Source organism: Tenrec ecaudatus, chromosome 1, assembly GCF_050624435.1.
Source record: "Tenrec ecaudatus isolate mTenEca1 chromosome 1, mTenEca1.hap1, whole genome shotgun sequence".
NCBI lineage: Eukaryota > Metazoa > Chordata > Mammalia > Afrosoricida > Tenrecidae > Tenrec > Tenrec ecaudatus.
Window position 1 is genome coordinate 307,155,373 of NC_134530.1, and position 72,089 is coordinate 307,227,461.

General features: G+C 41.0%; 3 protein-coding genes and 3 pseudogenes across 4 annotated transcripts; 3 read left to right on the forward strand and 3 right to left on the reverse strand.

Moving 5' to 3' along the window:
* Positions 1–12,383: 12,383 nt before the first annotated feature.
* LOC142441228 (ferritin light chain-like) lies at positions 12,384–12,918 on the reverse strand (annotated as a pseudogene).
* An 18,719-nt stretch (positions 12,919–31,637) lies between these two features.
* On the reverse strand, positions 31,638–38,295 carry LOC142427477 (saoe class I histocompatibility antigen, A alpha chain-like). Of its 2 annotated transcripts, none has more exons than XM_075532733.1 (8): positions 37,841–38,295; positions 37,432–37,701; positions 36,802–37,077; positions 35,752–36,027; positions 35,558–35,671; positions 34,684–34,716; positions 34,488–34,583; positions 31,638–34,286 (listed from the first exon to the last, which is right to left on the reverse strand). In XM_075532733.1, the coding sequence occupies exons 1-8, from the start codon at positions 37,902–37,904 to the stop codon at positions 34,282–34,284; spliced, it is 1,134 nt and encodes a 377-aa protein (XP_075388848.1). In that variant the 5' UTR covers positions 37,905–38,295; the 3' UTR covers positions 31,638–34,281. The 2 variants fall into 2 exon arrangements, with proteins under 2 accessions (XP_075388848.1, XP_075388849.1); XM_075532734.1 differs by having other exon boundaries at positions 31,640–34,286; positions 34,488–34,535; positions 37,841–38,288.
* A 4,387-nt stretch (positions 38,296–42,682) lies between these two features.
* LOC142441239 (large ribosomal subunit protein eL29-like) lies at positions 42,683–43,234 on the forward strand. The gene has a single exon (XM_075543293.1). It carries the CDS (start codon positions 42,683–42,685, stop codon positions 43,232–43,234), a length of 552 nt encoding a protein of 183 aa, XP_075399408.1.
* A 2,744-nt stretch (positions 43,235–45,978) lies between these two features.
* On the forward strand, positions 45,979–47,474 carry LOC142437536 (serine/threonine-protein kinase VRK2 pseudogene; annotated as a pseudogene).
* An 11,443-nt stretch (positions 47,475–58,917) lies between these two features.
* On the forward strand, positions 58,918–59,862 carry LOC142441250 (olfactory receptor 2H2-like). Its single transcript, XM_075543304.1, has one exon. It carries the CDS (start codon positions 58,918–58,920, stop codon positions 59,860–59,862), a length of 945 nt encoding a protein of 314 aa, XP_075399419.1.
* A 7,561-nt stretch (positions 59,863–67,423) lies between these two features.
* LOC142437537 (thioredoxin pseudogene) lies at positions 67,424–67,813 on the reverse strand (annotated as a pseudogene).
* Positions 67,814–72,089: the final 4,276 nt, after the last annotated feature.

Genomic DNA, 72,089 nt, shown 5'->3' on the forward strand with positions numbered 1-72,089 from the left:
GCAGCACTACAGTGACGGAGGACCACCAGATGTTTAGGCTGGATCCAGAAGAGGATGTGGAACAATGGTATGATGTCATACCATTGCTGACATTAGATGGACCTTGACTTAAAGCAGAGGAAACCAGAAAGTTGTTTACCTGTGCTTTATGAACTATGTAAAGCCATTTGACTGTGCGGACCATAATCAACTCTGGATAACCTTGAGAAGATTGGGGATCCCAGGACACTACATTATGTTTATTCAAAACTTGTTCATGGGTCAAGGCGCAGTTAGTTGTGCAAACGGAAGAGGGCATAGTACATGGTTTCAAATCAGGAAGTGTGTGTCAGGGTTGTGTCCTCTCACCATACTTGTGCATTTGTATGCTGAGCAAATAAGTAGGGAAGGTGTATTATATGAAGAAGGATGTGGTGTAGGATAGGAGGCAGGCTGATTGATTAACAATTTGTGATAAACAAATGACACACCCTTGCTTTGCTGAAAGTAAAGAGTTCTTAAAGCACTTGCTGATGAAGATCAAGGATTTCAGCCTCCAGTATGGATTACCACTCAATGTCAAGGAGACCCAAATCCTCACAAGGAAACCAATAGGTAGCATTTTGAGAAATGATTGAGGTTGTGAAGGATTTTGTTTTGCTTGGAGCCACATTCAGTGCTCATGGAAGCAGCAGTCAAGAGATCAAAAGACACATTACAGTAGGTAAGTGTGCTACGCAAGACCTTTCTAAAATGTTGGAAAACAACGATATTACGTTGAGGTTGAAGGTGTGCCTGCACCAAGCCATGGTATTTTCAATCACCTCTTATGCACGTGAAAGTTATACACTGAATAAAGACCAAATAAGAATCGATACATTTGAATTATGATGATGTAGAAAAATATAGAAAGTACCATGGACTGGCAAAAGGACCAGCATACCTGGCTTGGGAGAAATACAGCCAGAATGGCGTCCTTAGAGACAAGGATGCCAAGACTTCATCTCACAAATTTTGGCCATGTTGTCAGGAGAGACCAGTTCCCGGAGAAGAATATCATGTTTGCGATAGTAGAGTGGCTGAGAAAAAGAGGAAATCCACTGACAGGATTAATAGACCCCGTGGCCGGAGCTGTGGATTCAAGCATCCGAACAATTGTGAACTTGTTGCAGGACCAGGCAGTGTGTTGTTATGTGGCAGATGGGTTGAAACCTACTCAATGGCACCTATCAGCAACAGTAACCCCAATCTTTGAACTTGTATCACTTCACCCACCTTCCTGCTCATGACGTACTCGTGGGTTAAGTTTATTTTTCTTACAAAACATGGGCAGGCTTAGATAAATAAGTATAGATTTTAAAAACACGATTGTTCATTTTCATGAGCTCACAGATTCAATGGATCTGAACCACTAAAGAAAACACACAATGGTTTGGATTTCTTGTATTTGCATGCATTTTACATGATTTGAAAGTGAAAGGAGGGCACAGTTTTATTTTCCTTTTCGTGGCTTACTTGGATTATTTGCCCTTATGAGATTCATATTGTAAGAGTATAAGGAAGGAAAAGCAGTAATGCACAATGGGAATGTTGAAGTTACAGATTATACTCGTATCGGATCTTTTCACGAATCCTTTCCTATTTGCGGAGAAATGGAAAGCTTGATTCCCCCCTGCAATCCCTGTGGATAACTGAAGCAGTGAGTGCACTCAGGATTTACAGTAAAGAGACTAATCATTGTTTAAACTCAAGGAAAGAGCAAAGGAGAGTTTCCCTTAAGGAATTACATTCTAGAGGGAAGACTGACACGGGGGATCTCATTATAAAGTTGAGTGGAGTTTTCATGAGCTCACTTGCGCTTTGTCTCTGGGGATTCTCTTCCTGGGGTTTTCACTTCTCCCAGCGCTATCTGATGCTATTAAAAAGTTTTTAGGGGATTTTATCCTAGCTCACATAGCAAAATTATCTCTAGTGGTTTGTTAACAGAAGAACTAGCTCTGGTTCAGGAGGAAAGTGAATCAAATTACACCCACTCGCGAGTCTTCTTTTCCTATGGCAGGCAGTCGTCAAAGCAGCGTTAGGAAATCACTAGCAAATTGAGACTATTCAGAGCCACTCTCTAACATACCCCTTCTCTTATATTTGCGTAGCTTGTTAAACGACAAACATGTCCCTTAAGAGACGCCTTCAGGAAGATTCTTGAATATGTTGCTACATTGCAGGATTCTTTTTTATTATGACCTATATTTTATGTTTAATTTTCATATGTATATATTATTTTTAACAGTTTTATTGGCACTTCATCCACATAACATACTATTCAATATTACAGTCTTATCAGGATGACATATACAATCATCACCACAGTCGGTTTTAGAACATTTTCTTTTTCCTTGTACTCACTGCTATTCGTGAAATTATTATTTTATAATTGTGGGAAAAATATACACAAGAAAACATTATCCAGGACAACAGCTTCTACATGTATAATTCATGGTGTACAGCCATTATTGAGATGCCGAATTCTTTAAGAGTTTCCTTTCAGATTTCAACTCCATTGAGAGGATTTGGCTTAGATCTGGAAACTGAATCTCCACTATTTTTATTCAAGGTAAGTTTCTATCCCTAGGTATAGCAGTTTTCTGTTAATCTTTTCCAAATAATGATAAGCCACACAAATATTTCATCTTTAAGACTCTGTGACAACAGGCTCATCGCCACAGATTCCTAGAGTTCAAAACACCCTGCTGGAGAGCTATGTTAGCAAATTGGGGTGGGGGGTAACCAGGGGAGTGGGGGGAAGACTGGGCCATTCCTGTCCTGATGATTGGCATCCTGGTATTTCTGCCAGGATTCTATCCCCTGAGCAACCTCTATGCATCCAAAGTCTACCACAGCTACTTTTACTCCAGACAGTGAAGACCAGTAATCATCTCCTGCCAGCTGAAGAGTGTCAGATGGCCTGAGCCCAGTTTGACACTGGGTGGGAGTTGTCCCCTAAAGACTAAGAGTTCAGTAGTTTGCATATAGTGAACAGATCCATGGCCAGGCTTTACAGATCTGCCCCAAAGATGCTGACTGAGCTGACTGGTAGGTAACAGCAGAGGACATCCTGTTCCCCTGGGGAAAGTTGCTGTCAGATTTTCCTGGTCAGTTTGTCCTGAAAGAAGAGCGATTGTAACCATATGGAGAAGCAGATCTTACTCTGTGGTGGAAATGTTGCTGCGACCATTCTTGAGTCCAGTGTTTCTCCTGGTCTCTTTGTCAAGTTCTCTTGTGGCAAGTGGAAAGATGTCATCTGCCTTTAAAAACACAACAGCAAAAAGGGAATTACTGAGAGCCCAATGGAGGGTGAGCATGCTGGCAGAACAGGAGGAAGATGAAAGGAAATAGAGGAAAGAATTAGGAGGCAAAGCTATTTATAGAGGTATATCTATAGACATGCATCTATGTAAATATATTAATTTATAATTAAAGGGATAGAGGCCAATGTACATATATTTATGTTAAGTATTAAGATAGCAGATGGACTTTGGGCCTCTACTCAATGCCTCCATAAACACAAGAACACTTGGTTCTAATAACCTGGCACTCTTTGATACTCACCTTTCCAATAGTATCACTGAAGACAAAATGGGTATATAAGCAAATGTGGTGAAGAAAGTGGATGGTGCCCAGCTGTGTTGGACAGGGTTCTCTAGAGAGACAAAACCAGAATGCTAGTAATTATATATAAATATATTTATAAAGATAGATCTATAATACAAGAAATGAACTGTTAAATTATATACAGATAGATAATACAAGAAATTAACAGTTAAATTATAAAGCAGTGAGACACTAGCAATCCTTTAAGGCTTGAGAGCCACCAGTTGCCAGTCCCTTTCTCTAGAGAGAGCTGGCCTATATATATCCAGGCAGCAAACAGCAAGGCAGGTCACAAACTATCACCAATTGTCAGTCCCCAGCTCCAGAGACAAACATTCCAATCGTGTGGGATTAAAGGGACCTCAACTTACAGCGACACAGACCACTGGCTAGGCATCCCACAGGTAGTGTACCCCTTTAAATTGAGGCACAGAACAAGCAAGGCGAGGCTCACCGAGTCATTTATTCCTCCGCCCTTCAATTAATTCTACTTGTGTTTATCGGCCAGACTGGCACAATAAACTATCGCACCGGCTATTAAAAGATATAGTGCTTGGGTTTTAAAGGCTTGAAGTTAAACAAGCAGCCATCTAGCAAGGAAGCAACTAAGCCAACATGGAAGAAGCACACCAGCCTGTGTGATCATGAGGTGTCAACAGGATCAGGTATTAAAAGATCCCAAACAAACAATTATATTGATGTGAAAGAGAGAGGTTGAGTGGAGACTCAAAACCCATCTGTAGACAATTGGACATCTGCCCACAGAAGGGTTACAAGGAAGACACAATTCATTCGGGGTAAAGGATAGCACTGATGGAACATATAATTCCTCTAGTTTGTGAATGCTTCCTCCCCACCCCCCCCCACTACCATGACACAGTTCCACCTTAAAAAGCCAGCTAGACCAGAGTACACACATCGGTACACAGAAGAACTTTTGACACATGGAATTCAGGACAGATAAAACCCTTAGGAACAGTAGTGGGAGTAGTGATATCATGAGGATAGGAGGTTGGTGGGGTCGGGGTGAGGGAGAAAGGGGGAACCCATCACGGGGTTGGATATATCATCCCCCAGGGGACGAATAACAGAAATGTGGGTGAAGGGAGACAATAGGCAGTGTAAGACACAAAATAACAACAATAATATATCATTGATCAAGAATTCATGTAGATGGGAGGTTGAGGGTGGGGGGAAAAGAGGAGCTGATACCAAGGGCTCAAGTAGAAAGAAAATGTTTTGTAAATGTTGATGGCAGCATATATACACAGTGTGCTTAATGCGATCGAATGAAGGATTGTTATAAGATTTGTAAGATTCCCCCAATAAAATGATTAATAAAATATGAAAAACATATAAAGGAATTTATTTTGAAATAGTCCTCTGGGCCTCTCACCCCCTGCCCTTAATAAAATTGAAAATGGTATCAGTGATGAAAACACTTCCCCATCACAATAGTGCACCTGCTCATTCTTTGAGTATGCTCCTAGGAGCACATTGATGGAAAGCCCACCCCATCCACTCTACAGCCCAGATCTTATACCTTCCCACTTCTTTTTGCTTCCAAAACTAAAAGTACATTTTAACGGAGCATAATCTGAGTCCTTCAAAGTGTCCCGAACTGCCAATTTTCCATGATACAAATTAAAGAACACAAATTACTTCAGGGGAGGCTTAGAGGTCTGGAAGTTCTGCCTCCAGACATGTTTTGACACAGATGGGGTATGTGCCAATGGATACCTGCTTTGTAATTTTACTTAATTAAAATTGCTGATATTGGAGCAATGCTTCTTTTACTTACCCTTGTATTTTAGATCCAATATATCTGTGTAAATTGCTGGTTCTTAAAAACAAACAGATAAAACTAAAAAATGCCATGTCATTAGTTATCGTCTTTGATAATTCATCTGTAGCCGTAGTCACAGAGTAAGTTTCATGAAGCCCAAGGGTTGTGTTCAGAGTCGGGGTGGGGGTTGTGTGCATTCTATAAAGGTTTGATTCAAATTATTGTTTACTAAACACTTAATATACTATGAAGAATGAGCAAATCTGCCTTGAAAGAAGTAAGGCCAGAATGTTCCTTAGAAGGGAGGGTGATGAAATTCATCTTGTGTACCTTGGACATGTTATCAGAAGGCACCAGTCCTAGTAAATTGAGCCTAGTAAGTTAAAGCACGGAGCAGCAAAATGAGATGAACCAGCATGGTGGATGCAGCACTCAGCTCAAGCATTGCAAGGACTTTGACGATAGGGCTGAACTGGGCAGTGTTTTTCGATAGTGTCATTAGGATTTGAAACCCATTCAATGTCACCTAACAACACAAATTATTTTATTATTGTTTCTTTTTCTTTTTTTTATTAATAAATGTTTTTATTGGGGCTCATACAACTCTTATCACAATACATACATACATCAATTAAGCAAAGCAGCCTTATACATTCATTGCACTTGTCATTCTCAAAATTCGCCTTCCACTAGGGTTCCTGGAATCAGCTCGGTTTCCTTTTTTTTCCCTCCCCCTCCCTCCCCACTCCCCCCTTCCCCCTGATCCCTTAATAGCTTATGAATAATTACAACACAAATTATTTTATGGTGTTATTAGCCTATTACAAAACTACTCTATTTAAATTCTGTGGGGGGAGGTCAGACTTGCAGGCACCCTCCCTGAGGAGGATCAGTTGCCTGACTGCAGAGGGCCTGCTCCCTGCTGTTAAGGACAATGGACAGGCTGGCAGTCATTGATTTGGTTCCTGTAGGTGGAGTTTACACCCTACTGATAATGGTTCCAATGGAGATCCATAGGGCAGGTCAAAATTAAGCTGCCATCCTAAATCTAGGATCCGCCCATCTTGTCACATGTATACTGCCAATCCCTCCTCTTCCTATTGCGTGTATATTCCCTATATTGTCCCTCTCTCATTGCTGTATAACCTATAGCACAACCCCTTCCTGTGACATATGTCTTTACCTGTAATTAGTGGGCTTGCACGCCCCCAAAGGTATATAAGCCTGGGATCACAATAGAGAGAGGTCTCTTACTCTCTCAGATCCTCCCTGGGCCTCTCTTGGCTCCCCTTCTCCTCTCTTGTCCTCACTCCCCTGTTCCTTTCCCCCTCCTCTTCCCTCCCCCCTTCTCTCCAAGTGGACCACCAAGCAGGGCTGAGGTGAGCATTGCTGCGATGAATTGTGTCTGACTCCATTATTTCAATATCTCTTTTATCTCTCATGCTCTTGGTGACTTTAATATATATATATATCTCAACCATACAATTATGTCTATCGAACCTGTGAATAGTGGTGTGGGCCAGCTCCCCCACCACAAACCACTAAATTCCAGGTTAAAGTTTATACCTATGATTATTAGTCTGCTCCTATTCATAGTAAATGATTTATGTGCAGATCCAAAATACTTTTGTCATCTGTCAACTTAAAATAACCTTCATGTGCTATATACGTTGACTAAAGCACATATCTATTGCAGTTATTGAAGGCATGAACCAAGACTTTCTTAAGCTAATGTTATTACAGTGATGTGTAGGAGTAACTAAGCTACAGAGGCTCATATAATTAAAATGGTTAAAAAATCAGCTTCCATTTCAAACTTTTGCATTTAATACAATGGGTTCATAAGTCCTTTTTTTTTAAGTGTACTCATTGTCATCAAGTGGATTCTGACTCATAGGGTATAACTGTTCCTGTGGGTTTTAGACTGCAACTCTTTATGGAAGCCTCATCTTTTTCCCACAGAGTGGATGGTGGTTTTGAACTGCCAACCTTAGGGGTAGCAGCTTGGTCTTTTGTTTGTTTGTTTGTATTTTGACATTTTACCTGTTGTTTTGTTTTTTAGTATATTACTCTTGCAAGCTAGGAAATAGAATCAAACTGAGCCATCTAGTTCTCTAGCAATCCATACTATCTTTTGATGTTCAGCAGGATGATGTGATGCAGGATAGTGATAGGATGATAACACTTGGAATAATAACCCCTTAGTTAATTTTTCATCAGGAAAGAGTCTAAAATCCAGCCCTTCAAGACATGATATAAAGAACATCTTGATCTACAAACAGCAGAAAGCCCTAATTATGTGCTGGCCTGCTTTCTGTTGAACCAGATCAGGCCTGAGTATGGGCTGGGACAACCACAGCAATGTTTTCAAGGCAGCTTCAGAAAGTTTGTGGAAAAAGTGAATTTTAAAAAGATATGGAATAATACCATAAACTTTCTGAAGCCCTCTCTGAAAATGTGCTCCAAGCTTTTAAAAACCCCTGGCTTCTGTCAATGAGGAAGTAAAAATATTATAGACACAGTCACATTGACATTTGGTTTGTACTGCTCTAGTGTCCAACTAGATTATCCATGTCCCAGAGGACAGAGTTAGAGAGCCTTAAAACTTCAAGCTCCTGCAATCATTCAGTGTCCTTCAAGAAATGTTATGAATCATTCCCTTTTGGAATTCCAAAAACAGTTGCTATGACTTTTTGCAGGAGATCCCCTAACGAGTTACAGCCTTGGAAACACACAGGGGCAGTTCTATCTGGTCTTATAGAGTTGTTATGAATCGAAATCCTGACAATTCCCTCCTCGGTGGTAGTGAGTGAGGAAGCTGATCTCTCTGCCATCAGATCCTTTTGGAAACCACTGTTTTAATCAGACCTTTTTAGGAAGGCACTCTCGCAAGACTAAAACAAGCGTATTGATGAGTGAACTTGTTTGCTGTCCCCTATTCACTGATCACGGAGACAGGTAGAAATACGTTTTATTTAGAATAAACCCGTGCCTTTATGAATTCAGACCATTGTAGCATTACTTTTTGACTTAACATCCCAAGCAAAATGGTTGGATTTTTTCTTCCTTCACCCCCCCCCCCCGACTTCTCTCAGGTGATGACTGCAAAATAATCTAAAAATGTTACTGTTGGGTATCTGTACTAGGCTGAGTTGGTTAGCAAAATAAATCCAGTGACACTCATATATGTGTACTATGGAGTTTTGTATCAAGAAGTAATTATACATGGAGAAAATATCTCAGCCCTGTCATGCTACAATCCATAAGTTCGATACTAGTCCATAAAATCTCTGTTCAGACTCATGCAGCCACATGCAATGATGCAGGATGCAAGGAGATAACAGGCCTGTGGGTGCAAGGTTGTGTGGATCGGTGGAAGCATCATAGGGCTCTGGCAGGTCTTAGCTCATTAACAAGAAGGTGAAGGCAGAGAGAGAGAGAAAGAGAGAGAGAGATGGGGGGGATGGGGGGGTGACGACCCCCTGAGAGCCATTTATCTCAGTCTGTCACACATCCAAAGGAAGTCATCAAATTTTGACCTGATTGACAGACTAAACTCCACTCATACCTTCTTATAAGTGCCATCTTGGCACAAAAAAACCCCTAACTATCACAGTATCCTTAATTTAGACACAGATCGACCCCATATGACAAAGCGGAACTACCCTGTAGGATTGTTTTAGGTTGTACTTGTTATGGAAGCTGATCATCTGGTATTTCTCTCTTAGAGAAGCTGGGCAGATTCATATTACTAACATTTTGGTTAACCGTCAAATTCTTTTTATTACAATTGTTTTATTAGGGGCTCATACAACTCTTATCACAGGCCACACATACATCAGTTGTGTAAACCACATTTGTACATTCATTGCCCTCATCATTCTCAAAACATTTGTTCTCCACCTAAGCCAACTGCCAAATTCTTAACCATTGTGACAACAGGGTTCCTAATCAGAATGTGAAACTGCACTAATGTCTATATTATAAATTTCTGATAAAAATATTTTAGAATCCTATTGTTTCCACAAAATCTTTTTCTTTTCCAATGAACCCAGTGGCTCCCTTGAATTAATCATTACTTAGGGTATAGATCAGTGGGTTTAATCTGAGTGTAACAGTGGAGATGGACTGTTTTATGATTGTATGTACATGTAGACAACAGTCCCAAAGAGCATGGATACCGCAAAGAGATGAGAAGCGGGACTCAACTGCTTTTTCTCTTCCTGCTGTAGAGTTGATTTTGTACAACAGTGAGGCTGCATGGTATTGGAATGAGAAGTGGTGCAAGGGAAGCAAAACAAAACCGAACCAATGAGAACGCAATAACATTTCCTGCTTGATGGTGTCGTCCATATGTGCAGTCTTCATCATGGCAGGGATTTCATAAAAGTAGTGATCCAGCTGGTGGTTTCCACATCGAGGAAGGCTGATGGCATAGGGAGAAAGAACCATGCAATGAGTGATACCGATGCCCCAAGTCATGTGAAAGAACCAGGATCCAAAAACCAAATTTAGTCCCCTAAAAACAATTCGGACTCATAGTGACCCTATAGGATATGACAGAACAGCCCCTGTTCATTTGTGAGGCTATAAATCTTTCTGAAAGCAACGATTTCCTCTTTCTCTCATAATACAGCTAGTGGATTTGAGCTCCTTACCTTGTGGTTAGCAGTCCAAAGCATGCCCTAGTATACCACCAGAGCTTTGGCAGAGATGGAGGTTCATTATGGCTATATAGTGTAGAGGCATGCAGGTAGCCTTCATCTCATGACATCACAGAAGCACACATACAAATGCACATGGTACTGACACATGCTGAAAAATCACAGCCACCAAAGGTTGTTCATTTGTTTGTTTGTCTTTATTCCAGACACTGATCAACATCTGTGGGACTATATTTGGCCAAATTTCTAAAGATAAAGCACATGGGGAGTTTTAGACTGTTATCCAGTCATGACAGAAGAATGATGGCTCTATTTCCCCATCCAGGCAGAATTATAGAAGAAAAAATGAACCCAGAAATGTTCATCTCCAATTTAGTGTATCCAGAAAATCCAAGGAGTATAAATACATCCACCAAAATGGACTTATTGGATTTAATAGGTATCATTGGTTATTTTCTCTTGTTTCTAATAGTTGTTATGAAAATACCGCCTTATTAGAAGTAAGATAGAGCAGTGTAAAATATGAATGGGCTTGGTTCATGAGCCACTGGATAAAGGATGGAGGTCTGACCCTTTCAGGCATGTCTGAGAGGAAAGGTTGAAAGACTGATTTCAGGGAATCAGACTTTGAAAAGGGGAGAGCAGGGAGGGAGGGGGAGAAAATTAGGAACTGATGCCTGGGGCTTAAGTGGAGAGCAAATGTTGTGAGAATGATGAGGGCAATGGATGTACAAATGTGCTTTACACAACTGATGTATGTATGGATTGTAATAAGAGTTGTATGAGCCCCTAATAAAATGATTTTGAAAAAAAAGAAAGAAAGAAAAATCCTTTAGAGGGCAGTTCTCCTCTGACACACATGTACTTTCTGGAATTAGGAAGTCAACTTGACCACTACTTTTTGTTTTCCTCATTTCCTATGGAGTCATTCTTTAAACGGTTTACTCATTTCTTAATCTTATAGTCAATCTCTAATAATCTAATAATTTCTCCCTTTCCCTCATCTGACACTAAAAGACGGGTTGTCGTAAGCTTGGATTTAAGATGTTAGTGTTTTTCAGGAGAGGAAATGTATTAGTTTGGAGTTTATATTTCTAATGATTCTGCTCATGGATCCCAAACACCCCAAACTTACAACCATTGGGCCCATTCCAGCTCAGCGACTCTGTAAGACAAAGTGGAACTGCCTCTGTGGGTTTCTGAAACTAGCTCTTTATGGGAACAGAAAGCTTCATCTTTGTTCCATAGAGCAACTGGTGGTTTACAACTGTTGACCTTGAGGTTAGCAGCCCAATGTGTATAGAGGACATACTCTGTACACATGTAATATTTGCTACAAGAAACTTTGATTGCAACATCTCCTCCTCTTTATATGTATAATAAGTAGCATGGATCTCTTTAAAACTTAATTCCCAGTACTCAAATACAGTCTCTCAAATACACGTTCCTCATTTCTAAACTGGTGCTTTTTCTAAATCAAGTTATTTTTCTACTTGTCTTCTCTGCTACAAGTCAGTACTTCCTGTCTTAGAGCTTCCTGTGCTGCCTTCATAAATACTTCTTTTTTGTTCGCATAGCCCAGCATTTTCCTCCCTGCACTTCCTATTCCTTCCTCCGCTACCCCGTGTTCACCTCTAACATTCTCCAACCAGACATCTGGCCTCCTTTCTTCCTTGCTCACTTTCTTCACCAATGGGACCTCAGTTATGAATTAGACATGTAACCAACCACCGTACGTCTTCTGACCCACTCCTCTGTGTCTCTATAGGTTTATAATTGTAGTTAATTGCTGGGTAATTCCACTAAATTTTGCAACTGTCACCTCCCATAAATTTGAACTAATTTTATTTTGCCCATTGAACTCTTTTATAACTCTTTCACAAACAATAAACTTTTTATTCATATTGATGTCTCATAAATCACCCCTTGAGCTCATAATAAATGTCTGTTGGAATGAATTTACAAATTCATTAAATTAAAACCACAACTAAGTAGTCATTGTAATTTTAGGTCTACATTTCAGTAAAAACCAAGTTTGGTTGCTTTTTATTTTCTCAAATTTGGAAAGAAAGAAAATTGGGACAAAATAAAAAATGTTTTATGTAAGTTTTTGTTTGAATTTAAGAATTCTGTAATATATATATGTATATATTTGCTGCAAAAGGAAGCTTTCTTGTTTCCATTTGGTCACCGGCTTCTGGGTGGGGCTCCAGGGATTCCGGCAAGGAGGCAGTTTCAGGTAGAGGGACTAAGGTTGGCAGGTGGGAGGCAGAGGGCCCTTCGTAGGAGGCTCAGCGCCACAGTTCCTAGTCGTCTTTGAGGGTGAGTCTCTCAAAGAGATACTGGCCCAGCACAGCCTAGGGGCTGGTCAGCCTGCGGAGGTGTGGGTCAGGTGGTCTCCCATCTTCTTGCAGAGTTTCACCTCCTCTTCCTGGAAGTGGTTCTCCAGAAAGTCACAGAGATGGGGGTCAGTGTGAGCGGACCCCACGCATGCAGGTTCAGAAGGACCTGGTTGAGGGTCCTTTCCAAGGCCAGCATACCTTCCATGGCGTCCAGGTTCTACCCCACTCATCTTGGTAGGCGTCTGCACATCCTGGAAGAGGGCGCAGCGGCCGCGCTGGTTCTGCAGCTTCAAGAGAAGCTCGGTCCCCTGAGCTTCTCCTTTGTCAGCTCGCTGAAGAAGTGCCCCACGCCTTCCAAGGCCATTTTGTTGCGGTCAAAAAAGAAGCACAGAGAGAGGTAGGTGTAAGAGGCCCGCAGGTGCAGGTTGACCAGAAGGTCGACACCGGCCTCAGCGTCGGTGGAATAATCCTGGCGGATCTGAGAGTTCGTGATGCGTTGGTTTGGAAGTCACCACACACAAAATAAAAGTGTTCGCTGGTCCCAAGAAGAGGGGCTGGCCAAGAAGATGGTCCCGAAGTTACTTTGGGAAAGGAAACTGGAGCATGGAGGAAGGTTGGAGGCAGGGAGTTCCTGGATCTGTTCCATTCAAACACTGTTGAAGCAAGACACAGATCCATGGGACCACGGGGTGAGCTTAGCCTGTAAAATATTTTTAGACAGTACAATTCTGATGCCCCTTTTACCCTATTCAATTGAGTAGACTTTTTTTATGCTGCTAATTTTATCCAGGCTTATTCTGGGCAGAAAAAGAAATTATGTTTCTAAAGTACTAATGTTTCCTAACCAAGATTGAGAAAGCAACTCTGTTACTTATACCATTTCTCCTAAACAAGTGGCCATCTAGCAAAGAGGCAATAAGCCCACATAGAAGAAGCACACCAGCCTGTGCGATCAAGAGGTGTTGATGGAATTAGGAAACAAACCCCAGAAGACCCCCAAAATCCCCCACCCCCCAAAATATTGTTGAGAATGAGAAGCGTTGGAGCAGAGACGCAAAACCCACCTGTAGACAATAAGAAATCCCTTCACAGAAGGGTCACAAGGAAGGGATGAGTCAACCAGGGTGCAATATAACACTGATAAAACATACAATATTTCTCTGGTTCTTTGAGGCTTCCTCAGCCCCCACTATCATGAGCCCAGTCCTGCCTTTCACTTCTAGCTAGACTGGATCATATACACTGGCACAGATAAGAGCTCATGACACACAGAATCCAGTTCAGATAAACCCCTCAGGAACAGAATTGGGAGTATAAATATTTGGGAGGAGGAAAGGAAGGGGGAAATGATTGCAAGGATCAACACATAATTCCCCCATCCCCCAGCCCACCCAGGGGCATGAACAACAAAAACATGGGTGAAGGTCGAGAGCAGTTGGTGTAAAATATGAAAACAATAATAATTTATAATTTATCAAGGGGAGAGGGGAGGAAGGGAAAAAAGAGGAGTTGATACCACCAGGACTCAAATAGTAAGTAAATGTGTTAGTCTGGGTAGATTAGAGAAACAAATTCAGCGACAGTCATATGTGTAAGAAAGAGCTGTATATCAAAGTGTAATTTTATATTAAGAAACACCCCAGCTCAGTCCAATTCAAGTCCATAAGTGCAACATTAGCCCAAACATCCAATATCAGTCTATAAATCCTTTTCAGACTCATGCAACACATGAAATCACACTGAATACAGGAAGAACACAGGCCAGTGGGTGTAAAGTATTGTGTATCCAGTGATGGTGGAAGTATCTCAGCACTGTATGGAATGCTATCAGAGCTGTTAAGAGCCCTGTGGTAGTTACATGGTCTGGTGTCAATTTGGGACTTGAGAGGATTAAGTGTGAAAGTGTGGTGTCTTGTCTGTCATTCAGATCATAGTCAATGAGGCCTCTGTGTGGGCATGACCTTCTCCTGAGAATTCTGGGAACTCCTGTATTTTCCTCCTTGGAGGAGGGCGACACTTTCTCTTTCACTCACTCCCTGAGACGTGCTCTACTGACAATACACAGGGCACTATGCTGATGGACCCTGTGTCTTGGGAATGGAGGCGCCATGTGGTATTGGATATATGGGCTAATATCAGATTTATGGGCTTGGTCTGGACTGAGCTGGGATATTTTCTCAATATTTGGATGTTTTTTCAATATTCAACTGCTCTTGTATATAAAGCTCTTTCTTATACACACATGAGTGTCTATGACCTTGTTTCTGTAGTCTACCTGGACTAACACAAGCCCCCAATAAAATGACTTAAAAAAACTGATTCCAACAATTTTGTCTGCCATCGTGTATGCATACCACCTTTCTTGGTATCTGGTTCCTATTGTTTTTATGTCTAGGTTAAATCTTTATCTTGCTCTTCACTTAAGTCACGAAAGTTCTCCGGAAAGTGTTTTAAGTGACTGTTCAGACAATGGGTATCAGCCCTCATGTTACAGCCCAACCTGCTGAAATGAAAGAACAGATCCTTATGAATTGCTTGAAGTCGACTGCCTTCTCATTGCCAAGCAAGTTTTTCACAAGAACAGATGAAGACCAGGCACAGGATCCCATTTCATTCACTGAACCTATGAAAGGTGGGTCTTTTATAAGTTTTCTGCTGTGTGGACCATAAAAAATTCCTGCTGTCAATTTTCCTATGGTAAGTCCAGGTAATTTATGTGCTACATATTCATTGCACTAACCATCTTTATACAAAGCCTTTACAACTTGTCATCAGGCCTAGCTTTTTATGTAGTGATGGTAACATGATTCTATTTCATGCTTTTTATTGATTACATTTTGTCTTTCCATCACAATATAGTCTCTCATAGGTCAGTCTTTTCTTACCCAATGTTCATGTTTGGCACTACTATCCTAAAGGCATAAAAAGCAAGGATACTTTGTGTAGTCATTTTGCTGACCAAAAAGAAAGTTAACCATCTTCAAGTCTACCCAAATAATGTTCTTGGTAATTTATATTTTCCAAGACTAAAGAGGTGAACTCATACTCTTCTTTCATCATGATGGAGAGACTGAGACTGAGACTGAGTGTAATAAAAACATATTTGCTGCTGTTATTCTAAAGAACACCTTTCAAACTACATTTTATACTGTCTATGTAAATAGGTCACTTACTTATGTTACTCTTGTGAAAGGCCAATTTTCCTCAGAAAATTTCTAATATCATTGTAGAACATTAAATTGTTGTCTTATTAAAGAGTGGCAGCAAATCTTTTTTTCTCTCCTTTGATAAAATGTAATTTTCACTCCAGGCTGAATACATTCTTTTTCCAGAGAAAAATAATTCAAAAGAGTCTTTGGAAAGAGTTAAGTCCCCGATCAGATCACTCAATTCATTCTGGGTAAAATGTTAATTGGGTGAAGTTGTTTGGAAATCACTGTCACTACTCTCATTTTCTTTACCTGTGTGATATTTGACATGCATGACTCATCCTCTGAGAGCTGTTGTAGTTTATGGACAGGTAAAACAGGTACAACAAGATCTGAGTGCAGAACGTTATGCATTATAGGCAAGGAAGTAGATGAGTAGTTGTGAAACAAAGGTCATTAACCACAACCAAAAAATGTGGGTAAATAAAATACATAAATTTCACATTCAAATAAGAAATTTTGTTATGAAATTGAGTCTGCAGAAGACATATTTTAAAGAGTAGGCTAAAATTTCAACCATATCTAAGAAGCTAGAGGTAGTGCAATCTATCCAGCGTAATTTTCAGAATCAGTGCTCCCAAATAACCCCATGAACTGACTTAAAGACCAAGACACTAAGAAATACTGCTTTTGTTTGTCTGTGTTACATATTTAACAAAATACATCATGTGTGTCTTAGTGGACAGATATTCTTGCCAAAGGAAGCTGGAAACAAAGCAATGAACTGGAAAAATTATTGAAGCATTCTGAGGTCCTTTCTACCATAGCCTCAGTATTCTTAAAAAAATCTAATTTGTGCTATGTCTTCCCTCTCAGTGGACTGGGATTCAGTGTGAGATAAGCTTTCTGCCAGAACCTCAAGGGTATTCCAGAGTTAATCATTCTCATGTACTATGTATAACAACATTTTTTTCCTGAATTTGGTCAAAGCACAGCAGTGAATTTACTATTAAAGTAACTCATCTTCAAATGAGCTCAACATTTATTGAGTGTCTATTGCATGCTGGTCATTGTTCTTGTAGAGATTATACACACACACACACACATACATACATACAAATGTTACTAAGATAATTCTTCCATCATGGGGTTCACAGGTTCCCAAAGAGACACATATTATAAGGACAAACAGTACTATGACGGATAATGGGATGCTGTGAGACTACCAAATATCTCCGGGGATGGGGATGATTGTAGAATTCAGACTGAGAAGTCAGTAGAGCCTCTATTAGGAATATCAATTTAGATAAAACCTGAGTGATAATGACAAGTTTAGTTGAGGATTGAGAGAACAAAAGCATTCAGCGATTTTTGAGACGTCTCTGATATAGGAAAAGATCGCGAGGTTTGAGGAACTCACTTAGAGGAGATGAGGTCAGAGAGGAAGATGGAACTTGGGAGGCACAGAGAAGCATTTTAGGCAGAAGGTATGCACCACATTGAATTGCTTGACATGGCTCTTGTAGCCATAGACTTTGTAACTCCACAAAATGATCGGGGAGGACTAGGCACATGTGAGGTGTTTCCTCACTTCCCCATGAAGGGGAGTGAAGTGAATAGCTTGCTAATACTGTAGGCAGGGTTCTCTAGAGAAACAAAACCAGGACACTTATGAATAGATAGATAGATAGATAGATAGATAGATAGATAGATAGATAGATAGATAGATAGGTTTATACAGTAAGAAGGAATGTAACAGCTAATTACTCCATACAGCAGTATAGAGGGCTCAATTCAACTCACTTTCGTGGAACAGTTAATATACTGAAGGCCCTTCAACTCATGGGCTTCCAATCAGAGTCTGCCCTCAGGTGAGACAGGCAGGTGAGGCAGCCATAGTCAGTAGTATTGGGAGCTTAGTGAAGCAGGCACTGATGGGATCTTGAAGTCAAGCGATGAACGCATCAGCAGTGCAGCAAAGCAGGTCTCAAAGGTGCCTCAAGCTCTAGTTACATGATCCATGGTTTGGCTTGGCCCGTAGGTAGTGCAGCACATGTGTGAGGCAAAGAACTACCTCCAGCAGCAGCACCCTGGTCCAATCACCAGGGAGGAAGAGAGACAGGATCTTGGCCTCAGACACTATTTATCTCATTCGCCCTCCAATCAATCTGCGACCTGATTAAACTCTGCCCACATGCTCCTATGGAAATCTAGATGCCAAAAATAAACCCAACTATCACAAATGAGTATTCCATCAATTCCTGGACCCTTGGTTTTGGTTAATGCCTTTGTTGAAGCTTGAACATCTTCCTTCAGAACCATTGATTCTTTATTGAAATAGTTTAATTTTGACTAGTTCTTTTGGTGCAGTGATTCTGTGTATTATTTCCATCTTCTTTAGATGCTTGCTGAATCATTCAATATTTTGTCCATTAAACATTTCATTATTACAACATTATTAAACATATTTACATGCATAGAATATCAATCTATTGATTTTCAATTTTTGATGACTTCCATTTTTCCTACATGCATACTTTGTAAATTCCAACTTCCAATTATCAGAATATTTTTGCAGTTGTTGCTTCTTGTTTTGAATTTTTCCCATTAGGCCCCAAAGGCTCGACTACCACAGGTTTTCCTCCCATAGGCTTTCCTCCATTTCAGTCATCATGACCAATTCTTCTTTGAGAAAGTAGCAATTCCCTAGTCACATCTCGAGTGCCTTCTGACTGGAGGGATCCTATTAACACATTAAATTAAAATGGGGAATATCATAACTATGGAAGGGAGAATGGACTTGGAGAGGGGGCAGGGGGACCAGGAGAAGGTCACAGTTGGCTTAGGGTGAGAAATGAGGATTTGCTGGATGGAGAGGCTAATATTGGCAATGGATAAGAGAAAAATACATGACTCTGGGAGATTGGAAGTAGGCTGGGATAGAGAGTTAAGTATCAAGAATATCGTACACGTTTCTGATAAAAATAATGGGATGAACATAGGTAACTTTTACTGAGATGGGAACCTACAGAGGAGATGTTCAGGAAGTCCCAGTATTCCACGGCCTTTCTTTGGAGATCATAGGATTTTGAGTTTGCCTCAACACAGGGAGAGAGAACTGAATGGTGACTGCTCCAATTAAAATATTATATTATACTGTATATAGTATCAAAATGCATATATTCTATGATATAATGTTACATGGTATATGACACAGCGTTACATGTTAGTAGTAGAAAAGCTGAGCCATGTTTTTGGATCAGGTCCCGGGAACTGTTGCTATTTCCAATGATAAGCTCTTGGTTGCCAGATTTGGCGGAGTGGTTGTTCAATTTGGAACAACTGCAAGTTGGTCAAAGGCTTGGGCTTTTCTCCATTTTCCAACTGGCATGGAATCATTTCATGTTAACAGCCTGTGGAGGCAGACTTATTCATAAAGCAACAAACAAACAACTCTAGTTGTCTTTAAAATGATTGTGATTCAAAAATTTCCCAGTTGGCTGTAAGCTGATTGACCCTTGGTATTGCAGAGTCATTTTCTCAGTAGGACTTTTAAAGCTGCGACCTGTAGGAAGCAGATGGCCAGGCCTGCCTTCAAAGGTCATGGGGTGAGTTTGAACTACTAGCCCTTCCCCAGTAGTTGGACACTGAACCATTTTTGCTCCCCAAAGCATAGAACTGTGTGCTCTACTTTCTAAGCAGAAGCAAGCTGGCCTGGAGCAGGTGTTACATGAAAAGTTCAAAAGTACACATTTTTTGTGGCCCCCCCCTCTTGCTTTTCCATTGCTTTGATAACCCTACTTCCTTCTTAAAAACAGAAGTCAACATTCAGAGGCAGGGTTGCATCATCCTGGGTCACCTTTGGTAAACTTTCCCTTTCAGAAGGCGGAAGAACCAATTAAGGGTGATTTCTGCAAATATCCTTGTACTGACGCTGCCTCTCGGCTATCCTCAGTGTCACGATGACGGTCCCAGGGTCCCAAGTGTCTGACACAGATTCAGGGACTGGGCATCCTAAAGCAGCTTACTGCCAGTGCAAACTCTGAAGGCAGTTTGGCATCTACCGGGGTCCCTGCAGCACTGACTATCCCCAAGTTGTTGATCTTAATGACACTTCAGGAAACCACAACCATTCTAAGCTTGAGACAGAAGAAACAGATGAACTGGCTCTGCAGACACTTGTGTGCCCCAGGGACAATCCAGAACCCAGTCAGCTGTGAAGGGGGGGTGGGGTGTCTGAGGATGTATGTGTGTAGAATCAGGATCACCTGATGTCGGTGGGCAAGGACAGCCATGGAAAGGTTTATATATTTGTCCATTTTATTTTAAGATGTTCATGTAGCACATACTAGGGCCACAGTCTGTTCTCATCATGTGCTGTAACTTTACACACATAAATTTCAAGTAATTCTCATTATAGCTCATAACAGCATGCAGGGCAGTGTGGCTAGGACTCCCACTTTGTAGATAAGACCAAGGTAAAGAAGATTAAGTAACTTACCTGAGGTGGACCCATAGTGAGTGTCTGAGCCTGACAGAGAGCCCAGAGTGTAACTGAGTCTGTGCTTTCCTGAGCACCTGCTGGCTTCTCCTGTTCCACAGGCAGTAGGTGACTTTGAGTCTCTTTTCTTATCAGGGCATATTTTTCCTTCTTTACTGTTCGGACTCCAGACAAAGTTCGTTACCTCTCAGCCACAAGAATTGCCACAAAGACAGAGTGAGTAGGGTAAAGGTTAGTGAAGAACTGGCTGGGCACTTGCTGGAAGCAGGAAGACCTGGCTGTGGGCAAAGGCAGGTAAATGAAACAAATAACATTAGCAGAGTGTCTATGATGTTGCCTGTCTCTGACATGCTCAGGTGACTTCCTAGAGACCATTGAGGAGGACAGAGCAAGGAGCAGGAGGAACTGACTGATCTATGGGGCTGGGCACTTTTGTCAGGGTCCTGTGACCTGGGATAAGGGAGGGGCTGTGCAGTCCCAGAATGGGAGGGGAGGTCTCCCCCAGATGTATATTACTGGGTAGTATGGGATTTCATAATGGGTGCACAGCTTTACAATCCCACCAGCAATGTGTGAAAGTTCCAATCTCTACATAGCCTCTCCAGGACTTGTTCTCTGTGTGGTATTTTTCCTTTTAATTGGGCAATAGTTGTGGGTTTAAGGTATTATCTCATCATTGTTTTGATTTGCATCTCTTGGATCGTGAGTTTGTTGCATGTGTTTTTAGGCTTTTGAGTATCATTTCAGTTAAGCTCTCTGTTCCAGACTTTTGGACACTTTTTAATTGGAGTATTTGTTTGGTGGTTTTGTTTTTTTCTTATCGAGGTGTTGCAGAGTTCTATGTAGTTGTTATTGTTCTGTGTATTCCATGCAAGGCAGCCCTTAAATTTGTCTTAATCTTCTCATTGAAGATCCTTATATCTTTGGGATTTACATGGGGTGAGATGGGTCCTGTTTCATTCTTCTGCACATGGAGAGGTAATGTTTCCAGCACTATTTTTTGAAGAGGCTGTCCTTTTCCCACTTAATTATTTCTGGTCTTTTATTGAAAATCAGTTACCTGTAAGTGGATATATTTATTTCTGGGTTTTCTATTCTGTTCCATTGGCCTATGTAGCTATCATATCAGAACAAGGCTGTTGTGGGTTGGTTCATTCTATTTAAAGGAGTTCTTTGCTTATGCTGTATATTTTCCCTTTCCATACGAACTTGGTAATTAGTTTTTCTATTTCTGTAAAGAATGAAGCTGGGACTTGGGTTAGAATTGCATTGCATTTATAGATTGCTTGAGGCAGTATTGGTAATTTTACAATCTTAAGTCTTCTTATGTATGAACATGGGATAGTCTTCTATTTGTGTAGCTATCTTTTGGTTTCTGGTAATCATGCTGTGTAGCTTTCTTTGTACGTCTTTTGTTTCTTTGGTTAGGTTTACTATTAAGTATTTTACTTTTTGTGTGGCAACCCTCAATGGTATTCTTTTATAGATATCTTTTTCAGAGCTCTTTTTGCTGGTAGACAGGAATTCAATTGACTCCAGCTTCCTAATCTTGTATCCTGCTACTTTTCCAAATCCCCCAATTGTTTCCAGTAATATTCTTGTAGAATAGTTGGGGTTCTCACTATATGAAATCACATCACCAGCAAATAGGACCAATTTTATTCTCCTGATTTATGTTTGCTGTTTAATGGGCCTGGCTGTGATTTCTGGTACGATGCTGAGTAAGAGTGGTGATGAGGACAACCTTGTCTGGTTCTGGTCTTCAGGGGAAATGTTTTCAGATGTTGTCTTTTGAGCATGATGGTAACTGTTGGGTGTTTATATATGGTCTTTATTATGTTGAAGAATTTCCCTTCTTTTCCTATTTTGTTAAGCATTTTAATCAGTGTTGGATATTGTCAAATGTATTTCCTGAATCTATTGATATGATTATATGGCTCTGGTTTTTTTGTTTCTTTACATAGTAGATTGTATTGCTTGTTCTTCTAATGTTGGATTATCCTTACATCCCTGGTATTATTTGTACTTGATCATGGTGTATTATTTTTTTGATACGTGGTTGAATTCTATTGGCCAGATTTTGTTGAGAATTTTTTGTGTTTATGTTCATGAGTGATCGTTTGTAGTTTTCTGTGTTTGTGAGATCTTTGCTTGTTTTTGGTATCAGGGTTATGCTGATTTTGGGAGTTTGCTGTCCCTTTCTATCTTCTGGAATAGTCTATAAAATTGGTGACAAGCTTTCACTGAATACTTGGTAGAATTCCCCTGTGAAGCCATCTGGTCCTGGACTTTTCTTGGTTGGAAGTTCCTTGATGATCATCTCTATTTCTGCTTATGGTTTGGGTCTGTTGATGTTTTCTACATTTATCTAAAGTAATTGGGTAGATGGTGTATATCTAATTATTTGTGCATTTTCTTTTAGGTTATCAAAGTTATTGGATTACAGTCTTTTGTAGTAGTGTATCATTATTCTTTGGATTTCCTTTGGATTGGTTGTGAAAGTTCCCTTTTTTATCTCTAATTTTAGATATGTGCATTTTCCCTTATTTTGTCAGTAGTTTGTCAATTTTGTCAGTCCTTTCAAAGAACCAACTTTTTGCCTGCTTGTTTTTTTCTATTCTTTTCTTTTTCAGGTTGTTTTTTCTCTTTTGATCTTTTTTCTTTCCTTTATTCTGTTAGAGTGTTTGTGCTGTTGACCTAGTTCTTTTTTTGCTGGAAGTGTGTTAAAGTGTTGATTTTGAATTTCTCCTTTTTTATCTATCGATTGCTATAAAATGCCTTCTGATAACTGTCTTTTTTGCCTTTCTTTAAAAAAAATAGTTTCCTACAATTCATCAGTTCAAGCATAGGAAGAAGAGCTGTGCAGTCACCACATCAAATTTGGAATATTTTATCTTTTCTTGTACTCATTGGTGGTCCCATTTCCCCTCAACTTCCCTTGCCAAGCTCCTAGGAAACTATTAATCCAGTTACTGTCACTATAGATTTACCTACCCAGGATTTCACATACAGAATTGCTTACAAAACAAAGACAAAAACTAAACAAAAACCCCACCATCAATGTTAAAATAAAACAGAGCAAAACCTCAACTGAAAAGAAAGCAGGAAATATTACAAGTTTGAACAATTTTATAATGACTCAAAAGGGAGATAAAACAATTAAGTGTTACATTTAACCCAATTACATTTGTCATAATCTACTTTATAATGTTGTATGATAGCAAGGCTCTTCATATTATGTTGATGAGAGAAGATTTACTACAGGTTTAATCTCTGTGGAGACCCTCCAAACAGGTTTTGGGATTTTACTGTCATTCATAGCTTTCTGCAAACTGGGTTTCAGAATATAAGCTCTAATACTATTCCCTCCATCAGATTTTGAGTTTTTTCTTTATAATCCCTGGATCACACAAGCTGATCAGCTTCTTCTGTGTAGATTTAGCTGATGCCTCACTTAGCTTTTAGACAAGTCTTTTGGATCCCAGGCACTAGTTTTTCTGATAACTGTGCATTATCTGATTTGCCGCACTTTGCTATTGCACCCATATCTTCAGTTATCTCTCCATTAGGGTGAGTATTGAGTAGAGCCATGTCATAAATACCAATTGTTTGAGATGACTATGATGAAGGGTGAGCTCAATCAAAATCCATTCATATATCTATGAATGGATTGTATATGTTCCTTTTCAATTTTAGAGACATCACTATCATTTTATTGAGAACATGATAAATCATTCTTATGAGGCATAAGGAAATTTTATTGATAACCAGAAATACCACTGACATCAAGCCAATGATGACTCATAGCAATCCCTGTGTATTTCCAAGACTATAACAGTTGACAGGAGTAGAAAGCTCAGTCTTTCTCCCATGGAACTGCTGGTGGTTTTGAACTGCCATCCATGTGAATTGTAGCCCAATGCTTAACCATTAGTATCATTAATTTACCAAATAGTATAAAATTTAAAACACTTTTGACAAAATAAAATTTTACATGTAGTGAACCATTTTTTTTAGACCACACTACATGAATTGTTGAACTACACAGGTTAAACACTTAAGTGACTGAGCACTATTTACACAAACGATGAAGTGTGGACATAGGGTAAATCTTTCCATTGCACTCACTCTCAAAGATAGACTAACCTCTGTGTCTTCTAGACTAACACATGTCATAAGCAAGCAGAGAAAACATGAAAATATTTTTTCAAAAAACAGGAAATTGTTCAAGGAAACTTGACCAAATTTAAAATGGGTCAAAATGGAGATAAAATGATAAGGTGTTGCATTTTAACTATATCAGTCCTGATCCAATCTACAAAGCTCTCTGTCTGTTAGCAAGGTTTTTCATATCTATGGTTTATGTTCAGAGGAGACCCTCCAAAAGGATTTGGGGCTCTTACTGTTATCCATTGCCTTCTGCAAACCGAGTGTTCAGAACTTAAGTTCATTCTATTCCCACCTTCAGATTTTAGGCTACTATTCATCTGATAAATATTCTTTTGTTCCAGTTTCTTGTGTGATCTCATTTGTTTCAAGTAATTTCTTAATTTTATCCCATATTTGATTTGTTATCCTCTAATTTTAAATAAGTAAACTGTTCAGTCTACATGTATTTTCTTTTATATCCCTGTTTTGTTTATCATTGATGTCCAGTTTTATATCTTTGAGACACGAGAGAATAAATTGATCTTAATCCTTTGATCTGAATGTTTTAAAATTTGTTGAGACTTACTTTGTGGCCCAACCTGTGTTATATTCTAGAGTATGTATGGTGTGCACCTGAGAAAAATATATACTGTGTTGACGTTGGGTGGAATACTCTGTATATGTCTAGAAGGTTGAGCTGGTTGCTTGTGTTGTTTAGCTCTTTTAACATTTTTCTTTCTTGCTGAGCTGTCTTTCATTAAGTGGTGTATTAAAGTCTCCTACTATTATTGAGCGTCTATTTCATTCTTCAACTGCAGATTTGATTGATTGATTTCAAGGGTCTTTCATTGGGGCCTACTTTTTTGTTTAATGGTCTATTGTTCTTTAATCATTAGTGTCCATTCAAGTCTCTCATTATGCTCTTTGCCTCGAGGTGTATTTTATCAGAGATTGATATTGCCACTCCCACCAGTTTTTGGTGGCCATTGGCTTGGTAAATGTTTCTCCATTGTTTGATTTTTACTTTGTTTCACTATTGAATTTAAGATATGTTTCTTGTAGGCAGCAAATGGATGGGTTCTGTTTTCTAATCCAGTCTGACACTCTGTGGTGCATTTAATCCATTGACATTCACTGTCATTATCAATATATATGGGTTTGTGCTGTCATTTTGCTGTGTTTGTGTTTGGCTTCTTTTGTTTTTTAATTGATGCGTCTGTTCTTCCCCTAATTCTGTGTTGTTTTGAGTGCTGATTTCATTCTACTTGGAGCCCTGGTGGCACAGTGGTAATGCATAGGGCAGTGATCCACATAGTCATCAGTTCAAATCCATGAGCCCCTGAGGGGGAAAGACAGAGCTTTCTACTTCTATCAAGACTTTCAGTCTCAGAAACCCATGAGGGAACTTCTGTTTTGTCCCAAATGTTCTGTAAGGTCATAATGAATTGGGTTGATGGCAGTGAATATTGGTTTCTGGGTGGTATTGTCCTATTTGTTGCTCTCAAGCTTGCCTGGTGTTGTTGTTGATTCTGTGCCCATAGGAATCTCAATTATATATATATTTGTAATGTTGATTTTGTTTTATGTATTCTCCTCCCCCCCCTTTCTTTCTTGTGTTGGTATACCTTCATTTCTCCCTTGTCTTTGAGGGATGGTTTTGTTGGATATAGGTAGGATTGTTGGTTGGCAAAATTTTCTTCCATGATATTTTTGTACTATTTGTTCTGTAGATTTTTGTTGTTTTTTCTTCTTGCAAGAAGATTTCAATGAAATGTAAGTTGCTTCTCTTGATAATGTCCCACATCATTCTGGAACTTTCTTCAAATGACATTGCCTTTTTGGTTGTTTTTCTGATTGGTTGTTGTCTGAGTAACTGTCTGATTCTATTTTCTTCTATTCTATTTCTTAGTTCTTCAACCATGTTGTCTGATGCTGTTACCTTGTTTATATCCTGGTTTCATTTTTATTGTAGGGTTTCTAGTTTTTCAGTTTGGGGGTTGTGATCATGAGCATTCCCCATATCTTTTAGAGACATCTAAACATTATCATCTTGAATTCTATTCCTATTCCTCTTTTTCATAATCCATTGGGTTTGGGTATATTTCAGTGGGTTTTAACCCGCTTTTCTTGATATTTGGGGTGCAGTGTGGTTGAAAGCTGTCTGGTGGCAGTATGGTACAGCTAAAAGTGATGTGTGTGCTGTTGGGTTATGTAGGGGTAGTTGGTTATGTCAAGTCATGGGGTAGAGACTAATAGGAGATACCAAAATACAATAAGAAAATGGAAGTACTAAATCATCTATGCCAGGATATTTGGGAGGCAACTATTTGGCCAGCTCACTGGAAGAGAGCTGCATTGGTCTCCATTCCAAAGAAAGGTGACCAAACAGAATGCTCAACTTACACTGGCCAACACACATTTTGGTTTCTCAAAGACTTGTTTTGGGGTATATGTGACATGCTGATTAAAAAAATGGCACCCGTTTTTTTCCCCTATCAGTTCTAGTTTTAATCATATATTCAGGGTATATGTCACATACCACTCTTCACTCTGTTCTCCCAATTAAAAAAATAAGGATATTTTATGTAGTGTTAGCTAGCTTAAGATAGAGTGCACACTGACTTTATTTTAAATACCTGGTTTTTCTAAATACTTAGGTCAAGGGATATTTCATGTGGTATCATTTGAACAGTGCAAATTACATGAACTTACAATTTTCCTCAAGAATCACTTCACCTTTCTTAGGTACTGAACAGCAGGGAGTTCCAACCTCTCATAGTAAAAGGAAGCAAGAAATCAAAGTTACTGGACAATAAATAAGGAGCCCCGATGGTGTAGTGAGTTGTTTGTTTGACAGCTAACAGCAAGGTCAGTAATTTGAGCCCAGCAGTTTCTCTGCGAGAGAAAGATAAGGGTTTCTGTTCCCATATTTATAGCCTCAGAAACCCACAGATGTTCCACTCTCCAAATAGGTTTGCTATGAGTCATCATCAACTGACTGGTAGTGAGTTTAGGACAATAAATTGAGAGTCAAATGTTCTGAAACCCCAAATGTATCTGTCAGAACTCAAATGGCTTTATTAAAATCAAATTGGCCCAGTCTTGTTAAAAGATGGCACAATTTCTTCACTTGTGCACAGCAACTGCAAAGTTAGATTTTTCTTACAAAGCAGCTTAGAGTCAACCTCAATATTGAAACATTTAACTTGAATTATCCATTCTATATATTGAAATATGCTCTGAAATTATTACAGTTTGAAGAAAAATGTAGATCTTCAAAATATCTATGAAAATTTCTTTGAAGTCTTACATTTTTAACACTGCAAATTTCCCTGACACCTTCCCTATATGTGCCTTTTTTTGGTTTTCTTTTCTTAATGATCTCCCACATAAATCTTTGTTTTTTCTTTCCCCTTTGGTTTTCATTTTTTCTCATCATTTCTCTAGTGGATTAGTAATCACACTAATCTTTTCTTCCATTGATTCAATTCTACCCTTTCAATGCATTGCCTGTTTCTGAAGCTTTAATAGTACACTTCTGGAATTCTATTGGCTGTTTCTGTGTGCTTTCCAAATTTTCATTTATTTTGTCAATTTGTTCTTGCAGTGCTTTTCTGAACAGTTCTTAAGTTTTGTTTGTGTTTTCCTTGATTTCATCAGCAGCTTTCTCTCAATTCATTGGACATATCTAAGAAGCTTTACTTTGAACTCTTTATCAGCTAGTTTCAATGCCATTTCTTCCACAGAAGTATATTCTGGCTCTGAAGTGTGGTCACTTGTTTGTGTTGCTCTATATTTGTGTGAACTTGAATTTTTTGTTGTTGTCTCTGACACATTGCTGTCTTTAAATAAAATTTTACATTGTTGGGTGCTCAGAGGTTCACCAACTGTCTCTTGAAGGGTGTGGCAGAGAATGGGAGTATGTTCACACTTCTCTACTCATTGTTTGTGTAGTACAGATGAGGGTAGGTTTGGCCAGTGTTGGATTCTGTATATCACTGATCGGGTGGTATTAGAGTGTGTAGGGACTGGAGGTATGGATGCATCTTTGCTGGGCAGGCATAGTAACTTCACCTCCCTCATGAGGCAAAGGAAAACAAGGGGTTGGGGGAAGAAAAAAGAGAAAAAGAAACCAATTATTGGGACAAACAAAAACAGCAAGAGAAAAAATATAACAAAAGCAGAAAAAGGTAAATAATAAGGAAAGAGAAGGAAAAAAATATTAAGGACAAAAACTAAAAAAAAAAACCACCACCAAAATTCGGGGAATGGAAAGAAAATATAGAGCAAAGTGAATAGTCAAGAAATAAATTAGGCAAAAAGAAAAACAAACAGACAAAAGAAATTACAATGAGAAAGGGTAGAAGGAAAGAGAATCAAAAGGAAAGCAGAGGGGCAAAAAGGAAGAAAGAAAGCTATAGGTCAGTACACCTGGTACAGATTGGTGTACTCTGCCAGCCAGGGAAGTGATGGAGAGCAAGGGCTTGGTGAGGGGATGGGATGCCAGGTTCTAGCAGTATTTCTCATGGCTTAAAATGTGCCTTGGGTAAGGGTTCTTAATTTAGAAGGAATTTGTTCTGTCTCAGGAAGGGGTGGAGGCCATGATGCTTGTTCTTGGAAGGAACTCTTTCAGGTCCACAGGGAAGCTGGAAGTCAGTTCATTATGGATGGGGTTCCTGGCTACCCAGGGATAGCTGGAGGCAGACTGCCTGCATAGTGCCATAACTCCTGTGGTCTTAAGAGGTGGTGTTCATGAGTCTCTACATGTGTACAGGGTGTGCGTCTGGTGCTGGATCTATGAGAAAGCATCTCTGACCTCTGATGGGCCAGGAGCTATGCTGGCAGGGAGCTGTCACAATCTGCTGGGTTGGTGAGGCTGGAGGTAGGAGCTGGCTGGCAACACTTATAGTTGATAGGAGGGAATGGGCAATGAGGGAAGATAGCACCTTTCTTGGCACCAACCACGGCTGTGGGTTTTTGTGCTGTCCTGTGAAAGAGAAGTTATTATTAGGCTGCTCTCCCAATCAAATGCTGCTTTCAAAAGTTCAAAATAGCCACCGTATCAGGTCAGCTGACAACTCACCTTTTCCACGTGTTTCCTCTCTTGATACCTTTGTCCAGCTTCTTCTACTTTTTGGTATTAAAAATACTTCTCAATCCTTTCCTGTTTCATTTGGTCTCTTGGGTCTTTGTTGTAGATCAACTGGGTAGCATGTCTGCTTGGTTTACCATCTTCCTGGATGCCTAATCCATTTTTTTTAACTCAAGATAAAAATGCTAAGCAAATTCATTACAAGAAGACATCGGATTTTTCTCTAAATTGTAGCTGATCTAAAGAAATTATGCTTTAGTAACATCTTCGAGTGATTTTTTGAATTATCTTTTTCTCCTAAATGTGCTAGCCATTCATTAAAAGAGCTGTCAAGGTTATTAGATCATTTGACTCAAGGACATAATATTATGGTTTATTTGGGATCTATAGGAACCCTGGTGGGCTGCTAAGTACAAGGTCAGCAATCTGAAACCACCAATTGCTCCTCAGAGGATGTTTTCTAATTCCATAAAGAGTTAGAGTCTTAGAAACCCCATAAAGCCAAATCTATTCTGTCCTATATGGTTGCTATGAGTTGTAATCAACTCATACAGATGAGGGTAGGTTTGGCCAGTGTTGGATTCTGTATATCACTGTATATCACTGAGACAGTGAGTTTGATTTTGAGTTTTGTGCTATATAGTAATGATCATAGTTACATTTTCCCACCTCACAAACACTTCGATGAATAAATATTAAAAGTGATATCCTAAGCATTCTTTTTAACATGTGACAGTCATTCCTCTGTGTAAATCCAGTGACACTCATACATGTGTAAGAATGAGCTTTATATCAAGAAGTAATTGTATATCAGGAAAACATCCCAGCCCAGTCCAACTCAAGACCGTAAGTCTGATACTACACCATAAGTCCCTCTTCAGACTCATGCAGCCACAAGCAATGGTGCCAAATCCAGGAATATCACTGGCCAGTGGGTGAAAAGTCTTGTGGATCCAGTGGTGGTGGATGCATCTCCAGGGATTTGGCTGTTCTCAAAATGGCTAGCCAGCAGGAAAGTGAAGGCAGAAAGAGAGGGGGCAGTTTCCAGGACCCTCCTTATGAAAAGGCCATGCCTATAAGAAATAACCATCAGGTTGTGACCTGATTGACAAGTTGAATACCACCCCTACACTTTTATATATCAAGTTCACGTGAAATTGTGTAAGAAACCCATTTCCGGTTGATTGCAAAATCCTTGGGTGCTGCAAATAGTTAATGAGCTTGACTGTTGACCCAATCGTTTTGGCTTAAAGTGTCCCCTGAAATCAGTCACTGAAATCCTTATGGAGGGAGCACAGTTCTACTCTGATACTGATAATACATGAGGTTCCCATGAGTTCTAGTACATTCTATTGATAAAGTGGCTTAGTGACAATAAACTTTGGCATAATGTTTTCAGTCATGGGGAAGCCAGACTCAAATCTCCTGCAAATATACAGCTAACACATCAAGATCAGCCACAAACAACATAACAGTGGTTATAAAGTAACTTGGAAATAGCACCCAATAAATCAAGTCAATGTTCTTCAGTCTATGGAAGATTGATTATTTAGTTATAATTTATGCATGCCTAAATTTCTTCAGTTTACTTTGCATGTTTAGTATCATTAAGATGATTCACACCATTGGAAGTTAGCAAAAATTAAAAGGTCAACATCCAGGTGCAGTTAGGTAATCTTAAGAGAGAAGAAAATAAGAGATTGTTGCGAGGTAGACTTAAGAAATAAGTCAAAAATAAAAATTAGCACATTTTGTCCCAGAAGGAAATACTTTTTCCAGAGTGAGAAACACTGATATATGAAATATAAAGTGACAATGGATTATCTGCATGAGAATAAATAGAGATGGCTCTAGAGATTTGTGACTTCAATTTTATGTGGTTTAAATTTTGGCTTTTTAGCCACAGATGCACGCTATTTCTGGGTAAGAAACAGTCATACACTTTCCACTAAGAAATGAGAGGCAATATCATATTTGACCCTTTGAGTATTTGATAAGTGTCCATGATATAAAAGAACAAGGTGAAAATTGAAGACAAACCTTATGTTCATTCAGAATTAGGGGGGGAGGGGATATCCCTGTGATGCTGACACTGTGAGTAAGTCACAAAGAGAAGACAGGAAAGGTTGAACCTGAGTCTTGTGGATAAGGGGACTAGGGATATTTCACAGTGATCTCTCTTCCCAGTCACATACAAGACTGAGCCCTGCATAAAGGAGAAGAAAACAGGTAAAAACTTGGACATGGCACTGGGGGGCTTTAGTCACATACTGAGATTTAATTAGAAGGCTTACTATTTTGGTATGCATTAGTAGAAAGTACTTTATGTCTCATTAAACCATTTTTTAAACAATTTATTGGGGCTCATACAATTCTTATTACAGTTCATACATACATCAATTGTATAAAGCACATCAGTACAGTCTTTGCCCTACTCATTTTTTCTTTTATTACATTTTATTAGGGACTCATACAACTCTTATCACCATCCATACATATACATACATCAATTGTATAAAGCACATCCATACATTCCCTGCCCCAATCATTCTCAAGGCATTTGCTCTCCACTTAAGCCCCTTGCATCAGGTCCTCTTTTTTTTTTCCCCTCCCTCCCCTTTCCCCCCTCCTTCATGTACCCTTGGTAATTTATACATCGTTATTTTGTCATATCTTGCCCTATCCGGAGTCTCCCTTCCCCCCTTCTCTGCTGTCCCTCTCTCAGGGAAGAGGTCACACGTGGATCCTTGTAATCAGTTCCGCCTTTCCAACCCACTCACCCTCCACTCTCCCAGCATCGTCCCTCACACCCTTGGTCCTGAAGGTATCATCCACCCTGGATTCCCTGTGCCTCCAGCCCTCATATGTACCAGTGTACAGCCTCTGTCCTATCCAGCCCTGAAGGTAGAATTCGGATCATGGTATTTGGGGGGAGGAAGCATCCAGGATCTGGGGGAAAGCTGTGTTCTTCATCGGTACTACCTCACACCCTAATTAACCCATCTCCTCTCCTAAACCCCTCTATGAGGGGATCTCCATTGGCCGACACTTGGGCCTTGGGTCTCCACTCTGCACTTCCCCCTTCATTTAATATGGTATATATACACATATATACACATACATATACACACTTATATCTTTTTTTTTTGCATGATGCCTTATACCTGGTCCCTTGGCACCTCGTGATCGCACTGGCCTGTGTGCTTCTTCCACGTGGGCTTTTTTGCTTCTGAGCTAGATGGCCGCTTGTTCACCTTCAAGCCTTTAAGACCCCAGACACTATCTCTTTTGATAGCCGGGCACCATCAGCTTTCTTCACCACATTTGCTTATGCACCCATTTGTCTTCAGCGATCCTATCATGGAGGTGTGCAGTCAATGATATGATTTTTTGTTCTTTGATGCCTGGTAACTGCTCCCTTTGGGACCACTCGATCACACAGGCCGGTGTGTTCTTCCATGTGGACTTTGTTGCTTCTGAGCTAGATGGCCGCTTGTTTATCTTCAAGCCTTTAAGACCCGTCACTATCTCTTTTGATAGCCGGCCACCATCAGCTTTCTTTACATTTACTTGTTCACCCACTTTGGCTCCAGCCGTTGTGTCGGGAGAGTGAGCATCATAGAGTTCCAAATTTAATAAAAGAAGGTATTCATGCATTGAGGGAGTGTTTGAGTAGAGGCCCAAGGTCCTTCCGCCACCTTAATACTTGACCTATAAATATAGACACATAGATCTATTTCCCCATCCTCCTATATATATTTGCATGTACATGTCTTTGTCTAGACCTCCATGAATGCCCTTTGACTCCTAGCTCTTTCCTCCATCTCCCTTGACTTTCCTCCTGCCCTACTACCATGCTTCATCGCCACCTGGGCTAGAGTATACCTCTTCTCTAAGCAACCTTACCCTTGATCATTTCCCACCATGCCTGCCACTCCCCCTTCTCTACCATTTGGGGTCCCATGTTTTTCCCTTGCCTCTGGGTTTGTTAACACCACTTCCTTATCCCCTCTACCCTCCCACCCCAAGTCCCCCCGGAACTGTCGGTCCCGTTGTTTTTCCTCCAGATAGTTCATCCAGCCTGTCCTATTCAGACAGACCTGTGGAGACACTAACATGCACAAAAACAAGACAGAGGAAAACAAAGCAACAGTATACAACCAGGCAACAAAACAACAAAAACAAACCACTGACAAAGAACAGAACAAAACAGTTCACAAGAGAAAAGCTTGTAGTTAGTTCAGGGATCGTTTCCTGGCCCTTAGGAGCGTTTTCCAGTCCAGTCTGTTGGGGCACCACGCCCTGGCCCCAAAGTCCACTTTCAGCATTTCCTCATTAAACCATTTGCAGGAAAATGTTCTTTGCTTATTGCTTTCATCTACTGTTGCTATAAGAGCAACCCCTTATGTGGGGGTGGTGGGGGGCTTTCACAATGTACTTCTTCACCATTTAGGAGGCAAGGAGTGTGACTTCAGAGCTGCTGCTTTAGAGGCAGGCTTTCTCCCTGCTGGCTCCGGAGGAAGCTGCTTGTCTCTTCCACTTTGCCTCTTGCTTTCTCGGAGGCCTCCATCCGTGTTGGCTTCTATCTCCCATTGTCAATGCTCACTTGCTTGTTTAATCTCTTTTATAGCTGAAAAGAGGGTGACTCCAAAATACCTTTTAGCCTAACTCTGCCATGTTAACCTAACAATCTGAATGGGCCTATACCCCCAGGCCCAGCATTTTGGAGCAGTAATCTGATTCACAACAGAGATGTTCTAGCCTCTCCTCTGCTGGAATGGAGAACACTGATCATGGAGGAGCCACACGTCAGTTTGGTGGGCAGGGGTGGGTCAGTTTCCTCCCCTCATGCTGATAGGAATGTGCACACCTTCAGACGTTAGCTGTAGACAGAGAAATCAACAGGCTCTGGAGCCTGAAGTGGGCTGTGAATAAATCTCACCTCACTCAGTCCCACACGAGGTAGCAGTGTCACACTAACAGAAGAAAAGAAGCATACACAAATTCAGGTCAGTCTCATTAATCAGGAACAGCACAAATAATCTTACAATGTCCAAATCCAAAGACTATCTATAAACCAGTTGTGTTCCTTCTGCCCCAACTCCTTTCCCCCATAAAAGGCTCCCCTGTTCCCTCTCCCCACCCTACACCTTTGGAGGTCACCATTAGGGTATCACCTTTAGAGGCCGTGAGAGACACTTCAATGTTCTGGGCGCTGTCGCTGCCTGGAGAAGAATAACATAGGATCTGGTCAGAGCTCTCAGGAGGTGAGGCTAGAAGAATGGGAATTGTGGGATGAGGAGGATCCCTCCATGGACTCCATCAACATTATCCCAAGGGGCTCAGAATCCGCTTCCCTCTCTTCATACTTACTTGCCGTTTGCATGTAGTTTCCTCCTTTTCCACCTGGGGGAAGAAACCATGCTCTGAGAGATTGAGGAGGGGGTGTGCGAGTGTTCCAACATTTCATGTCAGCTTGAAGATATTTACAAGTGTATCCTGTCAATCAGGTCACAGCCTGATGGTGGCCTTCTCATACTTCTCATAAAGAAGGTCCTGGGAACGCCCCCCTCTCTCGCTGCCTTCACCTTCCTGCTGGCTCACCCTGGTTACTGTCAGAGTCCTAGAGATGCATCCACCACCATAGGATCTACACCACTTTGCTCCCACCAGCCTGTGATGTTCCTGCATTCTGCATCATTGTGTGTGGCTGTGGGAGTCTGAAGAGGGACTTATGGATTAGGATCAGACTTATGGACTGGAGTTGGACCGCGCTGGGATGTTTTCTCCACATATATTACTCCTCTTACACAAACATGATTGTTACTGGCTTTGTTTCTCTATTCAACCCGGCCTAACACCGGGTAAGATCATGAAGTTCCAAAAGAGTCAGTCAGTTCTGGATCCCAGGAAAGGCTCCAGAACCAGCACAGAGTAAGGAGACACAAGGAAAGATGTATAGGGAGTGGACCAACCACACTTTTGGAAGATTGTTCTCAGAAGGAACCTTCCCCTGTGACCTGTAACTATTGGGTATCAGGACTCCTTCACTGGACCCACTAAGGGTTGCCTTTAATTTCCACTTATGCTTTACCAAAGAATAATTGTTAACATATGGGGCCCCAGACTTGATTAGCACATGTGTGATTGATGACCCCCGAAAAAAAGTGGAAGACCATCGGCAAGCCAAAATGGGACTTGAAAAACCCACCACTGGGACAAATCCCATATCTCAGACCGTCTCTACCTGATCTCTTCTTCTTCATGCAGGTCACAGCCCCAGCCACTATAGCTCCAACCACCGCAGCTCCAAGGAGACCCAAGAGGACAACAAAGTTCATGGTGGGAATGGTGGCTAATTCTGGAAAGAGAAAGGAGGTCAGCAGTCCTGAGGGTTCTTGATTTCCTGAAAAGAGGCTTTGCCCTTATGCCACTCCTTACCCCATCTCAGGGTGAGGGGCTCAGGCAGCCCCTCGTGCTGCACTTGGCACGTGTATCTCTGCTCCTCCCCGGAGACCACCACCACAGCCGCCCACTTCTGGAAGGTCCCGCTGCCTTCAGGCCTGGTCTCCACCAGCTCTGTGTCCTGGGTCTGCTCCTCGCCGTCCCTCAGCCAGGTCAGGGTGATCTCAGCCGGGTAGAAGCCCAGGGCCCAGCACTTCAGCATCACTTCCCCTTCAGATATGGGGTGGCGAGTCACATGCGTCTCTGGTGGGTCTGAGGAAGGGTATCAGAAAATGTAGTAATTTTCCATGACCTTCCATTCCATCCATCTTGAGAATAGTCAAGAAAATTGGGGTTGTGAGGAGGAAGTGCAAACCCCAGAAACCAGCTTGGTCCAGGGATCTTGCATACTCTTCCTTGAAAAGTTCTAGACTTAAGGTGAGGCAGCCTGAAATACGGGCCTCCCTGAACTGAGGGGGAGAAGGGATTCCTAGTTCTGACTCCTGTGGAGACTGAGAAACTCAGACAAGCTGGAATCAGACTTCCACGTTTACTGGGTGTTGGGCAGAGGAAAAGGTAAGAGAGAGTCCCTGCTAATCGGTCAGGACTCTTCTGCCTTATTTTCCCAGAGAGTGTGAGAGAGGGGGGCCCCTTTGCTCACAGAGCAAAGCTATATCTTGTCTACGCTTAGAGAGGGACCCACTCCATTTCTCTCAATTGCTCGAATGGCTTAACTATGTGACTTAACTATGCGACTGACTATGCATGCCTGTGAGCCGGCTGATCTCCAAACCTTAATAAACCACAGGGGCTTGGAGCTTGCGACAGCCAGGACACCCAACTTTACAAACGGATCTCTTGACCGTTCTGCGCAGGTGACTTTGGTAAAGGGATCTGGAAATCTGGGTGAGGCTTTCATTTCCATACTCAGGGGGGGAGGGGTCTACTCAGACCTCTATCTCATTTCCTGCCCACCTTTGGAGTGGTCGGAGAGCGAGCACAGTCCTAGCAGAGGAACTCGGTTAGGCACCTCTAGGCCCTCCTTACCTACGCGCTGCAGGGTCCCATTTCCGTGCTGCAGGAGTCTTCGGAGCCACACCATGAACTTGCCCTCTACATACTTCCGGTGGCGCCCTGCCTCCCCGGCCTCTTCCCACTTGCGTTTGGTGATCTGAGCGGCCATGACCTCGGCTGTCCAGGTGAGCATGTCCTCGTTCAGCGATATGTAATCCGCACCATCGTAAGCATGTTGACGGTACCCTCGGAGGAGGCGCCCGTCAGGCCCCACGTCACAGCCATACATGCCTTGGAACCTGTGAGAGCCTGGCCCCACCTCCGCGGTCAGCTCCGTCCCGCGGCCAGCCTCTCGCCACAGCCCCGCCCTCGCGGTCAGCCCTGCCCCCGGGTAAGCCCCGCCCCAAGCCCCGCCCCCGCCGCCAGCCTTGCCCTCCAGCCCCACTCTCACGGTCAGCCCTGCCCCCACGGTCTGCCCCGCCCCACGGCGCTAAGGGACCAGTGCGCCCCCCCTGTGGTTTCAAAGTGACAACGCAACCAGAGCGAATTTTGCCGGTCTTCCGAATCCCGGGTGGGGCGGCCCTCGCGGCCCCGGGGAGAAGCGCAGACCCGGGGACCTCGCGGGGCGGTCCGTGCCTAGCAGGGGCCCGTGGAAGCGCTCACCGGAGCCGCTGTGGTTGTAGTAGGCGCGCAGGTTCCGCAGGTACTCCCGGTATATCTGTGCGCGCACCTTGGCGACCCGCGTCTGCTCGTTCCAAAACTGGGGCTCCAGCGGCTCCCCCCACGGCGCCCGCGGCTCCGCCCTCGGGCTCGGGGCATCGTTGTCGAACAACGTGAACTGGGTGTCGTCCACGTAGCCCACGGCGAAAAAGTGGGGCTCCACGCGATCCAGCCGGGACTCCACCGTGAGGAAGTATCTCAAAGAGTGGGAGCCTGGGGGCGGGAGCAGTTAAGACCACCGACACTCCATCTCCCACCCCTGGAGGGGTCCGCACACCCGCCTGGGATGCCCTCGCTCCTCCCCCTGCAAAGGCCTGCCCGCTGCCCCTCCGTCCCCGGACTCCGTACTCACGCGCCCAAGTCTTGGCCAGCACCAGAATCCCGGGAAGCAGCAGGAAGAGGATTCCGGGTTCCATGACCCGTGACTAGGGTCCTTGGTGCAATCTAGGTCCCGTGCGTCCTCGTGTACCTTAGAGCCCAGAACGAGGTCACGGCGATTGGCTGCTCCAGATATAGACGATCCAATCGGACGCGGGGAGAACTGGGCCGCGTCAAGTGTGTCCAGGCAGAAGTATCTGACATAGGTTGTTAGGGGCAGAAAGTAAACTCTGGGCACACGGGGAATTCCCAACCTCCCCAACTCTGAATACCATCCTTGGGTCCAGTGTCAGCACGCTGGGTCCTGGGACTTGGCCCTGACCCCTCTCCTGCTTGGAGCCTTTGCTACACTTTGAGTCCAGGCCCAGTGCCTGCTTACTCACAGCTTCATGGTTTCAGACCTTTTGTCTGCTCCAGGACAGAGCAGAAGTGCCCATCCAGTTTCTTTCTTGGTTTGTAATCTTAAAAGGAAGAAGTCACTAGTCTTTCTGCCTGCGTAGCAACGGTTGGATTTCAACCACAGACTTCTGAGTTAGCTCCCAAGTGTTTAACCATGGCGCCACCAGAGCACTTTAGAATTTCTATTCACTCTTTCAAATTAATGAGGAGCCCAAAGAGATTTGTTTATAGGGGTTCTTTGAACAATGTAGAAATGGAAACTGGGTTTAAAAAATACTTTAAAATAATATTAAAGCTCATGAAATGTTAACACAGATTACATATTTTTATGAAAAAAGTATTTTCCCAAGTGGAACATATGATAAAAATAGTGGATCATTTCATTTTTTTTTTTCATGTCGCTTTTCGGTGTCATTAGAAGACTTCTGGATTTTCTTAGCTGCTTTTGAATCCATCTGCTTTGTTGCTGGAGGTGTGTACAAAACAAAACAATGTCATACAGATATACAATTGGAAAAGGGAAGCTTATTTTTAATAGGCTTTCCAAGTAACTGTGAATGTTCACCTATGATACTTCACTAAAGCTACAGAAGTAGTTCTTTAAAGGCTAATTGTAATCGGAAACCGTACTATTGAATATTTCGCATGCTGTTCATTAAAAAGGGAAAAGATGAAGCTCTCTACTCCCATAAAAATTTCAGTCTCTGATACAGTGCCCAATGCACTGGACAGTTGTACTCCGACTTACAGAGTCACTATGAGTTGGCAATGAGATTAATTTTGGCAGTGAGATTCACTTTGACTGGTTCATTAGTACTTTTCATATTGAATGAGCTTTGTATAAATGCATGGTTTTTTAAAAAGCAATGCATTCATCTACTGGGTCTACACCTTTTACCGTGTTAACATATTTCATTGCAAGTTAACAAAAAGCCACCCTCATTAGCAGTAAAACTTATCCCAGCTGAGAAGTTTAGTGGAAAGGTGTTAAACTTGTGGTGGACACAACTTTTCCAATATTCTAATATTTTAAGAAACTGCATAGTATCATTGACAAAAAGGCTGTCACTTTCCATAAAATGACAAGCTTTCTAGTTGTTCGTGATTTAGAAAATGCCAAATATCCAAGTTGTCATGCCATCTTTCAAGTAAAAAAAAAACAGTCATATTCTATAAAAATGGGTCAAAAGGGAGATCAAATGATAAAATACTACATTTCCATTTTCACTTAAGGATGTCTGCCATGGTCGATTTTACAATATTCTGTGTGATAACACTCTTATTCACATCCCTTGACTATGGTTCAAGGGAATTCACCAGTGGCTTAATCTACATGTGTGCGGGGGATTAGACCAGCTATCCCGCATCAAGCTGGGTTTGAACTGAGGCGTTCGGATGAAAGGAAAAGAAAGAGCTATGTACAAAGCATGGGATCGGGAGGACTCCAATCTGATGGACTGAAGTCTAGTATATTTGAAGCTTGGCATTTATATTCTTCTTACACAAGGGAACTGGTTACAAAACAAACATCAAAGAACTTAAACATTCCTAAACTCTTATCTATGCAAATGTTACTTAACTAGTCACAGTTTCTTAACTTTAGAATAATAAAAGCACTAGGTTCAAGGACAATCTCACAAGGATATGCAAGATTCAAGAGAGCCTCAAAGAGATCGTAAATAACTGAGTTATCCCTCAATACTTTCAGCAGCAAAGTCACAAACAACAGTCATTTTGCAATGCTTGTCTGCAGAGACACAGAGGGGCAGGGGACTAAATAGTCACCCATTAGTAAACACCTAGATCAGCCGATGCTTCCTACACATGTGGACCCTGCAAATGGATTTGGGGCTTCCCCAGAGCCTTCTGCAAACCAGGTCTTCATATTTTAAACTGATACTATTTGGCCTTCAGATTTGGATTTTCTTATTTACAAGCCTTGCATCATGCTGGCTTGTGTGCTTCTTCCATGTGGAGTTAGTTGACAACGCACTTATATGGCTGCTTGTTTGAAGACAAGCCTTTAAGATCCCAGACGCTATTCCTTCTGATAGCCAGGTGCCACCTAGTTTCTTCACCACACTTTGCTATAGCACCCATATCTTCAGTGATTTCTTCATAAGGGCAGGCATCAAGTAAGACCATGTCATAAGAATGAGTTGTTCTTAGATTGGAACTCTAATTAAGTGCAAGCCAAAAATCCACCTATGTATCTATGGTTTATATCTGTCTCTGGTTCACATGAGAGACATCATTGTCATTTTATGTTTGAGAATATTTTCAATCATTCCCCTAATGCATAAGGTAGTTCTGTTGATAGTACCATTAATTTTTACCAAAGGTATAGAATTGAAAGTGCTGTTGAAAAAGGGAAATTATAATAGTATAGGCCAGCTATAACACAATGCATGAATTGTTGACTTGTACAGATTAAACACTTATGTGACTCGACACTATTTACATAAACAATGGCAGTTTGTGATAGGGCAAAAATTTCAATAATATTTATTAACTATGACAAAGCCATGCTTACCAGATTAATACATGTCACGATGAACTAAGGAAAGCATTGAAATAGCAAGTATATGGTAGTTCCAGGGCGCCATTTATTGTGCACCCTGTAGACCAGGGATTCGAGCTAAAGTCCAGCATCTGCCAGTTTTGTGTCCTTGGGTAGCAGTCATTTGCTTGTTCTCACACTAGGGAATTTCAGCCTTAAGGCCAAGGGCTATAGGTGAGTTTGAGGTAAAGCTCAGTTCACTGAGTGTGATTTCTACACAGCGTTCTTCTCGTGTGGTTTATAAACGATGTGTATCTCAACCAAACTGTGTTAGTCTGGGTAGACTAGAGAAACAAATTCATAGACACTCACATGTGTATAAGAAGGAGCTTTATATACAAGAGCAATGAATATTGAGAAAACATCCCAGCTTAGTCCAGATCAAGTCCATAAGTCTGATATTAGCCCACATATCCAATACTGATCTATAAAGTCCTCTTTGGACTCATAAAATGCATGCAGTGATGCCGAATGCAGGAAGATTACAGGCCAGTGGGTTGGAAGTCTTGTGGGTCCAGTGCGGTGTAAGCATCTCAGTGCTGGCAGGTGGCTCCTCCAGCTCAGAGGGCTCTGGCTGCATCAGGGTAGCTTCATGTGGCTTCTCATCAGAAATGTCTCTCAGGGAGTGAGGGAGTGTCCCGCCTCCAGCGAGCTATTTAGCTCCTTAGTGCCTCCAAATGAGGTCATAAAGATAGGACCTGAATGACAGGCTAGGCTCCATCCCTTCACTAGGAATCTCAAACTGACCAAAGATTATTTAACTACAACACCAACAGAGTCTAAAGTCCCAGTATTCTGTAGCAAACTACCTGAGTCACCAAGGGCTGTATAGAAATGTGTCCAATTAGGAACTTAGTACCAGGCATATTCTCCTGTGACTTCTATATAAGTATTAGGTGCTTTGGTCCCCGTCACACCAACACCCCCCTCTACCCCCAGATAAAAGGAAAGGTTGCCTCTCTCCATTTTCCTATGAACAGAAATGCCATTGCATTCTCTGAGACATAAATCCCCCCAACCCATCTTGACTTGAATTTCCAGTAAACTTCCCTTTTCACTCTGGTGGGAGTGCCTGTTGATTTTAGGTGAGTTTAGCAAAATTTTGAATGGATAGCGTGGGAGCTTTGACTCCGTGTGGATCCCACTCCGCCCTCCTTGCTCAACAGTACTTGTACATCTCCTTGGACAGCATCTTATTCCCACCGTGTGTGTGCCCAGCAGGTTCTTCTTGGGGAATGGCAAATCCAGAGCATAATATTTCTAGATGTGGGGCAACAATGGGTCCTCGTCTGGGATAAATACAAATGGATCTTCTTTAAATCCAAACAGATTGATTTTTCAGGTAAATCTGTGGAGACCAGAAAAGCCATGCAGCCGTGTCCCACAGGTGACAATAGAGGAAAAGCCAAGATTGACAGCAAAACTCTTAGTGACCGCAGACCTAATTCCAGAGAGCTGAGAATGTCTCCCCATAGTGCCTGGGGTCCTCCTCCCTCAAAGAAGGTGAAGCTGTATGCATTTAAAGAAGACCAAATTCCTTTGAAATGGCCTCACTGGATGGATGGTGCATGGAAAATGGTCTCTGTATTGTTCTTGGACTTTTGTGATGCTTATGAGTGGACTAAACCTGCCTGAGCTAAAAATTATACCAGCCAAGGTCACATGGCATATGAGTTAACAGATTTAGGTTTAAAATCAGCATCAATTCATCAATACAGAATGGGTAAAAATTATGTAGGATTACAACATGAATAGTTTGGAAAACAGGTTGATTTATTCTATTTATAATTGAATCAGTGTTTCCTGTAAGATTTTAGTAAAATAACGAATGTCGAAATTGAATTGAGCCCAGATGTTATGTTAAAGACAATTGTTGCCTCTCTTCCGGTCCCTGGCGTTCCGGGAGCTGCAGGCGTCGGTGCAGACGTGACCAAATCCAAGAACCACACCACGCACAACCAATCCCAGAAATGGCACAGAAACGGCATCAAAAAACCCCGGTCACAACGATACGAATCTCTTAAGGGGGTGGACCCCAAGTTCCTGAGGAACATGCGCTTCGCCAAGAAGCACAACAAGAAGGGCCTGAAGAAAATGCAGGCCAACAACGCCAAGGCTGCGGCTGCTCGCGCTGAGGCCATCAAGGATCTTGTGAAGCCCACAGAGGTCAAGGCCAAGATCCCAATGGGCGTCAACCGCAAGCTCAGCCGACTGGCCTACATTGCCCATCCCAAGCTTGGCAAGCGGGCTCGGGCAAGTATTGCCAAGGGTCTGAGGCTCTGCCGGCCCAAGGCCAAGGCACAAAGCAAGGCTGATGCTCCAGCCAAGGCCACGACTCCAGCAAAAGCTCCCAAAGGCGCCCCTGCCCCAGCTCAAGCTCCCAAAGGCCCCCAGGCTCCCACAAAGTAGAGTTCTCTGTGAGGGCGAGAGGGACTGGTGTGAACCCTGGGCGGCTGCCTGCATGGCGCTGGTGTCTTCTTGTGCTGTTTGTTGCACAAATAAACCCATGTGGCGCTGAAGAAAAAAAAAGACAATTGCTTGCTAACAAGTACTTTATGTGTTTAACCTATTTTTCTTTTGTATGTAAGGTATTTTAAAAATTGTACTCATATAAGTAGAAATGTAATAATTTTTGATATTACAGTATTTTAAATATGTTTTGTAACTGTGTAAAATTCTCTTATAAATTAATAAAAACATAAATAATACATACATAATTTAATATTCTCTTAATATTTTCTGAATTTATCTCTTTATATTTTAGTTTTTCAGGATAAGCCCATTCCACACCTATTCCTTTTGTATTTGGATTATTTTTCAGAAATGGAATTAGTGGACTAAAAAGAACTAATATGTGTAACATATGTTGCCTGGTTGCTTTTCAAAGGAATGTAAATTAGTTGGATTATACCTGAAAAGTAATTTTTGAAAAGTATAGTGAAGTGAAATGACTTATTTATGGCTCTTCTATCCATATCTTTGTAACTCCCACTAAGTGATTCCCTTGGCGCATGCACATAGGGTGTACAAACCACTGATAGAGGGGATTTGGTGAGTTTTGCCTTTTCTCTAGATATAATAGAGACGTCTCAGAAGCAGAGAATATTGTGGTCATCAAAAAGAAGAGCCAACAGTGTGAGACTCCATCTAAAGTAGTAGAGGCATCAGAAGGCACAGTGCTGAGATCTTGGGGCAGAGCAGAGGAGCAACACTGCGACCATAAGGCAGAGGGTAGTGGGCTGCCCCACCCACAGAGAAGACAGACAAGAAGGGAACACTTGGCTAAGAGGCCGAGGATGAGAGTGAGATGTGGCTGCTAGGTAAGAACAGGCACTGCTATGGATAAAACCTGTACCCATACTATTTTCTGGTCCTGATGTGGTAACCTATTTGCTTCCACAATTAACTCCTGTAATCATGAGTATTGTCTGTGAGTTCTGTGTAGATATTGCAATGGATTATCAAACCTAGCAGAGAAGTAGAGCTACTACCTTGGGAGGATTGGCTGGTGTCAGAACACGATACAAGAGGCTGGACAATGAAGGCTGGTGTGACCTCTGCCTCTGGCAATTGACCTTGGCCTGATGGGGCATTGGATTCTCCTTTTCTCTACTGAAGCTATACGGGTCAGTTTGCTATGTTCTTAGAGGGAGATTATAGAATAGAAATACCAATTCCACAAGGTATTGATGATCAATATGCAAGGATTTTTAAAAGTTTGTGGGAAAATCCCTTTGGATTTGGCAGGGTTCTTTAGAGAAACAAAACCAGAACAGAGGACAGGTTAATATAACAAGAAGGAATATAACATCTAATTAGTCCACAGAGCAGTACAGAGGGCTAAGTTCAACTCACTTTTATAGTTAATATACTGGAAGTCCTTAAACTCACGTGGACTGCTGGGTCTGAAATGAAGCGAGCAGACAGCAGAGTCCTCCATTGGGTAAGGCAGGCAGAGTCTGCCTGAAGGAAGCAAACACCAGGGTGAGTCAGCAACAGTAATACAGGAGCTCATTAAAGCAGGCCTGGATGGGATATTGAACTCAAGCAATGCAAGGTGACAGGATCTACCCGCCTCAAGTTTAAGCAATGCACACACCAGCAGCATGGTGAAGCAGGTCTCAAAAAAGCCTCAAACTCTAGCGAAACAATCCACAGGTTGGCTTGGCCCACAGGTAGTGTAGCACACAGTCTGAGGTAGAGAACTAGCTAAAGCAGCAGCACACTGGTCTGTTCACCAGAGAGCAAGAGAGAGTGGGTAGGCCTTGAAGAACCATTTCTCTCTTTGCCCTCCATTCAAACTTGGACCTGATTAATCCTACATTCCTATTGGCCAGGTTGGCACAATAAAAGTAACTATCAAATCCATGATCTTTTCCATTTTTCCATGAACTTGTTGAAACTACCTAATATATATTATTTTCCTGTATGGCAAACTCATTGCTGTTGACATAATTCCAACTCATAGTGGCTCTAAGTATTATAGAGAAGCGCCACTTGCTCCATAGGGTTTTCTTGGCTGTAATTGTTATGGAGGCAGATTGCTAGACCTTTGTAGCCAAATGAAAATCATTTGTGACACCCAGAAATGTCTTGACAATATTTGAAAATGTAGAGAATGAAAAAATATAAGGGAAGGTAAAAAGAAGTATAACCATGTTGGTACATTATAGAGGAACTAGTGCAAAATAAATTTTACTTACCAAGGAATAATTTAAATGCTGGATTACCTTCATTGTTAGAAAGTTTTCTTTTCCTCAATTTCCCTTAAAATCCTAAAGGAGACATGTGTTATGGTCCCTATCTTATCTTCATTTGATTCATCAGTCTATGGTCTACAAAAATCAGACAGTAGATTACCCCAAATTCAAATGTAATATCCTGGATAGATCAAATTAGCACATCCTGGTTTCCTGGTATATATCCATTTGATCTGACAAAAGTATATTTTTCATTTGTATATCTTAAACTCAAAGAACTCCAGAAAAAAAAAATCAAGCCTTGATTTGCAATATTCCAAGATTCTACAGGCAAAATATTGAATGATGTAGGAAAATTTAAAAGAAGCGGGCAAGGGCTCTGCCCACTGGACCGAGAGGTGGGCGGGAAGCGCCGCATGGCCCGGAGGCTGGGCTCTCCGGGGACCTGAAGTGATGCCACCCAAAGGAACTCACAGATTGAGACTTCCTGTTCCTCTTCCGGAAGGCAAGGTTCTGGATGACACTGAAGGGAAACAGTGGATGCTGGGCAAGAAGATCGGCTCTGGCGGATTTGGATGGATATACTTAGTATTCCCCACAAATAAACTGGGTGAAGATGCAAGATATGTAGTAAAACTGGAATATCAAGAAAATGGCCCACTATTTTCAGAAAAAATTTTTATCAACAAGCTGCAAAAAGAGACTGCATCCAAAAGTGGATAACCCTCAAGCAACTTGATTATTTAGGAATTCCTCGATTTTATGGCTCTGGCCTGACTACATTTAATGGAAAAAGTGACAGATTTATGGTGATGGAGAGACTATGGATGGACTTACAGAAGATCTCAGACCAGAGAGGCACTTTTAATAAGTCGACCGTCCTGTACCTAGGCATCCAGATGTTGGATATACTGGAATATAAACATGAGAGTGAATATATTCATGGTGACATAAAGGCAGCAAATCTACTTTTGGGTTATAGAAATCCAGACCAGGTTTATTTGGCAGATTATGGACTTTCCTACAGATACTGCCCCTAGGGAAGCCACAAACAATATCGGGAAAATCCTAGGAATGGTCATAATGAGATGATGGAGTTCACCAGCTTGGATGCTCACAAGGGAGTAGCCCCTCCCAGACGAAGTGACCTTAAGATTCTTGGCTACTGCATGCCGCGCTGGTTATGTGGAAAGCTGCCCTGTGAGCGGGACCTGAAGGAGCCCACCCCGTCCAGACTGCAAAAACAAATTTGCTGGATGAGCTTCCCGAGTCAGGCAGTGTTCACATGGGCTCCTGCCGGAAGCAGCTGCAATGAAATAGCCCAGTATTTGGAATGTGCTTATGGTTTAGCATATGATGAAAAACCAAACTATCAAACGCTCAGGAAAATTCTGAACCCAAGTGGACGACCGTTAGGACCGCTGGAATTTTCTACTAATGAACACAGTGCAAACCCGGTTCTTATAAGCTATCCAAAAGTTGATGTGGGACAGGCTGCAGCCAAGCAAGTCCACCTGGTGCCGAATTGGTTAAAGGAGAGACCAATGGGGAGCCCGGGGCAGCAGAGAGACAAAAGCAGAGCTCTGAGGCGGCAGCGCCCAGTACACAGCTTCACAGTGGAACTGCTCTGGAAAGTGCAAGGAGAAGACAAAAGTATGAACCTCAAGGATATCTGAATGAAGTGAAAAATTCCCAGCAAAAAAATATATACACCCCCAACCCCATTTTACGAATACCCTCAAGCTGTCACCAGGGCACATAAGAACAACCCATCCAGAGCACCAGTCTGGGATGGGCATGGCTCTCCCACTGTGGGCACGGAGGTGGCAGAGCTCGAAAGTCCTTCCCAGTCAACACACAGTGAAGAGGCCAAGATGCAGCTGTATTTTTACAGCTTACTCATACTTTTTCTTTTGATGTTAATATTTCTGGCTTTATATTTACTCTGAGGGTATCAAATAAAATCCTTTTGGCAGTTTAAAAAAAAGAAGAAGAGGGAAAGAACACATAGTCACTGCACCAAACAAAACAAAACAAAAACTAGTGGCTATTCAACATTTCAGGTAGCATATGAGCAAGAACTAATGGTGATGAAGAAAAACGTTCAAGTAGCACTGAAAGCATTACCCAAAAACAAGGCTCCAGGAATTGAGAGACTGCCAATTGAAATGTTTCAACAAGTTTATAAAGCACTGGAAGGATCTCTGGTCTGTGCCAGGAAATTTGAAATACAGCTACTTGACCATCTGGCTGAAAGAAATCCAAAATTGTACCCATTCCAATGAAAATGACCTAATAGTATGCTCAGACTATAGAACAATATCATTGATATCACATGCAAGTAAAATTTTGCTGAAGGTTATCCAATAACCGTCACAGAAGTATGTTGACAGGGAGCTGCCAGAGGTTCAGGCTGGATTCAGAAGAGAACATGGAACAAGGACATGATTGCTCATGTCAAATCGGTCTTGGCTCAAAGCAGAGATTCCCAGAAAGGTGTTTATTTCTGTTTCATTGACTGTGCCATGGGATTTGACTGTGTGGGTCCATGAACTGTGGATAGTCTTGAGAAATATGGGAACCCTAGAACACGTCATTGTGCTCATTCAGAACTTGTGTATGGATCAAGAGACAGTTGTGCAAACTAAACAAGGGAACACTACATGGCTTAACATCAGGGAAGATGTACAACAAAGGTTGTTTCCTTTCACTATACTTATTTAATCTTTATGATGAGCAAATCATCAGAGAAGCTGGCTTACCTTAAGTTAATATGGCATTAGGATCGGAGGAAGGCTTATTAGCACGCTGTGATATGCAGATGACACAACCTTGCTTTCTGAAAATGAGGAAGACTTGAAGCACTTGCTGATGAAGATCAAGAATTGCAACTTTCGGTATGGACTACAACTCAACGTACAGAAGAACCAAATCCTCACAACTGCACTAATAGGCAACATCATGATAAATGAAGAAAGACTGAAGTTGTCAAAGATTGTGTCTTGCCATTGGGCCTACACTCAAGCACTTGCTCAATGCAAGAACACGGTTTTCTATTAAATTGGCATTCCAGGATGCACACCTTCCTGACACGATTGCTGAAGAAAAATGTGTGCATAAGCAAATGTGGTGAAGAAAGCTGATGGTGCCCAGCTATCAAAAGATATAGTATCTGGAGTCTTAAAGGCTTGAAGATAAACAAGCGGCCATCTAGCTGAGAAGCATCAAAGCCCACATGGAAGAAGTACACCAGCCTGTCTGACCACGAGGTGTAGAAGGGACCAGTTAGTAGACATCAAAGAACTAAAAATCATATTAGTGGGTCCCCACCTTCCTGATATGATCACTGAAGACAAACGTGTGCATTAGAAAGTGCAGTAAAGAAAGCTGATAGTACCCAGCTATCAAAAGATATAACATCTAGGGTCTTAAAGGTTTGAAGATAAACAAGCAGCCATCTAGTTCAGATGCAACAAAGCCCACATGGAAGAAGCAGACCAGCCTATGTGACCACGAGCTGTTGAAGGGATCAGGTATCAAGCATCAAAGAACAAAAAATCATATCATTGTAAATGTGGGTAAGTGCAGAGTGGATACTCAAAGTCCATCCGTAGGGAACTGAATACTCCCTTACTGAAGCGTTGTGGGGAGGAGATGAGCCAGTCAGGGTACAAGGTAGCAATGATGAAACATATAACTTTCCTCTAGTTCTTAAATGCTTCCCCCCACCTCCCTACTACCATGACCCCAATTATACCTTACTAGCTAGACCAGAGGATGTACCTTTAGGATCAGTGGTGAGAGTGGCGATACCTGGAGGGATGGAGGGAATGTAGGGTAGAAAGGGGGAACCGATTACAAGAATCTACATATAGCCTCATCCCTGGGGGATGGACAGCAGAGAAGAGGGTGGGGGGAGATGTTGGACAGTGTAACAAAAGACAAAATAATAATGATTTATGAATTATGAAGGGCTCATGAGGTAAGGGGGAGTGGGGAGTGAGGGGGAAGATGAGCAGCCCATAAGGGCTCAAGTAGAAGGCAAATGTTTTGAGAATGATGATGGCAACAAATGTACATACGTGCTTGACACAATAGATGTATGTATGGATTGTGATAAGAATTGTATGATCCCCCAATAAAATTATTATTTTTTTTAAAAAGCTGGAAACAGGGATTCTGGGACTATAAACCCTTCAGGGCCCATATGAAGAGTAGCAATACCAGGAGGGTAAGGGGAAGGTGGGGGTAGAGAGGGGAAACCCATCACAATGATCTACCTCTAACTCCCTCCTAGGGGCGTGGACAACAGAAAAGTGGGTTACGGGAAACATTGGTTAGTGTAAGACATGAAAAATAATAATAATTTATAAATTATCAAGGGTTCATGAGGAAGGGTTGGGGAGGGAGGAGGGGAAAAAGAGGAGCTGATACCAAGGACTCAAGTAGAAAGAACATGTTTTGAGAAAGATGGCAACAAATATACTGTGACTGACACAATGTATGGATGTATGGATTGTGATATGAGCTCCCAATAAAATGATTTTAAAAAATTGTGTCTTGTTTGGATCTACAGTCAATGTTCATGGAAACAGCAGTCAAGAGATAAAAAGATATATTGTATTGGGTCACTCTGCAGCACAAGACCTCTTTAGAGTATTGGAGAGCAAGCATATTACTTTGAGGACTAAGAGGTGCCTGACTCAAGCCATGGCATTTTCAATAGTCTCATTTGCATGTGAACGTTGGACATTGAAAAGGGAAGCCTGGAGAAGAGTCAATGCATTTGAAGTGTGGTGCTGGAGAAGAAAATGGAAAGTACCACATACTATTGAAAGGATAAACTAATAGATCTTCCTTGGGAGAAGTGGGGCCAGAGTGCTCCATACAAGCAAGGATAGCGTGACTTCATCTTACAGACTTTGGACACGTTGTCAGGAAAAATCAGTCCCTTGAGAAGGACATCATGTTTGCTAAAGGGTAGGGGCAGTGACAAGGAGGTTTTCAAGGAGACGGATTGACACGGTGGCAGAAACAATGGACTTAAGCAGGGAACTTTTGAGAGAATGGCACAGCTCCATGCAGTGTTTCCTTCTGTTGTGCGTAGGTAGGGTCACTATGGGTTGGAACTAACTCCATGTCTCCTAACAACAACACCATAAAAGGGAATGTTTCACGCTATTGTACTTAGGGTCCCTGTGAGTCAGAAGGCGCTCAATATCAACATGAATATCAGCAAACAGATCACAAAGAGTTTGTATTCCCTTAGAAATGAAGACAGTATACATTGTTCCAAGGATATATTATGTTAATTCTTCCACCTTTTTAAAATTATAGAATGCAGAGACTTGAACAATTTGTGCATCTTGAAAAAATGCTATACTGATACACTATATCAATGACATCATCCTAATTGTCTTAGGCTGGACTCTCCAGAACAGCCAAGGCCAAGATATAGATGGAAAGGAAATGGCTCACACAATGGTGTGGCAAGTCACAAATCTGTGGATCAAACATCAGACTGGAGGTTTTTCATAACTGGAGTGGTTGCAGGAGATGCCAACCCCCAAACTGTCAGATCATGTGGAAGAATGTGGGTGTGTGAATTTGTGGGAGGTGGCATATACCATATTTCACAGTTTCAGGGCCAGGATGCTCACTAATATGTCAAAAAGTGGACATCTGAGGATGCCAAGCCATATGTAGGATTGTGAACAAGTGAGATCTGACAGAACATCTACTCATGTTGGATGCAAGCTACACCCTCAAGCAAACTTCCTTACATCAGATCACAAAATGGTGTGTAATTGCCTAATATTGAGAATCATGGCTAGCCATTTTGACAGCTAATATTATCCATCCCCCTAATTAAACCATATGAACAAAAAGTAGTTAATACAGTGAAGGTCTTGGTTAGACACATATGTCCCAGGGGAGGAGAATTGCATGCAATAAAAATTCAGAAGGCTGTACATCAGCAAAACTTAAAAATATTTATTGGTCTGAGGCATTCTAGGGCTTCTCATTCAGAGTGAACCTGAACCATGAACCTATGATGGTATCTAGTTCCTCTTATTGCGGGATCCAGCTTCACAGTCAAATGGGTCCTTAGGAGCCACATGTGCAATTAAAGAAAACAAGACAGAAAAGTGGGCCACAGGGGTCTGGTCTCCTCTCTCAGGGGAAGAGCAACAGTGAGTTTATTCCACAATCAAGTTATATCGCAAAGGGCCTGTAAGTCTTGCATATACACAATGGAATGGACAGTGTCCACCCGTAGATGCCCCAGAGCTCTCAACAGGAACACCCGGGGATAAGTATGGGGCATCAGAAGTAGACTACTGCTCCTTGAGTGGGAGAGACAAAAAGAATCAGAGTACTCTTAAAGATAGGCATTCTTTAGTGCCACGTTTAGTAGCCAGGTCCCCTTAGATACAACTTTCTTTTTAAAAACAAAATTTTTAATAAAATAATTTTATTGGGGACTCGTACAACGCTTATCACAATCCAATGTGCTAAGTACATTTGCACATTTGTTGTCATCATCATTCTCAAAACATCTGCTTTCCATGTGAGCCCTTGGCATCCGCTCATTTCCCCCCTCCCTCCTCATTCCCTGCTCCTTTATGAACCCTTGATAATTTACATGTCATTATTTTGTCATATTATACACTCTCCAACATCTCCCTTCACCCACTTTTCTGTTGATGGACCTCCAGAAAGGAGATTATATGTAGATCCTTGTAATCGGTTCCTCCTTTCTACCCCACCTTCCATCCACCTACTCTGGTCTAGCCATATTTGTAAGGTAGAACTGGGGTCATGATAGTTGGTGGGAGGAAGCATTTAAGAACTGCTACACTGTCCCCTGACTGGCTTATCTCCTTGCCAAGACCCTTCTATACAGGGATGTCCAGTTGCCCACAAAAGGCCTTTGGGTCCCCACTTTGCACTCCCCCTCATTCACAGTAGGTATAGAAGAGAAGCCACCTGTGTCATAACAATTGGGTTGAAATATTAGGAGAGAGTTTTCTATTAGCATTTTCATGGAGGGAAGTTTGGGAGACCTCCTTTTTGTGCAGTATGTGTATTTGGTGTTTGCCCCATCTTGGAGCTCTGGAGGTCTTCCTCTTAACACTGGAGCTGGTCTTCCAAGCCGTGTGGTCAGGACTGTAGAAATTAGGCCACATACACTCTCTTCCAGGTCCCCAGTATCCTACATCCTATCATGAGGAAGAAAGCAAAATACTTGATCATCCCTTCTTTCTTTTGTAATAAGCATAGTCAACATCTGGATATGTTGCTCAAACCCTTGTGCTGGTGACACCCAAGGCTGCCTGCTTGTTCAGGAGCGGAGGGATCAATAATTGCTTAATGCTCTTAGACATTTTCGAATGCTTGGTTTACTCAGTGCAAACACACATCAAACAATCTAAAAATAACTCAAACTACTAAGGATAAAAGTATTGGAGCAAGTATGAGCATAAGGGCATAATAACAGCACTCTCCACGCATATCAATCTAGCATCATAGTCCCAGGAAACTTTGCCTGCACTGACGTACTCACCCCGAGTAGAGTTGGAGAGAGCAGGAGTTGATGTCTCCTTGCTTCCTAGCTCTCTAAAAAGCCAGTGTCTCTACCCAGGTTTAAATGGACAGCTTGGCTGGCTCTTTGACTGGTCACTGTCCCAGTCAAGTCTTATTGGGTTTCTCCACACATTTTAGGTGGCTTGAGTGGCTTTTGGGCATCGGTCAGGTTCAGCCAATTCTTTTTTTATTTAATAAATCTTTTTATTGGGGGTCATACAACTCTTATCACAATCCATACATACATCAATTGAGTAAAGCACCCTTATACATTCATTGCCCTCGTCATTCTCAAAATTCGTCTTCCACTTGGGTTCCTGGAATCATCTCGTTTTCCTTTTTACCCCTACCCCTCCTTCCCCAGTCCCCTACCCCCTGTACCCTTAATAGTTCATAAATTATTTTTTTATCTTATCTTACACTGCCCTGCATCTCCCCTCACCCACCCTCCCATTGCCCATCCCCCAGAGAGGAGGTTACACATAGATCCCCGAGATTAGTTCTCCCCTTCCCTCCCGGTGTCACCACTCTCACCGCTGGTCCTGAGGGGTTCATCCGTCCTAGATTCCCTGTGTTTCCAGATCCCTATTGCACCGCTGTGCATCCTCTGGTCTAACCAGGTCTACAAGGTAGAATTGGGATCATAATAATTGGGAGGGGAGGAAGCGTTCAAAAAACTAGAGGAAGGTTTTGAGTTTCATTGTTGCCACGCTGAACCCTGAGTGACTCATCTCCTCCCCACTACCCCTCTGCAAGGGATGTCCAGCTGTCTACAGATGGGCATTGGGTCCCCATCACGCACTCCCCCTCGTTCATGGTGATGTGATTTTTTTTTACCCCTGTCTTTGTTGTTGAAACCTGGTCCCCTTTGCTCTTCATGATCACACATGTTGGTGTGCTGAGGTTCATCCAATTCTTTTCGGGGTTCCCACACTTTTGTGGTGGCTCCTTGGACTAGCTGTTGATTCTTGGCGATGGTCCAACTTCTTGGTTGGACTCTAATGTCACACTTTATTTCTTCTCTAAAGTGAAGTTTCTTGTGTTTGTTTCTTTTGAGGTAACTCAATGTCTTGCAAGGTAGTGCAACATCTTGCAAGGAAGTTGTATGGTGTTCTCATCACTGCTATGTGTGAGCTACAGCATGAGAATGGGCCCTATAGTAGGTCTAGGCTGTGTGTAAGTCACTATGGAAATTGGCATGTACAGACTGTAGTCCCACAAAATATTAGAGGTGTAAATTTGGGCAAAATGTCAGCTGGAGTTTAAGAAAAGTTTATGGGAAATCACAAGAGACTCCTAGGGTTCTGAGCAAGACCCAGATTTCTGGAAGCAGTGGCTTATACACCATTGGAAAAATAGGTCTTAGTGTGCTATTACATCATGGTAGAGGCGAAGCACCCAATGTTAGAACACCAAAGGACTCTGTAGTCCAAAGTACCCATCAAGAGGTGGGCAATGTCAGATCCACTTGTGGACTTAAGTCCCAAGGTGGAAGAGTCTCCCTCTCTGTAGAGACCAAGAGACTGACAAATGGACCAGCAGCTGGTTTGAGTACTGGGGGTTTAAAGAGGACAGTAATATGGCTTCTTCGAGCTGGCATTGAGACTGGAAGGAAGGTTTCTGCTGAAGTTAATGCCCTTCCATAGGGACAATGAGGTGAACTGTCCAAACCAATAAAAACATGCAGCTAACATACCTGCAATACAGAAAAGGGGGAGGGAGCAGGGAAAATTCACAACACGTCTGGCTATGCTGGGTCACCCTGACAATGGGGAAGAGGGAAGGGAGATGTATTATCCAAGTAGGAAGAAAGATACACAGGAAATGCCTGCTTAGGTGCAGTGGTTATTTTAGAGTTAATTCATGTTCCCACACCCACCAAGAGGTTGGGTGGAGACAGCAGTAAAAATTGCAAGGTGGAAAAAAAAATTTCAAGGTGGTGTTGGTACATCCAGGACTGAGTACAAGCATACCGGGATGACAGAATCCCACAGTATGAGTCCAGACCTTCAGGCTAGCTACCATTTTTGAATCAATCTCTCATCCTTAGGGTACATGGGGGCACATTTATAACCAGCTAATAGATGAGGAAAAACTAGACCTACATTCATCCATGGATCAACTTGGTATGAAGAGTGAATTATAACCCCACTCATGCGTGGCCTATAAAGAAAGTGCTGAGGGATGACTCTCATGATAGGGAAAAGTTTAGGGAGGGTACCTGGTCACTCACTTGTGTGTAAAAAGAAATAACCCATTTTGGAAGTTGGATTATGCATGACTCATGGATAGCAGTAAATGTCTTAAGAGGCTTTTCAATTGCCTGGAAGGATAATTATGGAAAGATTTGCAACAAGGAAGTCTGAAAGAGGAGCATATGGTAGACATGTGTGAGTGGGCATGCTAAGATCTTTGCACAGCCTGTTAACATGCACAAGATAGAATCTGCCACAGAAGACTGACTGACCAGTAGGTTAATAAAATGGCTTACACAGCAGATATTGTCAAGCTTCTGTTATTTACCCTCACCTCCCACTTGCAATGTTGGCATAGTTGGCACCTGAATGAAGGAGCCAGAGTGGAAAGATGAATGTTACACAAACACCCAACAGCATGTAATATGGTCACTATCCCACATCCAATCTGCCAGTAACACAAGATTGGTGCTGAGTACTTGGTGCATTCACAACTCTTGAAAAGACAAGCCCGTCAGTTGGTGTTAGGTTGATGACAATGGGACTCTTTTACCTTGAATGCCCCAGTGATTTAATTTTTCCTTTTCTTTAAGGAGTTGGGGTAGGAATAGATACTCACAGTCTGGGTACTGGTTGTTCTTACCTGACCACATGTCCTCAGTCAGCACGACCATCTGAAGGCTTACAGAATTATGTAGTAGAAGGAGATCTATTGTATCTGACAAACTTAGGGAAAGTGGGAATGAGCACATGGCCATGGACTCCATTGGCCATATCACATGCTGAACTTTCATACACCAATGCTTCTCCTTTCTCCTGTATATTATCCTAAGCCACAACAGACTATCCATATCTGTTATGTTGCAGTTGCCCAGAGTGACCATGACGCTGGAAAAGTCCAACATCGGAGGGCCTATTGCAAATCAGACGAGAAGATGATTCATTACCCAAATCTGGCTTCTAGAGTTAACTCTCTCAATTTAGGGTTCTCTGAAAGCAGAGCCTGAGACAAAGAATTGGATGCACATAGCTGATTTGTGAGGTGATGTCTAGAAGTGTAAGTGAGAAAAGACTATTCTTTTCAAGTCATGATAATGCTTCTAGCCTGGCTGTGAGGTCTCAGTTCCCAAATAAGGTCTAATTCACAGTGCCCTCCTGCATATCAGAGTAGAACTGTGCTTCATACAGTGCTCAGTGGCTTAGTTTGTGGAAGCAGGTCTTCGGTTCTGTTTGGAGGCATCTCTGGGTAGACTCAAACCTTCAACCTGTTGGTTAACCAGTGAGCATGTTAACTGTTTGCACGCAATTCTCCCAGGACCTCCTGAAAACACATATGGGGATATTTTTTCTACCCCAAATAACAATATCTGGAGAGCGTTTCTACTAGTTCCATCCTTCATTGTGTGAAGGTTTTCCCTAGGGTCTTCAAAGCACTTTCACTTGTGGAGAGCACTTGTCAGCATGCCAAGTGACTCCCACAGTGCCAGGCAGGGCTTTGGGACAGACAATGGGAACATAGGCAGTGTGCTAGAGGCAGGACACTGAGGGAATAGGTGGTCAGGCTGGGTCACACAGGATTGGATACTGCAGCTCTACTGGAACCAGAGTGGAGCTGAGGAGATGAGCCATGCTGGCAGCAGAGGCATCTACTTGAGAAGGTGAGATGACCTTGCGTACCTCATCTTTGAAAGTACACAAATGGGATCCACTGGCTCTCAGTGTGAACTCTCCCAAGTACTGGAGGTGCAAGGGAGGTGAGCAAAAAGAAAACTGCAGGGACAGTGGATATTTTCAGGAAAAAGAATTGAAGAGAATTCTTGCGTTTTCCACAATGAATGCTAGCTAGAGGAAGACTGTCCTGCCATCCAAGAAACTTTTACAAATAGTGGTTCAAGGGACAAATACATCTCCTCCAATGATTTTTAATAAAAAAGGAAATGGGAGAGATTAACATAGAAGGATATGTTAAATGCATAGGTAGAGATATGTAGGTACCACTATTCTGATAAAAAAGCAGGAAGCGGAGAAAAAAAACAATGCTAGTGGAGTGGTCAGGTAGAAGATGAACATCACAGAATCACAGCAACATTTTGAGAACTGGTCATGATAGTGCCTAGTCCAGTGTGGTCCTTTCTCAAGGTGGGGTCTGGAATCCAAGAATCCTAAATCCCAAAATATTCCGTATAAATACACTATTACTTTTCTTGATGTTTCTTTGTTGTTTTATGGGTCATTTTAAAGGTAATATTTCTAAAGTAGAACACTAGGTCCACCAAATATTCATTTATTCTATCCATACCTTCTCAATGTTCTATTTCTTATAATGCTTATCATTCCCTCCTCAGATTATGTAATTCTATAGAATTATGATAATATATAAAATTGAAGGATTACAAAACAGGGTACTCGATGATCTAAAAATAAAGAATGTGAAATATTAAAATCAGTGACCATACTGAAGAAGACATCTAAACACACATGTCTCTTCTGAATATAAAAATGGATAAGTTGTCAATGCAAGGAAGTGCACACACTACTTTTCAAGTTCTTTTTGCAAAGAAAGCTGTAACCATGTAATATATTCCTTTTCCCTACGTGTTATTATCACTCACGCTTTCTGAAAGTTGTTGGCTGAAAATTTGGTGATTTTCAGCTAGAACAGTAATTTAAATAGCATCTTAACTGTTCTCAGTGGTGTAGTTAACATCAAAAGTATGGCCCTGTGGCTACTTTTAGTATTTTTCTTTAGTTTTTCCACTTAATCCTTCCAACAAGCACAGGTAGATTTTATGATCTTCCTATTTTCCAAACACAAAATCTAAGGAAAGAATTAAAGATTTTTTGATCATTCTAACATTTTATTGCTTGATAGTTATGGGAAATATGGCCATATGTCTCCTTGAAGGATCCAAAATTCTACATTCCTATGTATTTCTTCCTTTCCCATGTTTCCTTGCTGGATCTGTTTACTGAGCATCTGCAAAGTAAGGGACTTTGCTGAAACCACACAGCACAGGGAGAAATCACATTCAGAAATTAAGAGAGTGAAAAGGACAACTGGAGAAAAGGAGAAAGAGTGGGAAGAAGCGAAGGGGAGGAGAAAGGGAGAGGAGAGATGAAAAGAGAAGGGGAAACATGGGAGAGAGATATTTGGTTACAGTGAGAGAAGGAGACACAGAAATAAAGAACAAAAAGAAAGAAACAACAAAAAGAGAGTGAAATCATTATGTGCATTGGACAGTACTGTATACCAAATCTATGCACAATCCTCGATGGCAAAGATGGAAGGCATATCTCAATAGTTAGGGAAGCTGTTATCATTATAAGGATATATAGTGTATATATAAGAGAATGCTAGCTAGATACAAGATATGCAGAAGATATGAAGAAGTAAAGGGGAAGAGAATGAGTGATGGATATAAAAGATTGCAACCAACCACTTAATCATGTATTTTGTTTCCCCTTGAAAGACAGCTGGTGACCATCTCAATCCTGAGTAAAAAGCAAGCAAGCAAGTCATATCGCCACACTCTGTGTCTCAGTCCTGGGAGACACACACTGTGAGCAACACTTTTGAAAGATTCGCTAAAGAGACTCTGGCCCAGAAGCTATGATCGCAATATGCAACAACAGCCACAGCGATTTCATTCTCCTTGGTTTTTCTGACAAGCCGTCTTTGGAGAAGGTACTTTTTTGGATCATTCTAACATTCTACTGCTTGACGATTATTGGAAATATGGTCATAGTTCTTGTCTCCTGGAAGGATCCTAAACTCCACGTCCCTATGTATTTCTTTCTTTCCAACCTTTCCTTGCTAGATCTATGTTTTACTACCAGCTGTGTTCCACAAATGTTAGTTAATCTTTGGGGTCCAGGGAAAACCATCAGCTACATTGCTTGTGCTGTTCAACTCTATGTATTCTTGTGGCTTGGGGCCACTGAATGTGTCCTTCTTGTGGTCATGGCTGTGGACCGCTACGTGGCAGTGTGTCATCCGCTACAATATACAATGATCATGCACCCCAAGCTTTGCTTGCAGCTCTCAATCCTGGCATGGGGGACTGGCTTAATTCAGACTCTGATCCAGTCCCCTGCGACCCTCCAGTTACCCTTCTGCACAAACCGGAAGGTGGATGACATTGTATGTGAGGTCCCAGCCCTGATTCAGATCTCCAGTGCGGACACTAGCTACAATGAAATTCAAATGTCCGTAGCCAGTATTATTCTCCTAGTGGTGCCCGTGATCATTATAGTTTCTTCTTATGGTGCTATTGGTAAGGCTGTGTTGAAGATCAAGTCAACAGCAGGGCAGAAGAAAGCATTCAGCACCTGCACGTCTCATCTTCTTGTGGTTTCCCTCTTCTATGGCACGGTCACAGCTGTCTACCTTCAACCCAATAATCCCTATGCTCAGGAAAGAGGCAAATTTCTCACGCTCTTTTACACTGTAGTAACCCCCACTCTTAACCCACTTATCTACACATTGAGAAACAAAGAGGTAAAGGGGGCACTCATAAGATTAGGGCTGAGGGCCTGGGATTCTCGGAATGTCTGAAAAGGTTGCCATACGTGGGGCTGTTGCTTACCCTGTGAAAAGAAAGCAACTCCATCCCAGAAGCTGGAGACATACCCCCCTAATCTTTCAAGAGGCGAGGAAGACTCTGTTTGGCTCAGGTTGAGGGTTCAGTTTTACCTCTGATTTGGGTCCCTTTTCACGCTGCTGGTTTTGACACAATAAGGCATAGAAGTAGATAGATAACTAGCCAATGTCTGAAAATCATACATTGGGAGACAAGAACCCCAAGACTTGAAGAATATAGACCAAGTAAGATGTTTCATGCCTTTCTGTGTACTTCTCTTTATTTTATTTATTTTTTCTCCAAATTCAAGCAGGAATTTCACCTGAAGGTCAAGCTCAACAGATTCTTACCATTCTGAGTCAGATATTTTAAGAAACTCACAGATATGCCTATACTGAAGTTTTCTGCCTCTGTATAACCATTGTCGATATGCCTGGGACTAAACCCCAGACTTCAGGCATCAGAGATACACTTGGTAGAATTTCTAAGGCTGTAAATCTTCATGGGAGTCAATAGCCCCACCTTCCCTGCTTGGAGTGACTGGTTGATATGAACTGCCAAACTTGTGGTCCAAAGTTAGCTTACAGCAACTCAGTGCAAAAATGTTTGCCAACTAGATACCCACACTTCTCCATGGTGCTTCTGGTCTAATAAATTTTTGTCTGCATTTTTGGCCATTGATAACCTGGGTCCCCAATTAAAGTAATCAACTTAGATTTTTGTCTTCATTCTGAGTTCCTCTTGTATATGAAATGGCATTCTTTTATCAGATCCAGTTCTCAGGCATTCATCTTGAGAATATTTATTGACTTTCTATTATGTACTAAATATTGACGATAAAAATATAGTATCACTAACATCATGAAGCTTATAGTCACATGGTGGAGACAGATGTTAACCAAATATTATAAAAATTACCGTACTGGAGAGATATTTGTCCCTCAAACCTTGGTTATCAATCATATCACTTGAGGTCAAATTTTAAATATATGGGAAGGACAGAATTTGTGTTCTAGCCATAATTCCCAAATGGAAAGGGCTGTTTGTTTCTTAAGTGCAAGCAAAACGAAATCAAAATTTTCTAGCAAAAACAATCGCCATCCGTTTAAATTCCAACATCAGTTGTGTGCATAAGTGTGTGTTTAGATATCTGCATATCTGTATTTGTGTGTGTAGTTTTTCAAAGGTAAACATCAATGAAAGAAGTAACCATTTTAAAGTAGCCGCAGAAGCTGTGTATATACAAGTGAAAACCTCATTCAATAAAAGTTAACAATAATAACAACAAAAATTGGCAGAAGCAAAATGTGCCTACTCACCAGGGAAATACTTGTATGCATGGAATTAAGGCTTTTAAGCAATTTGGCTTTAATCTCCTTTTCTGATTTCCTTCTCCCTTATCAAGATAATCTGTACTCCAAAAAAAATCATACCATCATTTCTCAAATGCATTTTGATTCTGTTTCCATCTGTCTGTGAATGTTGCCGAGTTTCTGTATTTGTTGATACTTCATATTTCAAATGCAGTTTCAATTGTCACCGTCTCAGAATCCTCTTGTCGTTTCTCATCCTGGTAAAGTGAACCATTCCATCCTTGATCATTTTTTTTTCTTTTTTAGTGTGGTACTTAGATAGTATGATCAAAACTGATAGGTACTTAGGTGTCATTAGTAGTTTAGGGTTAGGTACATTATACTTATAGTTCTGTAACCACTGCTGAAATGCCTTGACCATAGTTTGACCTTTTGATCTAATTGTTGAATTAATCTAAAGTAAAAGGTAAAATCCTTAAAGAAAAAAGGCAAATTCATGAAGTAGTGATTTGGGGTGAAGTCAGAGTTTGCAGTTCCCAGAACTTTGTGTTGGGTCAAAGAGAGGAGATGTAAATCTAAACTGTTGCTAAATTTCATGCATTGGACTGTGTCCTCCAGAAAGTTTTCTTGACATCTTAGCACCATAAATACAAGATAAGAATTTTCAATAGTTAGTCCTTGAAGCATGAAGATACATACTTTGTGAAAAGACAAACTCTATGCGAAGACCTACATGTGAAGAACACCATGGGTTTCTGGAAAGACCCACACAAGGACTTGACATGGGCTAGAGCAGGCGTCCTCAAACTATGGCCCATGGGCCACATGTGGCCCACTGAGGACATTTATCTGGCCCGCCAGGTGTTTTTGCCCCATTTTGTTTTTTTACTTCAAAATATGTGCAGTGTGCATACGCATTTGTTCATAATTTTTTAAAACTATAATCTGGCCCTCCAACAGGTCTGAGGTACAGTGATCTAGCCCCTGTTTAAAAAGTTTGAGGACCCCTGGCTTGGAATCTTATTCAAATTTTTAGCCTTTAGAGCCATGTGGGAAAATTTTTTCATCTTAAAGCCACCTATTTGTGGTCTTTAATAATATGTTTGGTATGCTAGCACTGTAACTAAGAGACTCCGGAAATAGCTTTGTTTAAATGATCTGTGTTCAATATGGTCCACATGCAGGTATTTGGGAAAGAATGGTGGTTGTCTTGTGAGTTGTGGAAAATAGGTGATAATACTAGACCCTCTAAAGGCATAAATTTCAATGCAAAAAAATGGAAGGGAAAGCTATATGAAAATTTTAAAGGAATGATAATTTTTCTTTATCCTAAGTCTTATATAATATTAAGCAAAAAAATCAACCAAAGCCATGTACTGCCGTCAAGTCAATGCTGCCTCAAAGTAATCCCTTGTGGGCTTTGGAGACTAACTCTTTATGGGAGTAGAAAGCACAGAGACTGAATTTATAATACAATGTCTAAAAGCCTGACACTCCTCAGAGAATCCTAGAGTTAACATTTTTAATTGAGGATTAAGTATGTATAATGAAATGATCAGATATTATGTGTACCATTCAATCAGTTTTAATTAATGCATATCAAGACAGAACATTTCCAATTTTCTAGTAAATTCCATTGTGCCCCTTTATAGTCACTTCCTATCTCCTCCCTCCAAAAATTATGATATTGATTACTCTAAATTAGTTTAGTCTATTCTAGAATTTCCATATTCTATAAAGGGAACATGCAATATGTTTGTTTTCTGTGTTTCTTTCACTTAGCATAATTTTCTGATATTCACATTGCTGTCTATGTAATTAAATCATTCCTTTTTACTCAGTCATGTAGTATTCAATTGTATAAAAAATCACAATTAATTGATTTTTTATGTTCATTAGGGTTGTTTTCTAGTCTTATTACTAGAAATAAAGTGCAATGAACATTTTTGTTTAGCACATTTTTGTAAATATTTTCATATATCTGACAAATATCTGGAATTACTGGCTCATGGGATAAATGAGCATGTTTAACTGCTTACGAAACTTCAAAACAATTTTACACAATGGTTTCCGAACTTTATATTTGCAGCAACAATGTAAGAGAGTTCTGATTGTTCCATAATATCATTCTGAATTTGATGCTGTCATTAAAAGATGCGTTTTAGTCATTATGGTTTCAATTTGTATTTTCCTGATGACCAATTTTGTTGAAGTCTTTTGAAGTCCTTACTAGCCTCTTAAATATTTTTCTTTTATAAAATGCCTATTTAAATCATCTGCTTATTTTAAAGCTTGATTTTTCTCTGTTGTTATAAAGTAAAAGGAGCTCATTTTATATTATGGGAAAAAGTTCTTTAGCAGATAATTGTACTGAAAATATTTTCTACCAGTCTGTGGGTTGTCTTTTCATTGTCTTGATGGTGTTTTCTCATCAAAGAAAGTTTTGGATTTTTATGAAATCCAAACTAACATTCTTGAATGGTTGTTGCTTCCTGTGAGTTCTCATAGAAATCCTAGTCATAAAGTTGTGCAAACATTCTCTTATGTTTTTCATAAGAATATTCAGTTAATTCAGTGAAATTTCTTGACGACACTTTTATATTATGAATGAGTCTCTTTGATGCCTTCATTCAAATAATTTGAACCTGCAAGGGTAAGTCACCACATATTATAACAAAATCATAGAGACATTTATGAAACAAAAATATCAACATGTGAAGTGATTGTGTTTTGACATATCCTCCCTCTAGATGTCATACACTTCTGAAGGCAATATTTCTATCTCTTTAACCCTTCTCTAAATAATGTTACACTTCTGTATTTAACACCATGTCAAACTGGCAGTTTTGGCATCCTCAAGGGAATCAAATTTTATTCTTTTAAATATATTCTCACAAACTTTTTGTAGCTCCCTATATGTTTGGTGAAGTAATCAAGACAGCGTGATATTAGTACAGTGTACATAATTGACACAGTGGCTACAGCGACCGACTCAAACTTGAGAACAATCAATGTTTTATTCTGTTGTACACAGGGTCACTATGAGTCAGAACTGACTTGAGGGCACCTAACAATAGCTACATATTCCAAAAATGGACTAATATATAATATTAAGCAAAAATCAACCAAAGCCATGTACTGCCTTCGAGTCAATGCTGACTCATGGCAACCCCTTGTGGGTTTTGGAGACTGTAACTCTTTATGGGAGTAGAAAGCACAGCCTTTCACCCAGAGCTGCTGGTGGTTTCAAAAGGCTGACTCTGCAGATCAAAGCCCAATAAGTCACCACTACACCATCAAGGGTCCTCTATTATATAAGAGTTATATTACATAGTATGTGTATTAGTTGGTGTTTGGATGTTTCAGCGTGAGCACAAATAGGGCCCTGATTGCCTTGTGACTGTTGCCAGATGAGAGAAACCAGGTTGATTGGAAAGATTCTAAGTTTTAGTTTCACATCCATGGGTAAGAAGAATGGGGGTGGGGTGGGGTGGAGCTGTCCATCCTCCAAATGCCTATCTTCCCATTTCTTTGTCCTCACAGCATATACATACAGACTGAGTGAACGAGTTTTTTCAGACAGACACAAATCTTGGAATGGCAGAAAACAAAGTTTCGCCTTCACAAAGAACTTTTGTTACAAAACTTCCAATTCTAGGATCTTAAATCTCAGGAAGACAGGCTGAGTATGGAGGTTCTGGCTCTTAAAGTGGGGAGAGAGAACATCTGGGGGAAAACTCATAACACTCAGATGAGAATTGAGAATTTGTTTTTGGATACGATCACAGGATTCTCTTTGAGGGGTCCAGCATAGGGCAACAGGTATAGAAGATTTCTAGTCAAGTCTCGACAAACTACATGATTCTCTTAACTAAGATTCTTCTAAACTATGTTATATTTGCATCATAAAATAATAGGGGCATACTATTCAAGTTTCTTCTATCACTAATACCAGATGATCTTGATTGTATCATCTTTATAATAAGTCTTAAAACAGGTACAGTAGTGCCTTTATTTCATCCTTTTTCAAGATTTTTTTACTATTTTTTCCCTCTAAATTTTTATGTTGCGTTGCCAATCTATAGAAAGAAGTCTACTGAAAAAATTATTGGGATTGTAATGAATTTATAGATCCATTTGGGCAAAGTTGGACACTTGATTTTGAAATCATAATATGGTTTTAATTTCCCTGAAACATTTTTATAATTTTAAAGCCCAATTTTGGTGTAGAAACTATAGATAAAAAGCTGATTGAAACGTCCCTGACCAACGTGAATTGATTAAATAATGCACCCCTGTAATAGTTAGGTATTATGTCAAGTAGACACTCCTGACTGGGGGTGGCGTTCAACCTGTTACTAAAGGGGTCCCTTGATGACACTTCCTTAGGAGCATGGTCCTTCGTGTAAGAGCAAGATGGAACAGAGGTGATTCCTCTCAGCTACTTTGCCTACCTTCTCCCTGGGACTCTGTGGCTGCCTCAAAGGGTAGATCCCTGAGGGCTACCAAATCCTGAGAGCTGCTGGCACCTTGCTATGATTCGACATGACTCCACATAAATCCACATGACTCTGCACTCACTGATCCATGTTCTCTCTGCTTCCTACTTCACCCTTTGTCATCATCAGCCTGCACCTACATGAGTCTGAAGGGGGACCCTGGTAACAGTGGCTCTATGGACTTCAGTTGAACTTGGCTGGGACACTTTCTTGTTGTAAAGTTGCTTCTTGATATACAGTTCTTTCTTGAACATAGATTTATGTCATTGGTTTGTATTTCGAAACAACCCAGTCCAACACAACTATCAATTCTCAAACTTAAAAACTGATGACTGTAAACAAATGCAAATGCAAGTATCTTACGATAATCTCTCTACTTGGTGTATAGCCTAAAGAAATAAAAAACAAAACACGAATAAACATGCACAACTATGTTTATGCAATGATTTCTATCCTAGCAAAACTATGGAAACAATTAAAAAACCCTCTTGACTATTGATTGAGGAATGGATAAACTGACTCTGGTATATTTGTACAATGAAAGATTAGGTATCCTTAAAAAGCGATGATGCACAACACCTTAAGATATGGACAAAAAATTGTTTTCTTCTCAAAGCATAAGACTTTAAAGACTAAGCAGAGGTGTGAGAGAGCAGAGGTGAGACAAGAAACAAGAGGGAGGGGAAAGAGAGCAGGAAAAGAAAGAGCAAAATAGAGGCACATAAACAGGGGTGTTTAATGGGAGCCTGTCATGGATTTGATGAGATGGCTGTGCTACCACATGGACTATGTGTTTCTTTGTAAGTATTATGTTTCACAGCAAAAAGGAAAAATACATATGAATGAACAAAACAAAAAATAAGTAAATACATTAAAAAATTTTGAAACAACTGGAAAGGGTCAAAGCCTTCAAAACCCTCCTGATTCCTTACCCATCAGATCTACACACCAGCGGACGGCCGTAAAAGGAAGAAAAGAAAAACTGGAATAGATTTGGATTCTTTTATGACATACACATCGATTCAAAACAAAAAACTGATGATTGGAGTGAAGCAAATTAAAAAAAAATGAAATTGAAATAACTCTTCACTGCGCATTTTGCCATTGATCAGCTACAGAATCAGCATTGTGTGATAGGATGATGATGATTCTTGGAGCGAGCAGGCGGGTGATGCTACCTTATTTTCTAATGTGCGTTTCCACAGAAAGCTAAAAAATAGAGCCGCATTCCAAGAGTTCCCCAGATATCCCAGGTATAGTGTGCTCATCTGCAGAACTCCAGCCTATGATGAGAGTTCAGTCTATGAATTCACTTATTAAAATCTGGGCTCCTGTTCACTGCCCACCTGTTGTTCCTAAATTGCTGAGACAGACAGGAGCATCTTTCTTCTGTATTTTCTCCTTCCAAATTACCTCCATAAAGCAAAAACTATCAATTCTAGAAGAAGATGTTGCTAGTGACAATCACTTCTGTTAATTGTCAAGGCCTTTAAACAGTTGCTATCAAGAAATGAGCCAGCACCTCATAGGTTGCTCCGTTCTGAGACTGGGCCTTTCCCCTCAGGTACCTTCAGGAAGATTCATCAATCTTTTATGCCCCCCCCCCAAGTGTTTTTTTTTAAAAGGGTAGAATTAATATTTTATTGTCATTTATAATCAGATGGTAGCTGGGTATATACTCTTCATACTTGATTCTTCTTTCTTGTACATACAAAAAGGTTTACACAGCTGATGGCTGCTTACATTTTCAGGAAGCATAATTAACTTAATTCGTTAATGGTAGCTTCAAGTTTTTCCTTATTAGCAGCAGAAAATTCACCCACCTTTTGTCCCTTTTTATAAAACTGAAATGTTGGCATGCATTTGACTTCACACTCTGAAGCAACATCCTGGCAGTCATCCACATCAACTTCAAGGAAGACCACATTGCCATACTTTTCACTGAGGGAATGATCGAATGGCTTGATCATTTTGCAAGGCCCACATCACGTGGCGGAGAAGTCAACCACTACAAGCTTCTCTCCAGGACTCTTCAGAGCGGTCTGAAAATCTTCCTTGCTATCGATCTGCTTCACCATTTTGACCGTTGGGCTTGGACGAGCAACCGGGGCCAGAAGAAGAATGGAACATGACAGCGAACCGAGTGTGGACCCAAGTGTTTCCTTAGGGACACCGCATTCCCAATTTAACAAGTTTGGACTATTGTGCAGATCTGAAAGTTTAAGAAAATGAATATTTTTGATGATCAATTTTATTATGCTTAAAGGAATGCAATAGGGTGAATCATGTAAAAAATGTAATTCTCTGGAAACTTTGTATGAAATTAAAGGGCATTGAGGGTTATTTGAGATTTTAAAAAATATGAACATTTTATCATAATCCTGTAGACAGTTTTACCTTAGTGAATGATTGTGATTGAAATTTTTTGTCCAGTATCTAACCTTCATTGTTTTCTTAAACAGTGCTCAGTTACTTAAGTTTCTAATGTGTAGAAATGAACATTCCATGTATTTTAGTCCAAAAATGTGTATGTGTATTTTCCTTTTCCCAATAGAACTTTAAAATCTAACTTTCTGGCTAGATTAATAATACTATTGTTAGAAATATCAAATGTCTCTTGAAATTTACTTTCATTATATCTCAATGAGCTGATACTCCTGCTTCTAAAGTGGACAGGGATAAATGTAAACTTTAAATATACAAATGGATTTTGAGCTAGTACATAATTTTAAGTCCTAATCAAAGAACCATTTGTTTTTGAGATTAGGCCCTGCTCAATACTTGTCCTCATGAAGCAATCACTGAAGACATGGGTGCTATAGAAAAATGTGGGGAAGAGATCAGATGGTGCCTGGCTATCAAAAATAGTAGTGTCTGGGGTCTTAAAGACTTGACTTAAAACCAGCAGCCATCTAAGTTAGATGTCAACGAAATACAGACTGAGGGAGCACAACAGCCTGTGTGATCCAATGTTCATAAATAACAAAATCCAAGATCAATGGAACCTATTGTATTAGAGCTTACATTTTGTGCACTTCATTTGCAGACGGCTATAGATGAAAGCGAAAGTCCAAAGTCTGCTTCCATAGTTCCCATGCAGACTAAGCCTCCAGTGAACTCCCTGGGATTATTGACCAGGTCTGTTGATTGTCTTGCTCTCAGACAGTGGGCATTGCAAAATGGATTACTGCAGACATTTAAGTTTAAATTATTATTATTTATTTTCCTTTTTGACCCATTTTGATCTAATATCATTTCTGCCATCTCCACTTTCTCTTGGATTGAGGTTTTTCTGTTTTTTTAATTTTGTTGTAATTGTTGAACTTTTAGGCATGATTTTCTTTATATGTAATCTAGTACAGGTAAATACATAGAAATTATAACTAAATTAATAATTCCATATAGTCATGGCTGGGAAGGTTGGGGGTAACAGGGAGCTAATAATGGGTACAGGAATGAAGAAAATGTTCTAAAATTTCTTGTGGCTAAGGCTGCATAACTCTTTTGGTATATTTAAACCCTTGGATTATATGGTGCATGAATTGTTTATCCAACTTAAAATATTGAACATTGTATATATGTGTGTACATATATTAACTTGGATTTATTTCACTTTGCTTATTTTAATAGTTGTCAGTGACATACGATTCACGTATCATACATTTAAATAGTCAAATCACATTCTTACGAGATGAATGCTAACAGTTTAAACTAAAATTTTTTCAGACAGAAATTTTTTCACTTTGCTCCAAATGAATATAGGAAATGAAGTACTTTTTACATGTTGTTAGTCACACAAGGGTAAGATAAAATTTTTTTCTCTTTTGCAATTTGCTGTCATCAGAGTGAGTTTAATAAAAAAATCTTTGGAATGGTGATATGATTATTGAATTTAAAAGCCTGTCTTATCCTTATTCGGAATATCAGAACCAGGAAGTGTTTTCTGTGTACCTAAATATTTTAATGCTTTTAGGGGGCTCAATGTAGTTATTGGTATTTAATTCTTCATAGTGGATAGTCCATATGCAGTATGTATTCTACATCAGATTTATTTGACTGAAAAACAGAAACCATCTTTGGCCATCTTAAGAAAAATAAATCGTTAGAAGCATATATTTGGTACCTCAGAAATGGAAAGTATTGCCGGGCAATCTGGCTACAGGAAGGAAATGATTCCTGGTGCGATAAAAAACTTTATCAAACAGTCATCCATGAAAAAAACATTTAGGACTTTGGGAAATATGTACTCATTTGTCCAGCTTGGTTCATATGATCATGCATGTGTTTCGTTTTCTCAAATCAAGAGCTCACCAGAACCATGACAGTTCTCCTAATGAACAGATATAAACGCAAACTTAAACCCATTCCCTTGAGGAAATTCCAATTCACGGCAGCCTCGTGGGTTACAGAGTACAGCTGAGTTCCATAGAGTTTACTCAACTGCAGTCTTAGAAGTGGGTCTCCACGTCTTTCTTCCACAGAGCCCCTAGGTGGGTTTGAAAGGACGATCTTTCCATTAAGTACCAAAGCAAACCATTTTCACCCCCCTGGAAACCCAACAAATCATTTAAAAAGAAAAAATGGAAAGTGATAATAACACCTGTTAAGGTAACTTTGGTAACTACATAATTTCCTGTCAGCTTGAAGACATATAAACATGTAGGGGTGGAGCCTAGCATGTCAATCATGCCATAGCCTGATGATGAGTCCTTGTGGAGTCATAAAGAGGGTCCTGGGAACCTCCCCCACCCTCTGCCTTCACCATCCTTCTAGTGAGCCACTCCGACACCTGCCAGAGCCCTAGAGATGCAGCCACTGTCATTGAGTTTACAAGACTTTGCACCCACTGGCCTGTGATCTTCCTGCATTCTGTATCACTGCAAATGGCTTGATACGTCTGAAGAGGGACATATGAACTAGTATCAATCTTATGGACTTGAGTTGGACGGGGCTGGGGCCTTTTCCTGACATACAATTACTTCTTGACCTAAAGCTCTTTCTTACACACAGACAAGTGTCACTGCATTTGTTTCTCTAGTCAACCTAGCCTAACACTGTAACTCATTGTTAAGGAAACATTTGATTAGTTACATTATACGTTCTATCTCTTTGCTCTAGAGCACTGGTTCTCAACCATCCTAATACTGTGACCCCTTAATATAGTTCCTCATGTTGTGGTGATCCCCAACCATAAAATTATTTTTGTTGCTACTTCATGCCTGTAATTTTGCTACAGTTATGAATTGTAATGTAAATATCTGATATGCAGGATATATTTTCATTGTTACAAATTCAAAATCATTAAAGCATAGTGACTAATCACAAAAACAATATGTAATTGCATATTGTGAAATATTTATTACTAATTACAAATAAATGAAATTTTGTTTTGAAGCATGGAGTAGCATGGGTAACAGTCTTCACGCTGGGTACTTGTATGTGGGCATACCTGCATGTGGGAGGACCTTCCTGGAAAGGATAGATGAGCGGTGTCTCATTTCAAAGACCATCAGAAATATGTGTTTTCCGATGATCTGAAGTGACCCCTGTGGAAGGGTCATACCCCCCCCCACACACACACAAAGGAGTTGCAACACACAGGTTGAGAAATGCTGCTCTAGAGACAGTTGTTATGTCACGTTTGGGTCATGAAGAGCAAGGATTGTGTAATGAATTTGGGTACCATTTATGACAAGACTGTAAAGCCTTAATGTTTGAAGATTGTCCACAGTTCCCTTGATTCTTGCAGTTAGCAGCCTAGGATGTAACCATCAAGCCAACAGATAAGTCCCTTGATTCTTTATGAGTTATGATATTTTAAATGCAAATTCAAAAGTTAGTTATAATAAGTACCCTGAAATGTGCTATCTGAGCAAAAATCACAGAAGTAAACAAACAAACAAAAAACCAGAAAATAACCAAAAAAGCAGGAGGTAGCTTGTTGATAGGAAATTAACAAAATGTTAATTTCATTGTTGGGGGGAATTCAAGGTCCTTTGAGTCTTGAAACATAATGCTCTATTAGGAGAATATTGACCACTAAGAGCATATGAACTCAGTCAAAAACCAAAACCAAACTGACTGGCATCAAATCAAACTCATAGTGATGGATTTTGTAGGTCTGCTCCTTTGGGTTTCTATGGTAGTAAATCTCCATGGGAGGAATGTGATAGGTAGGTTTCTTGTGCCAAAATGGCCAATGAACACATGCGGGATTTATTGAAGGGCAGAGAGATAAATGGCTCAGTGAGCCTCACCTTTATTGTCTCTTGCTCTTTGACCATCGGACCAGTGTGTGGCTGCCTTGCTTGTTCTGTGCCTCAATTTGCAAGCTACACTACCTGTGGAACACGTAATCCATTGACTGTGTCACTGTAATTTGAGGTTCCT

Bases quoted from the DNA above. Each gene is read 5' to 3' on its own strand.
- LOC142427477 (XM_075532733.1), bottom strand. From the start codon at position 37,904: ATGGAACCCGGAATCCTCTTCCTGCTGCTTCCCGGGATTCTGGTGCTG. The intron at 37,702-37,840 runs GTGAGTACGGAG...TCCCGCCCCCAG, and splicing joins GCTGGCCAAGACTTGGGCGC to GCTCCCACTCTTTGAGATAC. The intron at 34,584-34,683 runs GTAAGTATGAAG...CCATTCTTCTAG, and splicing joins AAACTACATGCAAACGGCAA to CCTCACCTCCTGAGAGCTCT.
- LOC142441239 (XM_075543293.1), top strand. From the start codon at position 42,683: ATGTTAAAGACAATTGTTGCCTCTCTTCCGGTCCCTGGCGTTCCGGGA.
- LOC142441250 (XM_075543304.1), top strand. From the start codon at position 58,918: ATGATCGCAATATGCAACAACAGCCACAGCGATTTCATTCTCCTTGGT.